At 37.1% G+C, this 72,089-nt stretch overlaps 2 protein-coding genes across 4 annotated transcripts; both read right to left on the bottom strand.

The window, feature by feature from the left end:
• Window positions 1–14,696: 14,696 nt before the first annotated feature.
• LOC136261908 (uncharacterized) lies at window positions 14,697–54,910 on the bottom strand. 2 transcript variants are annotated; one of them, XM_066056006.1, is made up of 7 exons: window positions 54,572–54,910; window positions 52,981–52,999; window positions 18,654–18,717; window positions 17,075–17,279; window positions 16,492–16,770; window positions 15,627–15,788; window positions 14,697–15,125 (listed from the first exon to the last, which is right to left on the bottom strand). In XM_066056006.1, exons 1-7 carry the CDS (start codon window positions 54,654–54,656, stop codon window positions 14,818–14,820), a joined length of 1,122 nt encoding a protein of 373 aa, XP_065912078.1. In that variant the 5' UTR covers window positions 54,657–54,910; the 3' UTR covers window positions 14,697–14,817. The 2 variants fall into 2 exon arrangements, with proteins under 2 accessions (XP_065912078.1, XP_065912084.1); XM_066056012.1 differs by lacking the exons at window positions 52,981–52,999; window positions 54,572–54,910 and adding an exon at window positions 20,377–20,743 and having other exon boundaries at window positions 18,654–18,730.
• LOC136261895 (protein sidekick-like) lies at window positions 25,086–40,074 on the bottom strand. 2 transcript variants are annotated; one of them, XM_066055989.1, is made up of 8 exons: window positions 39,852–40,074; window positions 37,274–37,561; window positions 35,006–35,308; window positions 34,852–34,934; window positions 30,285–30,489; window positions 29,677–29,967; window positions 28,516–28,659; window positions 25,086–25,587 (listed from the first exon to the last, which is right to left on the bottom strand). In XM_066055989.1, exons 1-8 carry the CDS (start codon window positions 39,931–39,933, stop codon window positions 25,295–25,297), a joined length of 1,689 nt encoding a protein of 562 aa, XP_065912061.1. In that variant the 5' UTR covers window positions 39,934–40,074; the 3' UTR covers window positions 25,086–25,294. The 2 variants fall into 2 exon arrangements, with proteins under 2 accessions (XP_065912061.1, XP_065912066.1); XM_066055994.1 differs by having other exon boundaries at window positions 29,686–29,967.
• Window positions 54,911–72,089: the final 17,179 nt, after the last annotated feature.

Raw genomic sequence — 72,089 nt, 5'->3', positions numbered from 1 at the left:
TAACTTCTATCAACATTATTGCATTCAACAGAACTAATGGAGATGCAACATTTAACTGCTCCATTCAACCTGATGGTGATGTTGAGTTTTGTAGTGTAGCAGTTGCTACTCTTGGGAGAATGACCAAAATATGTATGTACATATTCTGTCAGTGTGCATACATCTTTTAATATTAATTTTCTATAGACATCAAAACACAGGGTTCTACAGATATAGTAACCTAAAAGGCCACATATTGCGGTGCCTGGGTGCTACTACATGAGGTTTTCTAAATTCCGTAGAACTCTGTGTTTCGATGTCTAACTTATTTAGACCACAGCTTGTCATTGTACCTTCACAGCTGCTTGTGACGCAAGAAATATAGCATTCGTTATAAGAAACAAGTCCAATGCACCTCTTTGTAACTTGTAATGGCACTTGCTATCCAGTTAAATGCCCATGCATGTTTGTATCACCTCAGAGACAGGGATCTATTGAGACATAAACAAGGGGTCTACAGGATTTAGATATGTGTAAGTAGTCAATGAAATCCCAGTATTTTAGCTTGCTGTGGTCTAAAGTGCACTCTATCCCACTGAAGCCATGTATCAAACTAAACAACTGGGAATATATGGTAGTTAAATCCCAGTGCATGGTAGTTAAACCCCAGTACATATATTGAAATTGCACATTAAGTTAAAAGAAGTGCAATCAAAGCAAGTTGAAGCCATACACACCATAAAATCTACAAGTTCAGCAAAAATTGAAGCCATGCCATTACAAAAACTACATATTCAGCAAGCAATTAAGCCATACACAACTGGCATGCTTATTAACACATTGTTTATGAACTTGACTACTTCAAAGTGTAGGATAGAAGCTAGTTAAACCCCACCTGCACTCGTAGGATATCTAGTTATCAACACCTCAGCTTTGCCTCAGGTTGATAACAACAATATCCTACTAGTGGTGGGGTTTAATTATAACTTAAACTATACTGTGTATTATACTCGGCTCTGTACATATACACTTTTCAAATTACTGTACAAGTGTTATTGTTCTCTCAGTTGGTATATGTATATATAATTTGTTGCTATGCATGCATTATAATGCACAAAGTGTATAGTAAAGTTTGCAATTGTGTTCAGATAATGGTCGAGTAATGGATGGTCATGCTGAGGTGATGTTTGGAGGATTACAATGTGGAGTGATGTACAATATCACTGCTGAAGGAAAGATCTCAACTAGTCAAACTTTTGAAGGATTTGGGTTAACCAATATCACTACCCTTCCTTGTACTGGTAAGATATGGTGACAGAAAACTACACAACTACCCTGTGGGTGTAGTACAGTATGATTGCACATGTTTTTGAGCACAATGCTGTAGTATAAGAATTCAGTTCTACCCACCCTAAATCATAATACTGGCACACATCAGATGCCTTACCTTCATGCATAGCTACATTCAAACATCTTTACCAGGTTTTAGTTACTTTCATGACAGATTGTGTTCTGTAACTATAATGGTGAAAAGCTGCAAGCAATCCGCTTATCCGCAGTGCATCTGTTAATGATATACTGATACTGAAATTTTCTGTATTGTAGGTGGAAGTACAGGAGTTGCAGCTATGATAATATGATGACTGTAATCATAGCTGTGTTGCTACCATCCTTCTTATGTGTATAGCTGTGTGAAACAGCATGAGAGAGACAATAACATGTAGTAGCATTTTAGTATTAATAATTTTATGATCTTATTGTTGTATAATTTTTGATTTTTCATGCATCACTAATAACTGTCGGATTAATGTGATATGCGCCATTTGGTTTTTTGATGACAATCATTCATGTAGAGTAAGGGCACTGACCCGGCAGCCATTGCCATAGCCTGTAGCCAAGGTTTGAATGCTGCATATTATAATAAAAAAAAAGTTGAATCCTTAACGAAGTGTTTCACTTTAGTAACTACACTGTAAAAAATGCTATAGTAGCAACCGCTAGGTGCAGTAACACATCAGTTTTAACAGTGTACTGTACACCAGGGGCAGATCTAGGATTTCAGAAGAGGTGGATGCTAACATAATGGTTGGTTGGCTAAGAAATATGACAACTGGTTAATACAACTAGCTATAGTGTGTGAAGCACACTCAGCATGCTGAGCATGCTGTATCTAAGGGGTCTGGGGGCATATGCTCTCCACACAGAAATTTTGCAAATTTAGCCTATTCAGTATTAATATTTTTGACTGAAAAATGATGCCACTTTGTTTAAGTGATTCACAATGCTTGTAAAGCATTGCAGTGAGTCACCTAAGTGTAATAATGATGAAATGTCACCATTATTCCAGAACAGTTGTAATACTAACTGTCATATAAGGGCACAGCTAGTAACTAAAAATATACTCTTTACATAAAGAACAGGAACGGGAAGGATATGAATATCAGCTATACAAGATCAATGCTTGCCATTAATTTTATGTTTGAAATACCTTAATTTAGCGGTACATTAAATTTAGCTATTTTAGAGTTTTGGTTTTTTGCTAATTGATCACATCAATTCACGAATTAATAAAACTTATATGGTAAATTCATTAATATACAAGATTGCTAAATTAGTGTATTGCTTGACTTATGGCTAGTGTGTTTTCAGTCTCATGGCTCACACTATAACGTCCAAACAGTAACGATGAAGAGAGGACGAAAGGGCAAGTATACACTCACCGTGCAAGCAGTTTGTAGAGTACGCATACGTAGAATTTTCCAGCTGTGATGGTTTGGGGTGATGCTTCCTCTGGAAATTTTTGGAATATAGTTATCACAAGATAGAATCTGGAATCTATTTTTACCCAAATACTCTATTGTACTGAAAGATTGTGGGGGTACAAGATGGATGAGTTCAGTTGTAAGCAATTTTAGAAAAACAACTACACTTTTAAATGCTATTGGATTATAAGACAATACATAATAATAGATTGTCAAAGACATACACAGGATTGAATCTTAAGGTCATTGTAAAATTTAAAATGCATACAAAAATAACTTCAACTTTGTAGTATATATATACAGCCACAGACTGTTCTGCAATCTGACTTTTTACTACTATATGGCCCCATCATCATATTAATTTTTTACATCCAGAGACCAAAGTCACTTACATATACAACTAGTTTTTGGCCGCAACTAACCCCCTTATAACGTGACAGCATAAATGCTGTGGTATCATTTGAGCTTATAAAGTTGAGCTTCAAGAGGTTTGAGAATACAAACCCTGTATGACATTAAATTTTATTAGCTTCAATTGATGCTAGATTCAGATAAATTCAGCATGGAACTTTGGTACTGATAAAAAAACAGTTCTCAGATACTACAGCCTTCAACTGTATAAATGCTGAGAAATTAACTGTTTTACTTAAGGATGTCAAACCAAGCATCAAGTTTGTAGCTACAACTGAAAATACCCACTATTATAATAATACGACAGAGGTTGTTCTCAGAAAGTGATTAGTATATGGCAGGATGTTTGGAGCAATGGTAAGATAGCAGTGCACAGGTCAAGAAAACACACTGGCAACTTCTTGAAAAAAAATTATGATGGATGTTCTATTAGAGTAGTAGACTGTTCTATTAGAGTATTTCGATTTTTAGCAGCTTTTAAGTAAAGTCTCACAGCAAAAGTATAATTTGAACCCCTCTTAGTAATTCTAAGTAAAGATTAGCCATTCTCCCTTCTCTTTCCATCTTTTCATTACCCATGCATACGTATAAGATGCAATTGCAACTATACTGCAACTTCTAGAAGCTTCCTAGCTTGCACATGGTAAAATTTTGAAGGGGGTGCAACAGGAATGTACAACAAATTTCTTAGTTAGCCAGCTAAAGCGGAGAGTTTAGATATATACAGTAGTCAGTTAGAGGCTTCTTCTAGCAGTGATACAAATGCACTCTGAAGTAAGTAGAGGGGTGGGGCACATGCATACCTGCTGATATTACCAGTAGTGTGATGAGATGCAGTTTTTGCCCACACGCCCTGTTTTTGCAGGCCCTGTCACATATATAGATATATATACCACTTTAGCGTGGGCGTTCAAAGGCGCCGCTCAGTGTTTAACTCGCATATAGCCCGGGGATACCCAGCCAGTTCAAAGAATCGATGCGCTTTGACTCGTTATATTGAGTGACATAGAGCTTTGTATTGTGGGACTCGGTTTTGTAGAGGTTGCAAAGCTTAGTACATAGGCTAAGATAGAGTAGTTGGTTGTTACTAAAGGATAATGAAGGCACAAAATAATTGTTTGGGCGATTGTGGATGCGTATTTCTATCCACCGCGTATCAGCCTTTGAACAGACCACGAAACAGCAAAGCTACTACTGCTACGTTGAAATAGGTTAGTAACTTACAGTTCTAAGTACTTAACTTAATATAATAACTTACTTACTGTCCCAATAGCGAAGTTATTTGGCTTAACTTAGTACAAAAATGATAACAATATAAACTCCATCCCACAATCGCAAGTTTTCTAACATTGCGTGTTGAAGCATAGTAACGTATTAATGACGTTTTAATGTATGGACAACGTTTTGATGGCTATTAGCCCATGCTATTAAAACCACAATCGATCTTCAGATGCTACTGTATAAAACAAATGGGATGAGTTCTCATTAGTTCTTTCACCTATTAGGTGAGTGCGCCCCAAGTGATATATATCACTTGTACCATGGCTGCTTGGGATTTTGCTGACATATACACCCGCACTTTGGGTGTATATATCAACAAAATCCCTCGCAGCCATGGTATAAATCAAGACACACGGTAGTGTGTCGTGCGGCCCAAGAAGCCGTCGCGTAACACCGTGAGTATATTGACAGGAAGAAAGAAAACGCAATTTTCGCACCTCCGTAGCTCTGTGCTTCCTTGATGAAACAAGACGATTTTTGCTGTGAACATTCCCTCCAACTGCAGCACTCCACATTCCAAATTTGAGCGAAATCGCTTCGCGCGTTCCCGAGATATGCGACTTCAAAAATTGGCTCAGTTTCTTCGTTTTTTTCTTATTTTTCTTTTTCTTGTCGCACACTTACAAAAACTGCTATAAAACTCGAACGCCATATCCGATTGCCTTGAAATTTGGCACACAGAAGGGGGATATAAAGGCGCATCTCGGTACCAACTTTGGCTGGAATACGATAAACAGGCAAAGAGTTATGAGCGATTATTCACGAAAAATAACACCAAAATGTTGTCACGCCTACAGGGTAAACCGCGTATGGGAAGAAGCTGAAAATCGGTGGGTGAATAGTTTAACTATTGAACCTCAAACCTTTTGTGGTTTGAAAGAAATCGAGCTAAAAACCAGGAAGATACAACGAAAAAACCAACAGTGTGTAACAATAACGCAATCGAGATCAGCTAATAAAAAAACGACTGCTTGCCACGCCTACCAGATAAACCGCTTAGGGTAATGCTTTGAAAATCGTTGTACAGATGGAGTAATCATCTTATAAAGGCTCATCAATGGTGTAGAAGAATCAGACTTAAAGCCACGAAGTTATAACACGAAATCCAACTTGGTGCGGCAAGTGCGAGATCGAGATACTCTAATAGAGCAGTCATCCTAATAGAGCAGTCACCCTGAAGAGAATTCAAGAGATCAGCTAGAAATAAGAAACCTGTATAGAGATCAGCTACACACAAGTCACCCTGTAGAGAGATCAGCTAGAAGAAGTTACCTTGTAGGGAGTTCATGCAACTATGGAAAGAGATAGTTCAGCTAGAAAAAATCACCTTATAGAGTTCAGCTACAAAGAAACCACCATGTAGAGAGTTCAGCTACAAACAAATCGCCCTGTGGAGAGATCAATAGAAGAAGTTACCTTGCAAAGAGTTCAGCTACAAAGAAACCATCATGTAGAGAGTTCAGCTACAAACAAATCTCCCTGTAGAGAGATCAGCTAGAAGAAGTTACCTTGTAGAGAGTTCAGCTTCAAACAAATCACCCTGTAGAAAGATCAGCTAGAAGAGGTCACCTTGTAGAGAGTTCAGTTACAAAAAAACCACCATGTAGAGAGCTCAGCTACAAACTAGTGACCTTGTAGAGACATCAGCTAGAAGAAGGTACCTTGTAGAGAGTTCAGCTACAAAGAAACCATTCTTTAAAGAGCTCAGCTGCAAACAAATCACCTGTAAAGAATTCAGCTACAAATAAATCACCCTGTAGAAAGATGAGCTAGAAAAAGTTACCTTGTAGAGAGTTCAGTTACAAAGAAACCACCATGTAGAGAATTCAGCTACAAACTAGTGACCCTGTAAAGACATCAGCTAGAAGAAGTTACCTTGGGAGAGTTCAGCTACAAAGAAACCATCATGTAGAGAGTTCAGCTGCAAAGAAATCACCCTGTAGAAAATTCTGCCAGAAACAAATTGCCCTGTAGAAAGATCAGTTAGAAGAAGTTACCTTTTAGAGAGTTCAGCTACAAAGAACCATTCTGTAAAGAGCTCAGCTGCAAACAAATCACCTGTACAGAATTCATCTACAAACAAATCACCCTGTAGAGAGATCAGCTAGAAGAAGTTAACTTGTAGAGAGTTCAGCTACAAAGAAACCATCATTTAGAAAGTTCAGCTTCAAACAAATCACCTGTAGAGAGTTCAGTTACAAACAAATCTCCCTGTATAGAGATCATCTAGAAGAAGTTACCTTGTAGAGAGTGAAGCTACAAACAAATCACCCTATTGAAAGATCAGCTAGAAGAAGTCAACTTGTAGAAAGTTCAGTTACAAAGAAACCACCATGTAGAGAGTTCAGCTACAAACTAGCCACCTTGTAGAGACATCAGCTAGAAAAGTTACCTTGTAGAGAGTTCAGCTACAAAGAAACCATTCTGTAAAGAGCTCAGCTGCAAACAAATCACCTGTACAGAATTCAGCTACAAACAAATCACCCTGTAGAGAGATCAGCTAGAAGAAATTACCTTGTAGATAGTTCAGCTACAAACAAATCACCCTGTAGAAAGATCAGTTAGAAGAAGTTACTTTGTAGAGAGTTCAGCTACAAAGAAACCATTTTGTAAAGAGCTCAGCTGCAAACAAATCACCTGTACAGAATTCAGCTACGAACAAATCAACCTGTAGAGAGATCAGCTAGAAGAAGTTACCTTGTAGATAGTTCAGCTACAAACAAATCTCCCTGTAGAGAGATCAGCTAGAAGAAATTACCTTGTAGAGAGTTCAGCTACAAAGAAACCATTCTGTAAAGAGCTCAGCTGCAAACAAATCACCTGTACAGAATTCAGCTACAAACAAATCACCCTGTAGAGAGATCAGCTAGAAGATATTACCTTGTAGATAGTTCAGCTACAAACAAATCACCCTGTAGAAAGATCAGTTAGAAGAAGTTACCTTTTAGAGAGTTCAGCTACAAAGAAACCATTTTGTAAAGAGCTCAGCTGCAAACAAATCACTTGTACAGAATTCAGCTACAAACAAATCACCCTGTAGAGAGATCAGCTAGAAGAAATTACCTTGTAGATAGTTCAGCTACAAACAAATCACCCTGTAGAAAGATCAGTTAGAAGGAGTTACTTTGTAGAGAGTTCAGCTACAAAGAAACCATTTTGTAAAGAGCTCAGCTGTAAACACATCACCTGTACAGAATTCAGCTACGAACAAATCACCCTGTAGAGAGATCAGCTAGAAGAAATTACCTTGTAGATAGTTCAGCTACAAACAAATCACCCTGTAGAAAGATCAGTTAGAAGAAGTTACTTTGTAGAGAGTTCAGCTACAAAGAAACCATTTTGTAAAGAGCTCAGCTGCAAACAAATCACCTGTACAGAATTCAGCTATGAACAAATCACCCTGTAGAGAGATCAGCTAGAAGAAGTTACCTTGTAGATAGTTCAGCTACAAACAAATCTCCCTGTAGAGAGATCAGCTAGAAGAAATTACCTTGTAGAGAGTTCAGCTACAAAGAAACCATTCTGTAAAGAGCTCAGCTGCAAACAAATCACCTGTACAGAATTCAGCTACAAACAAATCACCCTGTAGAGAGATCAGCTAGAAGAAATTACCTTGTAGATAGTTCAGCTACAAACAAATCACCCTGTAGAAAGATCAGTTAGAAGAAGTTACTTTGTAGAGAGTTCAGCTACAAAGAAACCATTTTGTAAAGAGCTCAGCTGCAAACACATCACCTGTACAGAATTCAGCTACGAACAAATCACCCTGTAGAGAGATCAGCTAGAAGAAGTTACCTTGTAGATAGTTCAGCTACAAACAAATCTCCCTGTAGAGAGATCAGCTAGAAGAAATTGCCTTGTAGAGAGTTCAGCTACAAAGAAACCATCATGTGGAGAGTTCAGCTGCAAAGAAATCACCACTGCCCAAATTTCAAGGCAATAGCTCTTTCCAATCTGAAGTTATCAATTGTCAAAGTTGGCAAATTGGATGTGTGTGGAAGGCCCCTTTTTGCAAATCCGGTCACATATGTATTATATATATAATTTGTACATTTACTGATAAAATATTTAAAGTATATCTACTTCATCTTTACTTCTTCCTGTAGTAAAGAAAAAAAACATAGGTTAAAAAAGTCCCAAAGCTGGCCATAGGCCGGCTTTGGGGTATACAAATACAAAAAGAAATGAAATCTAATCCAAAACAGCCAAGCTGTAAAAAAAGTGTGCGGCCCTCAGAAAGGCTATGGTGAAGAAAGATGTGAAATCCAAGGTGGCGGCCAAGAAATGGCTGTGATGGTAGGTTAATGGTAAAAATTTTAATAACGACAATTCAGGTGAATTTTTGTGCCGCTTCACAAAATTTACCTGAATTGTCATTATTAAAATTTTTACCATTAACCTACCATCACAGCCATTTCTTGGCCGCCACCTTGGATTTCACATCTTTTTTCACCATAGCCTTTCTGAGGGCCGCACACGTTTTTTACAGCTTGGCTGTTTTGGATTAGATATTACATACAGCCTGTATATCTGTATAGCACAAACGTTTATGGGGGTATTTTGATGAATTTGAAAAATTTGTCTAAATTTTTCCTCTCATTCTTCACTAGAGTATTGAAGTGTTTCATCAAACTTTTATCTGTCAAAAATGCTAGGTTGACCAATTCAACAAAATGTTAGCTCAACAAATACTGTTGTTGCACCTTATGGTACATAGCTTATTTAGACTCTAATTGTATGCACCTGGACAGCTAACGAAACAGTGAGAAATCCACAATCCATGACCACAAGGTGGTGCATTGCCAACACTGCCAGTGTTTAAGTGGGAAATCAGAGCCATAGCCAGACTTTTAAAAGGTGGACCTTTTGTGTAGTATGATGATTAGACAGGATGTACCTAGCATGCTGAAACTGGGGGGAGGGTGGAAGTCAGTGGTCATGACTCTCCCTTCCAGGAAAATTTTTGATAAAAGGTTGAATTAGGTGACATTTCAGCCAATAAAATAACAACTTAAGGCAGCAATAATTGCAAATTCAAGCTCAAGACTAACTACTATATGGATGACATCTGGCAAAAGTACTATACTGCTACTGTAATTAATATCTAATCCAAAACAGCCAAGCTGTAAAAAAAGAGTGTGGCCCTCAGAAAGGCTATGGTGAAAAAAGATGTGAAATCCAAGGTGGCGGCCAAGAAATGGCTGTGATGGTAGGTTAATGGTAAAAATTTTAATAGCGACAATTCAGGTGAATTTGGTGCCGCTTGGTCTTGGCACAAAATTCACCTGAATTGTCGTTATTAAAATTTTTACCATTAACTTACCATCACAGCCATTTCTTGGCCGCCACCTTGGATTTCACATCTTTCTTCACCATAGCCTTTCTGAGGGCTGCACTCTTTTTTTTTTACAGCTTGGCTGTTTTGGATTAGATTTCACTTCTTTTTGCGTTTGTATACTCCAAAGCCGGCCTATGGCCGGCTTAGGGGCTTTTTCAACCTATCTCTTTTTCTTTATCACAGGAAGAAGAGAAAGATGAAGAAGTTTTTAAATACTTTAACTAATTCTGATTTTATCTGTAAATGTACAAATTATATATATAATAATACATTTATTACATGTTAATCATTCCCTACAGATAACTTGTTTGCAACTCTCTACAGGGTGGTTTGTTTGTAGCTGAACTCCCTACAAGGTAGCTTCTTCTAGCTGATTTTTCTACAGGGAGATTTGTTTGTAGCTGAGTTCTCTACAGGGTGATTTGTTTGCAGCTGAAATCTCTACATGGTAGTGTCTTTGTAGCTGAACTCTCTACAATGTGACTTCTTCTAGCTGAACTCTCTACAGGGTGACTTGTTTCTAGCTGATCTCTCTACAGGGTGACTTGTTTCTAGTTGAACTCTCTACAGGTGATTTGTTTGCAGCTGAACTCTCTACATGGTGGTTTCTTTATAGCTGAACTCTCTACAAGGTGACTTCTTCTAGCTGATCTCTCTACAGGGTGATTTGTTTGTAGCTGAACTCTCTACAGGTGATTTGTTTGTAGCTGAACTCTCTACAAGGTGATACTTCTAGCTGATCTCTCTACAGGATGACTTGTTTCTAACTGAACTCTCTACAGGGTGATCTGTTCATAGCTGAACTTTCTACTGGGTGGTTTGTTTGCAGCTGAACTCTCTACATGGTGGTTTCTTTGTAGCTGAACTCTCTACAAGGTAACTTCTTCTAGCGGATCTTTTTACAGGGCATATTTTTTGTAGCTGAGTTCTCTACAGGGTGATTTGTTTGCAGCTGAACTCTCTACATGATAGTGTCTTTGTAGCTGAACTCTCTACAATGTGACTTCTTCTAGCTGAACTCTCTACAGGGTGACTTGTTTCTAGCTGATCTCTCTACAGGGTGACTTGTTTCTAGTTGAACTCTCTACAGGTGATTTGTTTGCAGCTGAACTCTCTACATGGTGGTTTCTTTATAGCTGAACTCTCTACAAGGTGACTTCTTCTAGCTGATCTCTCTACAGGGTGATTTGTTTGTAGCTGAACTCTCTACAGGTGATTTGTTTGTAGCTGAACTCTCTACAAGGTGATACTTCTAGCTGATCTCTCTACAGGATGACTTGTTTCTAACTGAACTCTCTACAGGGTGATCTGTTCATAGCTGAACTTTCTACTGGGTGGTTTGTTTGCAGCTGAACTCTCTACATGGTGGTTTCTTTGTAGCTGAACTCTCTACAAGGTAACTTCTTCTAGCGGATCTTTTTACAGGGCATATTTTTTGTAGCTGAGTTCTCTACAGGGTGATTTGTTTGCAGCTGAAATCTCTACATGGTAGTTTCTTTGTAGCTGAACTCTCTACAATGTGACTTCTTCTAGCTGAACTCTCTACAGGTGATTTGTTTGCAGCTGAACTCTCTACATCGTGGTTTCTTTATAGCTGAACTCTCTACAAGGTGACTTCTTCTAGCTGATCTCTCTACAGGGTGATTTGTTTGTAGCTGAACTCTCTACAGGTGATTCGTTTGCAGCTGAACTCTCTACATGGTGGTTTTTTTTATAGCTAAACTCTCTACAAGGTGACTTCTTCTAGCTGATGTCTCTACAGGGTGACTTGTTTCTAGATGAGCTCTCTACAGGGTGACTTGCATGTAGCTGAATTGTCTATCAGATTAACTGTTTGTAGCTGAATTCCGTACAGAATATATTGCAATGTAATATAATTCTATAATGGAGCAAGTTATAAACGTAGCTGAATGCTCTATTAGGGTGACTGTTCTATTAGAGTATCTCGATCTCGCATTTGCTGCACGTAGTTGCCTTTCGAATCATAACTCAGTGATTTGTAATCCGATTCTTCTGTACTACTGCAAGTACTTTCTATGATGATTATTCCAGCTACATACTGATTTTCAGCTCATTGCTCTAAGCGGTTTGCCTGGTAGATGTGAAAACTAATAGTTTTTTATTCATAAAAATCGATTTCGTAACTTTGACACAGGTTGGGTTTTTTGTCATATCTCCATGGTCTTTATCTCAATTCCTTTCAAACCACACAAAGGCACTCCTACGATGGTTATTCCATCTACATATCAATTTTCAACTCATTCCTCCAAGGCGTTTACCCTGTAGGCGTGACAGACCTTCGACCTTATTTTACGCACATAATCGGTCATAACTCCGTGAATGTTCATCGGATTCCTACTAATGTTGGTACTGAGATCCGCCTTAATAAGCCCTTTAAGTGTGCCAAATCCGAGTACGCATTCATGTTTTATGGCGGATTTTGCGAAGTGTGTGAAATGAAGAAGATGAAGAAGAAAAAAACGAAGAAATTAAAACGAAATGTTGTTCGCTCGTATCTCAGAAATTGCTGGACCAATTTTCTTCAAATTTGGTATGTAGATTTCCATAACTGGCCTGTACGTTTGTAGCAAATTTGGTCCCAATTGGATAAGAGATCACAGAGCTAAATAGGTGTGAATATTGCGTTTTCTTTCTTCCTGTTAATATACTCACGGTGTGGCGCGCCGGCTTCTTGGGCCGCATGACACACGATATATTATATACCATCAGTATCTGGAATGTAATATGGATGGTAGCTAGAGCCTGAGTGCTCTCTCAGCAAGGGAAGTAGAGCAGGCATTGAAATTTTACATGCACATTGCATGGCCATGGAGTTAAAGCAAAGAGGAGATGGATATTATTCATAGGGGTCTGGGGGAAAGAATTTTCATATTTTACTGGAAGCTCTGAATATATTTTAGACTGATTTTGTAAATAAAGTTTACATGCAGCTTTTTAAAAGTGACTGCTCTCAGGGACGGATCTAGGATTTCAGAAGGGGGGGTGCTAACATGGACATTTAATATGTGCCAAGAAAGTTGATACAACTAGTGTGAGAAGCACACTCAGCATGCGGAGCATGCTCTATCTAGGGGGGTCTGGGGACATGCCCCCACAAGAAAATTTTGCAAATTTGGCCTATTGAGATTGAATTTGGTAGTACTTTTGAGTGAAAAATGATGTCACTTTGTTTATGTGATACCATTATTCCCCATACAGCTTGTCAATATAACTAAAGGGTACATACAGCCAGTAGCTAAATTCAACCTTAGACTAACATCTTAAAGAACTAGTAGTGGAAACATATGGGTATCAGCTGCACATGATCAAATTTAGTGTTTTGAAGTATAGCATAATATATAGACTCATGGCTCAAACTACACTAGCTGTCCAAACAGTGGAGAGGGCAAGTAGACTGACTCACCAGTGTGTGGAGTGCATGTGCACTCAGCTGTTTATAATTCTCTAGCTAGGGGGGGCTCTAGATCTGGTGGCATATAATATTATACTCCTGGACCCACCAGGAATTTTTGGAAAATGGCTATCACAAGATTGAATCTAGAAGCTATATTTTTAAACCAAATCTGGGTACAAGATAAATGAGTTCAGTTGGAAGTAATTTTAATTTAAAAACAGAAGTATATATACACTGTTTCTTGTTATTGGATTAGAAAATGTATAATAGTGGCTTGTCAAAGAGAATAAAGAGTGTATAGTTAATTGAATGTAAGAGAACACAGGATTGGATCTACCTTCATATGTAGCTACTGTTCTGAAGTGCAGGTTGCTATTTCAATCTAACTTTTAAAATGATGGATCCATCCATCATTATAATTGTTTTACAACTAGTTTACAAATACAACTAGTTCTTGGCCACAACTAACCCTTTTTTAGCACACAATGATCACGACAACATAAATGCTGCAGTATCATTTAAGCTTAAAGTTGAGCTTCAAGGGATCTGATAGTGCAAACTTCAAAGCTGCTAGATTTATACAAATGTAGCATGAGATTTGATCAAGTAAGGGAAACAAAAACAAACAGCTCTCAGATGTTGCGGCCTTGTGAACTTTATAAAAGCTAAGAAATTCACTATTATATAAGACTACTGTTTTATTTGCAAGAGAAGCATTTCAACCCAAGAATCACGTTTGTAGCAGAGCCTAAGAAAACTTAAAACTATTTGACAGAAAAGGTTATTTTTCAGAATAGATTTTCAATTAATGATGTTTTATACAATTTATAGTACATTAAAGGTATAAATCTTTTACCTGAAGTGATTGGTATATAGCAGAATGTTTGGTAAAATGGTAAGGGTAGCAGTGCACAGGTCTAGAAGAATAGGTTTAATTCCAGCTTACACTCTGGTAACTTCTTGAAAATTATAGTTTTAATGATGGATGTTCTATTAGAGTAGTTGACTGTTCTATTAGAGTATTTCGGATTTAGCAACTTCTAAGGTAAGACTTATTCCAAAAGTATAATTTTGAACCCCTATTAGTAATTCTTGGATAAGATTAGCTATTGCCCTTGCTGTTTCCATCTTTTCATTGCCCATACATGTGTATAAAATGCAGCTGCTCCTGTACTACAGCTTCTAGAAGCTTCCTAGCTTGCTCATTGTAAAATTTTGGAGGGGGGTGCTTCAGCGCCCCAAGCACCCCCCCTAAATCCGACCTTGGCTCTATTAGAGTGACTGTTCTATTAAAGGAGTTGACTGCTCCATTATAGTTTTGATCTTTCGTTACAAGCACTGAATGAGCTACTCGAAGTGCTTAATTTAGCTTAAATATTCCAACTTATTTAAGTTATCTAGTAAACTGGAGCTAATGGACTTTTACTACTAAAAATGACTCCGAGACACGACACACATGTTACTCGCGGGTGTTGTACCCGCGACGTTACCTTTGAGCTGTACTGTACATGTAGACGTTAGTTATAATATTGTTATATGAATGAATGTTATATGCAAATCTAGAGGGTAAGCATAGGTACAGTACTTTACTACAGTATGGTACTATAGTAGAAATGATTGTCAGTTAATCATCAAGAGTAATCACCTTCACCACCAACTTCAGCTTTTCTCCTTGTTCTACCTTTATATGCTGGGTCATCTTCCATCTTCTCTGCTGTAGATACTACATAGGCTGGATTGGTGTCCATTTGTACTTGATTAGATACTGGAGGTTGTGTAGTTTCATATGGTTGAGGTATATCATTTTTTATTACTGGATGATCATGAGCTCTGATATCTTTATATGCTGGGTCAGCTTCAACTAAGCCAGATGTTGAGAGGGTATAGGCTGGATTTGTCTCCATTTGTACTTCATCAGATACTGGAGGCTGATCATGAGCTGTGAAGGGTTAAAGTGGATACAATGATACTTTAGTACATGTGGAAACATTGTAATTATGCTGTGTATACTGGATAGTTTCGGTATAAGAATTGGTGGTTATAATGAGTTGTTCCACAATAATTATAGTTGAGAATTTACAATAAAATTCTTTGTTAACACATGGTGTACCAAATGTCCTGCACAGCTTGCTGGATCAGTAGCTTCCCAGAAAAAAGTTTAGAGGGTTTCCTAGAGCCTCTTTGGAGTTTACACATGCAGTATCTGATAGGTTATCAAGTTGGGACTTATAAAAATCACTTCTCAAAACTAATACTCATTGATACACTATACACTTATTTATGTTGGTACTAGGCTTTGTATAAGGTAGCCATAGCATAGTTTGTATATTATGAGCACTTGAGGTTGTGTAATATAAAAGATAAAATAAATTTGTACTACAACTACTAGTTTACAACCATGCGTATATTTAACGGCCAATCAATACACATGGCCACTTACTGGTATTGCCATTTTTCAAACTCAAACACCAGTAGGCCAGAATGACAATTATCACCACTTCTATCACAATAGCTCCACAAATTCCTCCAATCATTGCTAGTAGACTGGTATTAGTGGTAGTTTTTGATTTGCTACTACCACTACTTGGGTCAATTGCCCCACCTATTTGGATAGAGTAGATAAACATAATTATTATGATTTAGGAGTTTAAGTGGACATACTAAACATTGATTTTCTGCCTTTTACATTGTAATTAATTTTGACTGAAATGTAAACTGTGCACATTGGTACATAAATTTTATTCTTCAAAGCCTTCATGAATTAACAAACTGTTTAAAATTTATCTTGTAATGTAATACTGTATAGTATGTATATATACACTGCACAGCTCATAAGGTAATTACTGTCTTGTCCTCATTATTTTTTACCACTAGACCATTTCATGCTAATAATTTTCAATACACTAGCTTGTTTACATTTTGGTTATAGCTCTGAAGATGCACACTTTACTGTGTCCTCACTATGTAATGCAGTATCAGTTCTGTATAAATGAGAATTAAATAGCTGCTGTGCTAGTATCACAGCACTTCTACATTAACAAAATTATTTTCAGCAGATAACATCACTCACTTCATGTACGTGTTGTGATTATATTAACCATGCATTTTGGAAATCTGTTATATATGGCTAGCAACACAGGTATAAATACTTTACGTACATCTCATATATTCTTTGCAGTGCTAAAACAACTTGTATAGATAACAATTAATTATGTGGAAGCTATCTGCTATCATTTTTAACATTAAGAGGTTTCAAATACTAATTTTTACACATGAACTGCAAGTACAGTAATTGCCTTTCTGACCTGTTTTAAATTTCCCACAAATCTGAAAGCCAATGGTATTATAGGTGATAGTATTAAAAGCTGATACACAATAGTCATAGATGGTGGAGCTCTTTAACCCTTCAAGTAGGAGTTGGTGTTGTCCTCTCTGATGTATATCTACTGGCACTTCTTCAAAGTTTGCTAATAATGACACTATCTGACATTGCAGACCACTTGTCATACAAGCAAGTTGACATTGCAGTATTGTTGAAGATGAGGTCACATGAAGTTGCTTAATTGAGTAAAGCAGGTTGATATCTGTGCATTAAACAAAACATACATGTATTAATGCTAATATACAGTAATATGACACTTTCCATGCAGTATTATATTAATACATCATCAGGTATAAACTGCAAGTCGTAATGTGGTCCAAATATATAAATATTATGTATTGTACATGTAGTGCTGCTACTATATGAAGAGTACTACATAATAGTCAAGCATGAAAAGTGAAAAAAATATACAAGACTGAAAACTGCAGATGTAAATCATGTAATCATTTACAGTGTAAGTATGCAACATTGTGCTGTGTTGTTTAATAATTAGGTGTTTTACGCACATTGCATAACAGGAGTTGTCAGTACACTTTCCCCATTTGCATTGACAGTGGATATTTGTACCACAAATGTTTCATTTATATCATCTCTACTGATCTGTATCGTTGTGTTGGTGAAGCTAGTCTGCACTCTTTGCTTTGTGGTGCTACTATTTCTTCCATAATGTATGCAGTATTGATCAACTTGATCAAATTCTGCTGATGGTTCCTATACATAGTGAGAGAGAATGGTAACTATATACACCAGCTTACCAAGAAATTATATAATACATAGTTCATTCAAAATCAAATGTTTTGTCCAAATGTCATGATAAATCTACATGGATGTGTACCAAAGTACTAGTAAAGAATTATAGGAACAAAAATACACTATATAACTACACGTTTTTTAGCAGTAGTGAATCTCAATAAATGCAATATCTTCATATATGCTGTATACTGTTACAGTATATCTTGTTTATAAAGTAAGCTGGCCATTAGCATCTATATATGTGACTGGATTTGCAAAAAGGTACCTTTTCCACACATTTGACATACCAGCAAACAAAATGTCATAACTGTTGACTCCTTGCACTGATTGACTTTCTTTTTGTATCAAAATGTAGCCACATAATGTAGGCATACTCATGGAAAATTACAGACATGTGCTTGCAATGATACAAACGTTACAAAGTTTGAAAGTTGAAAAAATGGGTCAAATTTTATGTGTGAAAAAGGTACCTTTTCGCAAATCTGGTCACATATATATAGCTACTGTATGCATGGAATACGTATGAAAATTATTCAGAACTTACCTGTATTATTTTGGACTATTTTCCTACTCATAATATACACAGTGTATATGCAACAAATAAATCACTAAAGCAATTCAAATAATTATGTGTATACTTTTTTTTAGAAATCATAATTTTCCATTTGATAATTTGCATATGAAATAAAAGGCTTTTTAAAGATTTAAAATGATTTAAGGAAGATAGTGCCAATATCTAGACCAGCTTATAAGTGTGAAGTAGCTATTGCATAAAAACGATAATAGACTGGTGTCTAAATTCATAAAGCAATGTTTTCAAGTGAAACAGCATGTCAAGATAATACAATCATATAATGCAACAGGATAGTAGGTTTAAAGAGGAGGTAACACAAAATCCTCCAAGTAGCTATATCAAGAGCTCATTGAGTTGGCTCCTGGCTATATCTATGTAACTTAATAATATCAACTGAATTGTTGGTAGGCTGAATGAATATCCACTGTAGCTCAGATACTTTAAAAACTGGGAGAAAGGGGAAGTCCTAATGTCAAGGAATACATAAAATTGTTCCTTTTGGCTGGTTGCTTTGAGGACATATTTGGTCTTGATTTTAGGGTGTAACTAACAAAGCCATTTTGTGATTGTAAGTTTATTGCTACTCCAATTAGGATAATTATTGTACAGCATATTGAATAGCACAAACTGGCAGAGTAATATGATATTTAAAAATGAATAGGTTTTATTATAAGGCTTTAATAAACAATGTAAACATATTGATAGTCTATATATCTTCAGTTGGTTAGCTACGTGTACATCCACATTATAATGCTTACTTGCCACTCAATGTGCAGAGTAGGACTATTGTCACTATCAAATGACACACATACATCAACACTTAGAGGTGGTGGCACTATAGAAAGCAATGAATTAGCAACTTACAGTAAAAATATCAGTTATGCTTACAAATATTAGTTATGCTTACTGATGTTTCAGTATAATACACTGATGTTTATGGTAAGAGATCTTTGTGCTATGACATTCATGGAAACTACATAAATCTAAGTTGAGGATTGCTACTTTTATGTTTAGTATATTTATCATCTTTTGATTCCCTCAACTTTGTTTGTATGGAATTGACACAATTTGACAAGCTAAGCCTATGCAGGTTAGGGAGTACTTAATACACTAATACATAATAATACCTCTCCTTCATATAGATTATTCTTTAACTACTGTCTACTGTATGTATGTATGTATGCCTTGTTATGCAAATTTGGGATGACACAGTATATACATAAAGATTTCTACATTGTAAATTGCCACCAAACTACACAGTGTGTTTATAGCTTTCAGCCATGTACTAATAATTGTTCTTAACACCATGCTTTTTTGCTAATGCTGGGGGTAGTGGCTAGGGAATCCCAGCTATTTATAGCTTGTTTAAAGAGGTAATTATTTAGTCTAACCCTGATCATTTCTAATGATATTGTTGTCCAGAAACCTTACAAATAATTCAACTACATTAGCTATATTATTTCCATAGTGGATAGCTATAGCTACTGTTCATGCATGCAAGATGATTCTATCAGATTGGATTTGCTGTTCACAACCACATAGCTATAGACCTCCAATGAAATTTCAAATGTGTAAACATTAACACCCTGGTGTGGTTGTGTTTTAACAATAGATATTCAACATAAAATGAGTTATGTAGCAGTAAGTAAACAATAAAAGCACAACCCTAATTATGGCTTCAGTTTTACTGAATGGAACATGCAACTATACATATAAAGTAACATTAAAATTAATGTAACCCCTCTCTGTTTTCCTGTATGTCAGGACACTCCATCCCCATACATTGTACCAATATATACAAGCAGTTTACAATCCTTCAGTTGCAGTAAATTGCATATGAAGGAAAAAGGAAAATCAACAATTAGCAATAACTCTCTAGTGGTAGTTCATTACAATTTCAACAATGTAATAAATGCCATAATTAATGACCATCAGCATTCACTTTTTCATATAGCTAGTCTATTACTATAATGATTACTATAGCTCAATAACTCTCTCTGGAAAATTTTTTTTGTCAAAGTAACACTTTCATGTATAGAAACAAAGCTCTGATGCTTTTTGCAGCAGGAATATAATTATTATATATATATAGCTATAGTTAGTTAACTGTAGCTACTTAACAGTTTTGTAAATAATTCGCCTCTTTACATGTAACTACAGTACTTATTCTTTATTATTAATTACTAGGCAGGTTCTTTTCTGTAGGTTATAATTAATTTTTCAAATATTTTCTTCGAATTCTATAGAGATGTGTGGGAGGAAGGGAGTGCCATTAGGGCCAGAGGAAAAGAAAAAAAAATTACTAGGCAGGCAGCACAGCTGATTTTCCAGTACATATACTTCCTAATTAAAACTTAGCTATAATTCAGTGTAGCTATAGTGTTGGTAGCTGTATAAAGCCACTTCATTGTTATTGTTACTTTATAATAATAATATATATAATAATACATACACAGTAGTATTTATACCGCCTCAACTTACGGATTGGTGTTTGTGAGTGTGACATGACACTGATGCTCATTATGATCAATATTAATGATGCCAGACTGTGACGCTTGTTATCCATGGTCACTCTCTTGTGGTTGCGTACACTGACGAAGGTGCAGCTATAAGACTAGTCTCTGAGCTGTCCCTGACTGGCTACGTATGTCACGGAACAGTTTATGCAGCTACAGCCAACTGGTAACTGGTATTAACTAATAATTGGATTGCAGTATAGTAGCTACGTAAAAGCTCGACAAGTATAGCTAGCTATCTTGGAGGTTTTTGTCTCGCGACTCTGCACGTTGCCGTTGGAGGTGCACGAACGACTGAAATTAGGTTGGTCGGTCAAATAACCTCCACACAATGTTATACATTACATACTAATGCACGGATCATCTCGGATGACATCATGTGGTCAAGTTAAGTTTTCAACGCTGTCGTGTAGTTATGTGTATGGCTTCCAAGGGTAACCACGATTACCATTGAGAGCCCTCCGCCTTATAAGCTACGCGCATACGTGCTTATAACTTCAATGATACCATCATCAGATGAGAAAGTGTGAGTAAAAAAAAAAGAAAGAATAATGAGCATGCGAAGTCCTCGGACAACTTGAGACCACTAGAAATACTCAGCTACAATTGTAGGGCTATAGTGGACGTGGTAAAAAAAGAAGAAAAAATGTGTGCATGTGAAGCTACAATGTAGCTATAAGTAGTTTTTCAGGATCAACTGCAAGGGAGGATTTATGAGGACGCATGGGGGCTGAAGTGCCTTCTCCAAAATTTTACTATATTTGCTAGCTACAGAAAGATAGTAGCTAGCTACTATACTACAGGTGCAGTTTCATCTAAGGTCACTCCAAATAAATTCTCTGTTTCCCGTCCACCGCCCGCATCTAGTTACTGTCAGCTATAAATATTCCATTATTCCGTATTCTTTCATTATTTTCCGGTTATTGTTGCATACTGACAGGCTCACTTGAAACCATATCAGTTCACGTGTCAGCAGTGCTATCAAGTTGGCACAAACTTCACGTTTGTGCTATTTTTGCTGCTTAAAAAGGAAGGAATAAGCTTAAGCATGCTTTTATACAGCTTTTTATGGTTGTGCTAGACAAATAATGGCTTAAAAAGCTGCTAATCTTATAATGAATAATGGAAATGAACCGCCCGCCCGCATGCACATATGCTTGAGTCCAGGACGGGAAACAGAGAATTTATTTGGAGTGGCCTAAAACATACATCGGCAATGAAAACATGAAAAGAAAGAGCTAATCTCTTCTAGAAATCAATAAGAAGGGATCAAAGGGGTAAAACTGCTAAACATCGAAATATTCTAATAGAACAGTCAACTACTCTAATAGAACATCCACCACTAAAAATTTTAAACTATAAAGAACAAAGACCAACTCCTAGACCCCTTGAACTTTAACTTTGAACTTAAACCATGCTGCAGCATTTATGCTGTGTCCTTTAAATGAAAGCTAGTTATCACCGTTAGAAAATAATGATATCACTTTGTTAAAGTGGCTCGCAGTGCTTATTCAATAAGGTTCAGTCAATATTATTGCCAAATTCGATCTCAGAAAGCTAAATTTGCAAAATATTTCTGTAAGGGCATGCCCCTAGATTCCCTAGATGCTCCTCATGCTGAGAGTGCTACTCACGCTGCAGTACTAGTTGCATCAACCAGTTGCCACATTTTCTAGCCCCCACTATAGATGCTCCTAGCTTAGCACCTCCCCCCCTGGGAAATCCGAGACTCACCCCTGAACTGTCCTTTTCCTATGATTCCTGCTAAAGATAAATTTTTCAGAAACACAAATTGAAGCTCTTGCCATGTCATTTATAAGGGTTTTAATAGTGGCTGTAGACAGTAATTTACCTGGCTGTATGAAAACTAATAATGGAATGTGACCAAAAATGACCCAGGACACACTGATCTCAATAATTGAGTAACAATGCAAAATATTCAAATGATTTAGCTCAGCTAATAATATATTCAGGTAAGTTCTGAGATATCCATTGTAGAGGAATTTTGTTGTAAATAACAATGTCTGGTTGACAGGTGACCAAAATTGATAAAGGAATAGTTTCTTGAGGAGATTCATTGGAATGAAAACCTTGTAAATTGGTATAAGCACTGAAGTCTTCACAGCCAGGCAGGAGGGTTTTTAACTTGATCACTAGCATATGTAAGAATTGGTTGTGTCGGTAAGTGTACCTCTCTGAGTTAATACCACTTGACAATTTCCCAGGATATGAGCAGTGGTTGGCCGATTTAAATTGCACAAAGTGCACTTAGCATCAGACTGGATGTGCCAGCAATGCAGTTTGACTGCAGTGGGCAATGTATCTGACAAAGCCCTCAACAAAATAGAAAACTGCCCAGGGTGAAACTGAACCAATAATTTGTTCTAAGTTCTACAAGAAGTCCCCAATATGGCTGAATCCAAAAATTTACTTTGAACAGTGAGGTGATTGAGATAAGTCTCACAATCTAAAACAAAAGCCTTTGATAACTGGTCTTTGCCCCTCTTATACAAGGATTAAGCTGATGACATAACAGAATAGTCTTGATTCTGAAATTGCAAGATCATTCCCAATTTGAACAGTGAATTTGAAAGTAAATTTCATTGGCTATTTACTGCACATGCACTGAAAACCAACCCAAAAACCTATGTACTGAACTGATTACTTAGAAGCACGTATAGCATTTATACTAAACATACTGTGGTAACAACAGCTAATACCTGGCCTGAAATGGGGGTTGATATGCTCTATAATTGCCTGTAACCAATTTTAGAGGGTACAACTGGGTACAAAGCTGTTATTTAATAAATATTTAGATATTAAGTGGCAAAATACCATCAAGGGTGATATGCTAATGTATGAAATTTTGCGTAATAATTAACAGAACTATTAATTAATAGATAATAATCTTTAAAAAGGAAACTTAGGCTACATTCTCAATTGTTCCAATCCGGGATTGACCTGAATAGTGGTATCAATTTGTTCTTGCATACAGTTGCATGCTACCTGTAAATTAGAATATGCATCCTCATTTTGGGACCCTCTGTCCCTCACCTGTCAAAATACATGCACCCAATTGAAAGAGTGCAGAGAATTGCTATTAGATGAGTCAAATCTAATTATAACTGGGAGGATGGTGTATCACACAAGCTTTCTGAGCTTCCATGGCCAACATCATCTTCTCACAGACAGATTTCAAGACTTACATTCATATACAAAAATTTACACTATTCAGCTTCAGAATTGCTGTAATAACTAGCTAGCTACCTATGGATATCATCTTGTCAGTATAAGTATTCTTAATTTTTTTGTCAGTTTAACCTCACAATGTATAGCAAGAGGAGAGCCTTGTAACCCTTGTAACATCTTGCTTGTAACATGTATAAAAGGTAGAGAAACATCATCGCCCATGCTCAGAGCCATATTTAGGGGATACTGATCCTTGAGAAGTGGGTTTATCGTGATGAAATTTAATATAATTATATGTCAAATGGATCTTGGACGCCACCTTATCGTGCTAATTTTATATGCTTTTCACTTTTTAATATGGCACCACATATAACTAAAAAGGACTAAAGCTTCAATTCTATATTACATAAAGTGCTACTAAGAATAGTTTAAATTTACTAAATTATGTGCTATACTATCTTAACATCAGAACATGAATTATTAAAACATTACAACGGTAACGTTGTAACTGAAGTCTCATACTGTTTTCCTATTATGGTAGCTATATTTAATGATTTAGATCAAAATATTTAATGCAACGTTAATTTATTTTTAGGGGAGATAATGCCAATCATGTTTGAAAATCTGCTTTTTATTCCAGCATTTAGATTAGTATAATATACGTTTGACTTACTAATACGTACCAGACATAATGCTAAATTGACTCGAGTCTAATTATCAGAATAGTATACAGTAGACCTTCCACTGATTGTTCACTGGTTCATCATCATGAGAAACCAAGGTGAAGTTCTAACAGCCTCACACAGTCTCATCATTAATGATGTACATTTTTTTTGCAGTTTGAGAGAGATCAAGGTGTGTATATATTATAATTGCCACAGTTAAGGACATCTGAGCATATCTTGGAATGAGTAGTATAACAATAATATACACATACTTAACTGTGCAATATCATGAGTTAATGCGATAACTGCTTTAACAAGATACACACACTGTTATTACAGTGGGTATGATAATATCTTGTTATTACATTCCTGAATCAATATGCATACTATATGATTTATTGCGCTGGGCGATATAGATTTTTCTTATGTCATATGTCATGGCAAAATTTATTCACGATATGAATATATATCACGATATACACTATACCCATAACCTTATACTTGATAGCTTACAAGTTACAATATTTATCTTAAAGTTGAATTTGCGATACCTTTGTCATCTTATCTATTACAAGTGTAATTGCATTGGTACTTTGGACTACTGTTCTTACTGCCCACTGCATTGCATTGACCATTGTAAACATATCTGTGTATTTACCTAGCACCTTTCAAAATGGTAGAGAGTATACTAGATTGGGTGTACATATCTAATCTACTAGATGGTGTCTCTAGTTTTAGGCTTTGCAAAACTAGAGACACCATTTTACAAGCTGGGTAGGTCACCTGAGTTCTATCACGATAAAAATTTCTAGCTATCATATCACGACATTAATAAATATATCACGATACAAAATATATTCATTATATTGCCCAGCACTAATGATTTATATGCACTGGCTTTCCCCTAAAGTGGTACATAATAATTATGTGTGATTGTGTGTGTATGCAAATCTAGTGAGTACATATATATTCCCATAAAGCACAGGAGCTTTACTATGGTACACGATAGAAATGATTGTTAAATAATCATCAAGAGTAGTCACCTTCACCACCAACTTCAGCTTTTCTCCCTGTTCTACCTTTATATGCTGGGTCATCTTCCATTTTCTCTGCTGCTGATGCTACATAGGCTGGATTGGTGTCCATTTGTACTTTGTTAGGCTGTGCAGTTTCATATAATGGTGGAGGTATATCATTTATTGTTACTGGGTAACCACGAGTTGTGAGATCTTTATATGCTGGGTCAGCTTCAGCTGTTGATACTGCATAGGCTGGATTAGTATCCATTTTTACTTCATCAGATACTGGAGGCTGATCATGAGCTGTGAAGGTGTGAAGTAGATACAATACTTGTAATAGTTGTAACACGGACATGAGGGCTTTGCTTGATATGTATGCCTGACTGCCCAAAGGCTGCAGGCCCGAGGGCTGAGGGAATACATATCAGGCAAAGCCTGAATGTAAGCTAATATGTAACACCTATCAGGCTGATAGCCTGTACAGGGTGATCAATCACCCAAGCCAATACGATTGCAGCCACTGGGCCTGCATACCTGAAATACCTATATATATGCATACCTAAAATTTTCCATTATGGGTCAGCAGCTAGTACGCTGTGGTTATGATAAAGGGACATATCCTAGAGATATCATGGAGAAATTTGATTACGCGAGTTTAAAACAATTTTTTAGCTAAAAACAATAAATCAGTGCTATTGAATCGTTCATGGAAAAATTACAAAGTTCACTAAATGCCTAGATAGGTAAGCTTGCTTGTAGAGTGGTTTCTCCTTGCAGGGTAGTAGCTTTGTGATGGGGGCATGTCCATATTCAAAAACTTGAGGAAATGATCAGTAAATAAGCTATAGCATTAGTTCTCACCTTAGCCCAATGTTTTTCAACTCATAGGATGGCAAGGATAACAAAACACTTTCTATCTGAGTGTTTTTCATGGCAAATCCAAGTTGCGAATCCTAATCATGTGAGTATTAATCGATCCCCTTGAATCGAATTCGGCCTCAACGTCTATATAATCACTGCTTAATATGTAGCCTGGCTAGCTGGGCTACATACGAAATGTAGCCTGGGCGGTTCCTTTGATCTGAGGTGTGAAAGTGTTACATTAGCTACTACATGTGCAAACACTAACTAAAGGTAGGCATTCCAGTATCCGAGATTTTTTAATAAATAAATTTCTCTATGTATCCGCAATAGAACCTTGGCACAATTTTTGTTGCTTTTTTAATACTACATAACAACTTGGATTTAACTTGGGATTGCTCTGTAATCCGAGCTCCAATGAGGATGAAAATCACTATGGGGTTTGTCCACACGCTGATCATCATGAAAATGTCATGCGCATTACATATAAGTAAGTTTTATGTTGTTTTGTAATCTTTTCAAGCCTTATGTAGAATACTTTAAAACTTTTTAAAGCGCACTGTCGGGTGGAAGGTAGTCACTGAGGCTTACTTTAAAGTGCATAGTTACTTCAGTCAGGTTAGCGATTTTCAGCCCCAGAGCAATTTTTGATGGCTGTGTCATCAACTCAAAAGTACAAACATCTTCAAAGTCAGCATAACAATGCCATAATTGAAACCACAACTCCACCTTAAGAATTGTTGCATCATTGTGGCACCTCCACTTTAGTTGTTTACCTTCATAAGTTGTTAACTTGATGTTTTTACTTACTTGAGATAGCCACTTGTTTATGGGTATACACCATTGTATTGAAACGTGTGCAGTAGGTGAAACATATTTGCTCACCACAAAGCATACAAAGATCACTGAGATCTGATAAGATCTGAAGTTACTCTCATAACATCTACACACTTGCAGCTAGAAGCAACTGCAGTTTCAAGACAGTCCAGATTGCTATATAGATGGCTCCCTGATTCAATTGTGCCATTTTTCCATTTAAAATGTATGGGGAGCCCCAGAGAAAAAAAATGTACCTTTTTCAGTTTTCAAGCACTGTGCAGGCCAAAGTAGCTAATTCCAACCCAACAAACTTTGAGATCGGCAATCAATACTCTATCTATTGAGCATATAAAAAGTCCATTTTCCAAATTACAGTGTAGCTGAGAAATTATAAAAAAATGCCAACTGTCACAAAAGCAGGACACTAACAAATTCAGTATCCTGCCAAGCTTATTGAATCATATGTAGCTTCCCAAAAAACATACACAAATTTTTTTGAGAGCTGGATTAGAAATGTTGAGACTTCAGATTTTTCAGTTTAGGGATGCACCACAGTGGACACTCAGACAACAGGTAATCACTAATACCAGTACATTATTGCAAGCAAAAGTGCAAGAGCTACATATAGAAAACTGTATACATAGTTTATAAGCAGTCTGCAGGTCATAAGACCAACTAATAGAAACCTTTGCATTAAAAAAAACTCTGCTCTAGTATAGTGCAAAACTAATACTGATTGATGGTACAAGCAAAAACACTTGCCTAATTGTGCACACTGCACTTGTATTTATTCACAGTTGTAGTTAGGTGGTATACTTTGCACAAGGCAGCCATACCATGCAATATTATTAAACTTTTCAGTGACCAGCACTTACGGTCTGACAGTAACTTGTGCTGCAGCCTTTGGATTACTTAACCTAATAAACAGAATTGGAGACTTTAAGACAACTTCTATCCCACTGAAGCCACGCATCAAAGTAAAAAAAAAAACTGGGAGTATATGGTAGTTAAACCCCAGTACATATATGGAAATTACATATTAAGTTAAAGGAAGTGCAATCAAAGCAAATTGAAGCCATACACACCATAAAATCTACAAGTTTGGTAACATTTGAAGCCATACACACTATAAAACATGTTCAGCAAAAATTGAAGCCATACCATTACTAAAACTACATATTCAGCAAACAATTAAGCCATACAAAACCGACATGCTTATTAACACAGTTTATGAACTTAACTACTTCAAAGTGTGGGTTAGAAGCTAGTTATTAAACCCCACCTGCACTCAAAGAATATCTAGTTATCAACACCTCGGCTTTGTCTCGGGTTGCTAAAAATGATATCCTACTGATATCCTACTCATGGTGGGGTTTAACTATAACTTAACTTAGCTACTGTAATAAGAAAGTGAATCAGAAAATGGGCCAAAATGATTTGTGTGTAATATAGATAATATTATTATGTAATGGTACTAACAACTACTTTACAAAACTACAGGAGCATGATTTACACCATGAATATAATTATATAGTACACATGGTCACCTACTGGTCCTGTCATTCTTTAAACTCCAACACCAGTAGGCCAGGATAAATATTATCATTACTCCTACCACAATGGCTCCACAAAATCCTCCGATCATTGCTCCTGGATTAATATTTGTTGAACTGCTACCACTGCTACTTGAGTTGCCTGTTTAGATAGATAAATAAATATTATATCCGTGCAAAACAGCCAAGATGCAAAAGGTGTGGCCTACAAAACTTTGGCTAAGCAATCAAATGTGACAACCAAGAAATGGCTGCAATGATGTAAGCTTTAATAATGGCTGCATTATTAAATTGTCAGCATTAATTGCACCATTTTTAGTCACAGCCTTTTGTGAATTTCATTTTGTTTTGTGTTTTTAAATACTGTACCCCAACACCAGTCATAAATTGGCTTTAGGGAGTTTTTTACTGCTATGAATATTTTATGGAAGAAATACAAGGAGAACTTAGGAAATCTATTTTAACAGTTGATTAGAAATACAAGGTAGTGAAACAAAGGAGGTTACCTACACCCGAGGATATACTAGTGCCTAACATTTAATTCCTAATTCAGTCATGGACATTGACTGAAGTAGGGATAAAATGTCAAGTATATCTTCTGTCAGATTCATGTGTGTATACATGCGTGTGCATGTGTGTGTGTAGTATGTACTGTATGCGTGTGCATATGTACATGTGTGTGCACACATGTGTGTGTGCAGCATAGCCTTTAGCCAAGTGGTTAGATCAGGTGTAGGCAACCTTCTTTACTTTTTGTGCTCTATGATCCCTAATTGAACTTGTTTCATTTTAAAAGTTTAACTTATACTTTTTGTTATACATGTAGCTCTGCAGATAATTGCAGATACAAATTTTACAGTTGTATTCTTAATGGCATCATATTTATTATGTAAAAGTTGTACAGAATACAGTAGCACAGAATTTTGACTACAGTATATTAATGTGCTAGTATCAGAGCACTTTTACATAAACATATTCATATTCATATTTTGGCAGATAACTTCACGCATTGTGCAGTATATATAATTTGGAAATGTGTTAATATGGTTAACAACACAGGTACACTATGCTTTGCAGTGCTAAAACAATATACAAGACACCTGTATCAATAAAGGTTACAGATGCTTATTTAGTAATTGCACAGCAAAAAAAAAATTACCTTCCTGACCTGTTTCAAAATTTCCACAAAGCTGAAAGCCAATAGTATTATTGGTGACAGTATCAAAGGCTGATACACAGTAGTCATAGATGGTGGAGCTATTTAGCCCTTCAAGTAGGAGTTGGCATTGTCCTCTCTGATGTACATCTATTAGTGGTACTTCTTCAAAGTTTACTAATAATGACACTATCCCACATTGCAGACCACTTGTCATACAAGCAAGTTGACATTGCAGTATTGTTGAAGATGTGGTCACATGAAGTTGTTCAACTGAGTAAAGTGGGTTGATATCTGTACATTAAACGATACTATTTATTTCAATTGCTATATTATACTCTACACTGTATTTTGTGTCTGACTGTCTCTGCAAAAACCAGTATTATCAGTAGTTGATCACTACACTTAAGCTTTTCATAAGAGTGAGTTGCAAGTTGTAATAATGTGGTCCAAATACACTATTACAATAAAATCCATGAGCATGAAGAGTAATATGAAAGATTCAAGCATAGATTTTTTTAAAACCGTAAGACTGGAAATTGCAGAGGCAATCGTTTGCAGTGTAACATGGTAACTACAGCTGTACTGTTTCATATAGGTGTCTTACGCACATTGTATAACAGGAGTTGTCAATACACTTTTCCCATTTGAATTGGCCGTGGAGATTTGTACTACAAAAGTTTCACTTATATCATCTCTACTAATATGTATAGTTGCGTTGGTTAAGCTAGTTAGCACTCTATGCTTTGTGGTGTTAGTGTTTCTTCCATAAAGTATATAATATCGATTGTCTTGATCAAGATCTGCTGATGGCGCCTACATACAAAGAGATAATTATACCACCCAGAAGTTAGCATTATTATATTTGCACAAACCAATTTTTTTGTCCAAATGTCATGGTGTACCAAAAGACCAGTAACAACAACAGAAGCTTATACATAATATGTGACCGGATTTGCGAAAAGGTACCTTTTCCACACATTTGACATACCAGCAAACAAAATGATGTAACACTTGACTCCTTATACTGATTAACTTGCTCTTAGTATCACAATGTAGCCAGATGCTGTAGCTACATTCATTGAAAATTTCAAGCAATTATATGCCATGATCAAAAAGTTATGAAGCCTTAAAATTCAAAAAATGGGCCAAATTTTGTGCGTGAAAAAGGTACCTTTTCGCAAATCCGGTCACATATCTTGTTTGTGTTGTATAATATATGAGACATGTGCATACATAAAATAAATAATTCAGCAACTTGTATTTTAAACTACATACTTTGTATTACAGCTTTCTAGCAACATTAATTCAATTAATGTAACTTCACACAGTGGTGAAGGAAGTAGTTGATATGAGGGGGGCTGACCAGAGGGTAGATAAATGAACTGAGGCACTACATTGTAAGGTGAGACCAAAAAAAAAAAGGTCACAGTCAGCTGACAATAGCTGCCCATCTCACCAGCTACACTTTTATAGCTCATAAAATCCTTACATAGCCCACTAAACACTGCTCTAATACTGTTACTGCTTTATTAGAGTGACTGCTCTATTAGAGTATCTCGATCTTTACAAAGGTTGTCCAAGAAGGATAATTTCGGCGTGGTATCGTTCTGAGGGGGGATTCAGCCCCCTAGCCTCCCCCCCCCCCCCTTTCCACCGCCTATGGTTTCACATATATGGCAACAAATAAATTACACTGTATATCAGACCAAGTACTGAACTGTTGATAGTACTTTTTACTACTGCATGTGCGTGTGTACTGTAATATTGTGATCCTGATGAATCACATGATGTTGTACCAGTGATAGCAAATTAAATATGAATTAAAAAAATTAAAAACCCAAACTAGCTTAAAAGTATATAGTAGTAGCTAATAATACATTAAATCTAAGAGATGAATAATAAGTAAGTTTAAATTTTTTAACATTCTTCTCAAGTGATATAAATGTTTAGCTTGTTTTTGTGTCCTCCATGTTGAGCCATTTATGATTGATTAGTTCATGATTGTGAATCTTGTATTTAATGCTCTAAATTGTGCACCATTGTATAAGCAAATGTTGCATGCATAAGACAATCATAAGATTTTATTGTTCTTTTCTAAAAATCATTCAAACTATTATTACAGTACCTTGACCTTCATTTTATTATTTTCCAAAATTATGTAGTGTCCAAAGGATTATGTTGTTACGTACCTGTGAACAATTGCTCATTTAGCAGCTTTATAAAATGTGACCTGGTCTGCAAAAAGGGATCTTACAGCCTTTCCACATTGTCAATTTGACTAACCATAACTCCTCGTGTTTTCAATCTCTCACCTTCATATTACACCACACCATAGTGCTATGTTAGGGGTATAAGGGGACTAAATTTCAGGGTGATACCACATTCACAAGTCAAGTTACAGGTTGCCAAGTACATGCAATTGAAAAGGCTATAAGACCCCTTTTTGCAGACTAGGTAATCTAATAAAATGGTTATGTAAAAAAGAGCATAATATTATCAATCTTTTCATTCCATTTCATGGACCAACACTTATAATTATTCTGTCCGTTGTGCTAGCATTATGTTTAATGCTTCATGTACTCAAAATGATGCCATAATAATAGTTTGGTGCCTGTTAACTTTGTAATACATTGAGCAATGGTTTTAAAGAAAGCATGCAGTAACTTCCAGTACTGTACATCTAATCCACAATCATATTCTCCACTTAGTCTAGTAGATTCAAGAAGAGGTACCATGAAGCCCTTCTGGACTCCTTCAATTAACTAAAGTATAATACCTATTATATACCTTTAAGAATTTGAATTTCAAATGAATTGATGGGTGAACAAATATCTACGTAGCTTACCCTGTATAATTATAATGTCAAAGAAATTCACTAGCAATAGTGAGAAAGTGCTGCGGATGTTTTCACAGAATACTGTACCTCGGTTAGAAAAATAATAAGATTGTGTGCCTTTTGGCTGCTAACTACATGTTTTAAGGAGATAAAATATTTTAGATTTTAGCTTAACAATATATACATATAGATGTAGTTAACATAACCATGCACGTGATTGTAAGTTATGTACGTACTGTGTCAAAGGCTTCGGAACCAGTGGGGGGGAGGGAAGGGCCCCCACACTATTTTCAAAAGCATGCCCCCCCTTTTGGGCCAAGTAGCCAATCAGCCAAAGCTATAGACAATTGTCTGTACACATACAAAAATATAATTATACCTCCATATGAGAAGCCATACAACTGTCATGCAAAGCACTCTCAGTCTCTGGGGTGTGGCATCACCAGTCCACTGCAACTGTCAAGCCATTCATTGTACTGTGTTAAGCACAAAAGCACCAGTAATTTTATTTCTGTTATGCTTACACGTAATATTTGTTGTTATCCCATGCAGTGAGAAGTTTAAACAGTAGAAAGAGTGCCACATCCAGGGCATTATATGATGTGGGAAATATTTAACTTTTGAGGGTGGTAACAGATCTAAAAGGGCAGTCTCGCTGTAGTATGTGAGTGTATGGACTACCGACACGTAAACACGAAATTATGAAGACTTTGGCGAAGTTAATTTATAAAGTAGCCTAAACAGAAACTTCGAAAATAAAAGTGGCCAACCATGAATGCAGTGTGGTATTCACATGATCTACACTCAACACCTGCTAGAGCAAACATCCCAGCTTTTAGTTCCTTAAAGGTAGCTAATGATGTTTCACTTTGCGGATAACTATTATTAATGTTGTAATCCTTGCATTGTGAAGTGTGTTAAGCTACCATAAAGAGAAGACCTTCAAGTGAGCATGATTTCTCACGTGATATACATGCATTGAGCACATGCGGTAGGTGTAGAGAGCATAGCAGCCATTAGCAGGATAGGGAGTGAAGTATGCAGTATACGAGGCAGTATAGGTGTAGGGCTATTAGCTAGTGATAATACTCCACAGGAGCTGTATCAATGGGACCCTGTGTGTCTGCATGGGTATTGGATTGGTTTATGGCTAACTGGTTCTGGCTATCTGCCCCCCCCCCCCCCACACACACACACACACACTCTGAAAATCGTTCCTACGCCTTTGTACCATGTAGTACGCTTACTCCAATTAGTACGGTATATACTTGTCAGCAATAATATGTACAGTATGTTGAATAACATGTGAGTGGGCTGAGTAATATGATTTGTAATAGATGCAGGCTATTCAACATGACTATTTTTCCTGTATACAATTGTATGGCTTTAATACAGTGCTAATTACTTTATTATTGTACCTTTGTAATGTAAGTACAGTGGAACCTGTCTATAATGGTCACCTTGTGGCCAGATATATCTGACCTTTATAGACAGGTGGCTGTTATAGAGAAAACCTGTATAAGGTGGTTTGCAGCATTTTAGTGGCTATGACCGTTATTTATAAATGAGTAATTATTATTATTATGAGGCTCGCGCCAACCGCAATACAGTAATAATTTTACTAGTCTTTATACAGAAAGGGCAAGGTGAACTTGTTATGAATGTTGGGTATAGCTATTGAATACGTTTAAGCAATGAAGCCTGATAGTTTGTATAGCATTCATTGAAAGGCAGGAAGTAATGGCGCATTAATTGAAACGGTGCCGTGGTGTCAGACTATTGGCTTAACAAGCCACCATAAAAGGAAGCGACTGCTATATGAAGGATGAAGTTATTTATACAGTGATTCATAGGCGAATTCTTGGTTGGCCGTTATACGCGTTAGACAGGTGACCGCTTAATGCAGACCACAATACATACATTTGTATGGGAAAATATTTGGGACCTCGTGACTGTGGCCGTTATACAAAGGTGACCGCTTAATCCAGTCTTATTATCCAGGTGACCGTAACACAGATCCCACCGTACTTCAAATAATGTGACTGGGCCTGCAAAAACAGGGCATGTGGGCACAAACTACACTCTATCGCATAACAGGTCATACTTTAGTACTGCAGTAGAACATCTGTATTCTGTAATTTGTATTATACTGTAATTCCAAATAAGCGGAAAATTGTGGACTATAGCTTAATGGTGTCAAAATTTATGAGTCATGTAAGTTAAAACAATTAGGGAAATTGAATGTTCCCACATGCACTATTTTCATAGGCCCAGTCACATATTTTTAACAGTTATGCATAGTTGGTTATGTGTACATGCATATACTGTATAATGCTCACTTGCCACTCAATGTGCAGAGTAGGATTGTTTTCCCTATCAAATGACACACATACATCAACACTTGTTGGTGGAGATTGCAATGCTATAGAAGCAATGAATTGTTATTACCACACATCTTTTAGCTTCATAATTATACAGATTTAACATGCTTACTGAATGTTTTGGTAGATACACTGGTGTTAGTGGTAGGAGAGCTTTGCCCTATGACATTGATGGCAACTATGTTGATATAGTACAGAGTTGAGGATTGTAGTTCATTGATTGTAAAGTTTAATGTGTTTCCATCATTGATAGTATAAACTCCATTCAAACCATTGTAATCGTAGACATGAATGATGTATCTGTTAACTTCAGCAATAGGTAGAGTTGTTGCTGGTTCCCATTGTATAGTAATGGTAGAGTATGTAGCACTGATGGCTGAAATTATGCTTTCATTTTGTGGAAACTCAGGAACATCTGCACAAATAACGTTGGTACAAAGTAAAAAATTAAAGACAATGAGGATTTACACTATGAAAGACTTAATGCTGTTTACATGTCAAGAAGAGAACTATCAGTAAAACAATTGATGACCTAGTAAATCCACTTTGCAGCATGCAAAGAGAAAAAATCCACCAAAACGTGTTTCAGTATTCTGTCTGCTGCCTGATCTGATCACGACTGAAAAGTCTGAGGGCCACTGTACCATTCATTTAATGCGACAAATATTAACTCATGTGTAGCATATTCTGCTTGAAGTTGGACAGATTTCTACTGTTGTGCCTGCCTTCACCTTTATCTCCAATGCTTTCTTGTTGTCATCTTCCCTCATGCAAAAAAGCTATTATGACTAGACAAGTCAAAATTTTCATTTTCCACACTTTTCCTTACAGGTAGACATCAGTAGCTGTAGCTTATCAAAGTTAAGTACTTAAGCTACAGTATATAGTGCAAAGGAAGTGGATACCTTCACTTAGTTTTGCTGTATAATGATACTATTGCAGATGATAGACCACCATATAACCAGGCCTCATTAATGATTTATCACACATGATATAACACTCACTTGTTGCAAACTACGAGAATGAGATATATCCTAGAAAAGCAAACAGTAACCTTAATACTGTTTTTTAACAGAAAGAAATATGTGACCTAGTTTGGGAAATCTCGTCTTATTTAAAAGTCTCAAGCAATGCCAGTTTATGTACAGTATTTAGTGTGTTGTAGCTTGCCAATAGTTGAAGCTACTGTATGTGTGCCAAATTTTCACACATTTTACACTTAGTCTAATTCCCTACAGTATCTCTCAGAGTATTCACTATACAAGTAGCCAACAGCTAAGTTTCCCACCATTTTAGGTGTTTTTAATTCAATGTTGACTGCATATCAGGTGAGCTCCAATAGGGGTGTGGGTGGGGGTGGAGAAGAGGGGAAAAGGTTGTTTACAAAATGAAAGGGAAATGCACAGGAATGAATTGGGACAAATTATGGGCCTATCAAAACTGAATATTTATAACACAGGTTTTTATTCAACATGTACAGCCACATAATTATATACAACTATCCCCGAGCTCCTGGACCATTAAGGCCCTATACTGCTGGTATGACTCAACACTAAGTAGCCTGTAAAAGCAGACCACTCAAGTCTAGCTGATTTTGATTGTGAAATTTGATAGTTTATTCATGTAGCTTTGTGTTCTTAGTAAAAAAAAAAAAAATTAAATCTGGTCTCATGGACAATAAGACCAATTTTCCCAGAACCAGTCACATATTATGCAAACATGATGCATGGATTCATGAGCTAAAAAGAAACAAAATAAGAAACATGATAGTTTAGTGTAGCTACATGATACCAGATATGCAGATTACCAACTTTGATTTGGTATCGAACAAATCACAATCATGTACGGAAATTTGCACATTTTGTAATTGTTATTGTCATTTGTCACATCTATAACTTGTTTCACTAAGTAAAGTTTTAGTGAATGTACACCTACATGTACTGTACCCTATACTATCAATTGATAACTCATACGTAGTGTATCTGTACTGGTTAATGCTATAGAAATGGATGAAATTACTGAAGAAAGATATTTAAACATAATTATAGTAACCATCTTAGGATAATTTTGTGCCTATAATCATTAAAATAAAGCAGTATGCATGGCCAAATTACAGTAAAGGCAGATACTCTATATAAAATGCTATGTAGTTGAAGCATGGATGAAGAAAGTAGTCAGGCAGCTTAATATTGAATTGTTACTTCAAGGTCTTTCAATTGGTTTTAATATATTAGAATATTCAACTGCTCCATTCAAACTATTTCAATTTTCAACTAGTGGAGTGGACCATTTAATGGTGGACTTGTGCTGCAAGAGAATGGCTTTTTGAGTTCTATACAGGCCTGGAAAATTATATAAATACTACCATTTAATGCTGTACCTGCAACAGTAATGGACACCAATTTACTAGTAATATCTGGTCGACCAACTGGTGAGCAGTGGTACACAGCTCCATCATCTGCTCTCATTACATTCTCTATCAGAAGTCCAATGGTGATAGTAGTGCCAGGGTTATGGAACTCAGAATGCCTTTGCAGGCCCACGGTTGATTCACCATTTCTATACCATTCTGAACTTACTAACAGAGATCTTCTATCATCAAAAAACACACACTGTAGTAAAACCGTTTCTCCTGGAAGAGTTATAGCATCGACTGGTTGCTGGACAACTATTAACAAACCAAACCAAGAAAAATAGTGATTTGTATACAGTATACTGTACATATAGCAATGGTTTGCACACTAATGGTTTAGTGAGGAAGACCATACAAGTGCAAATTTCACAAATTGGTGTGGGTCACTATAATGTAGTAATTTACAAATAAACAATTATGGTACAATTAAGGTAAGCAGCATTCCCATATGACTTCCATTCCAGGGTATAAAAATATTGTGTAATGCCTCACAGAGACCAGAGGACTATAACAATGGTTAAATCTTTAATTATGGGGAAATACATGTGGCAGGGAAAATACATGCAGGCACTGATGAAAACAGAAAATCATTAATAGTGACCTAATACTGTAGGATTAGCATTCCTACAGATGTCTGTCCTTAGCAGGGATGCTAGGTACATCTATTGCTATAGTTAGTACATTTATCATCTTTTCAAAAGGATGCTTTATGAGTGGTCCCTTCAATGTTGTCTGTAACATGGGATTGACAAGCTTTAGCCTATGCAGGTTGCAGGATAGGATATACGGTGGACTTTATACACACTAATACATACAAAATCTCAGATATACAGTAGACCAACTAATGTAACCAAGTATGATTGTTTGCTTACTGTATGTACAGTAGATCTTGGGTTGGTGTATTTGGTGCTTGAAAGTACACTGGTAAGATTTCCACATTATTAATTTGACACCAAACTACTATAGTTTTCAGCTACAAAGTATTACATATACTAATACAACACTGTTTTCCAGCACACTGCCTTATTTGCTGGAAGTAGGGGCAAAGGAAATCCCATCTTACTGGATATAGCTAGCTTGTTTAAAGAGATATTATCCTGCAAAACTGTACAAAAATTATTAATATATCTTTAGTGGATCAGGGACATAAGGCCTTAACACTACACATATTTGTATTATTAAATCTAAAGTGTGCAATTATAAATGTGATTTTGTGTGGTGTTATTTTATAGAACTTTTGGTTATCCGAACTGTAGCGTTGACTGCTCTATTAGAGTATTTATATAAGGTGTGCGTTCTATTAGAGTAATTGAGCAAAGTTCTGTATATAAATGAATGGGCTTTGATTATCCGAACTTTTCGATTATCTGAACACACCCAGGGCCCAACGAGTTCGGATAATCGAGGGACCACTGTATTCTGCATGGAATCACTCTCAGATTCAGTTCCAAAGAGTCTAATTTTCAAACATTTCCTGGGAAACATGCCCCCAGACTCTCCTAGTTTACATGTTAGTGTTCGGACTAGTTTGTACCCCAAGGCATGGCTGCTTTTCCTCTACCTCTACATAGTACTACATGGCACAATATAGTTAGGCCCAGGCACTGAAAAAATTACACCCTGAATGTGCACCTCACCAGAAAGGTGCTTCCTTTGCTTCTGATACATACTGTAGGAGTCAGTTACTTGAGAAAGTAAGTACAGTTCATAAATAATAATTATACAGTTCATGCATGCAAGATGATTCTATCAGTTTGAATTTTGTTATTTACAACCACATAAGCAACATAGCTAGACCTCCAATCAAATTTTCAACATATTGAAATGTAAACATTAACACCCTGGTGTGGTTGTGTTTAAACAGCAGGTATTCAGCAGAATATGAGTTATGTAGCAGTAAGTAGCATTAGAAACACAACCCTTATAAACATATAATATATATATATACGGCTTAAGTTCTACTGAATGCATGGAACATACAACTTTACATAATTCTTAATCATCACTGTTTTGTTATTAACACTTTACAGTGACCAGCACTGAAGGTCTGACAGCAACATGTGCTGCAGCCTTAGGATTACCTAACCTAATTTCAAGGACTTAGACTAAGTGACTTATAGTTGAAAGGTGTAACAGAAAAGGTTTTCCTATAGTACATGCCAGGACCCTCCATCCCCATGCATTATACGAATATTTACAAGCAGTTTAGGCACCCCTGAGTCTAGACCCCTGTACTTATCACTACAAAAAATGATCAAATTTCAGATGCTTTCCAAGTCATTGGATTGACATTGGAAGGGCCATATTTCCACACCTTTCCAAAAGATCCATATGGCCTTTCCAATGACTTGGAAAGCACCTGAAAGTTGATCATTTTTTGTAGTGTAGCTATGCTGTATAATAATTATTATAACAGCTAGCTAATAATAGTAATATATGTGACCGGATTTGCGAAAAGGTACCTTTTTCACACATTTGACATACCAGCAAACAAAATGATGTACCATTTGACTCCATCTACTGATTAACTTGTTCTTAGTCTCACGACGGATTGGTGGTTGTGAGTGTGACATGGCACTTATACTCAGTATCATCAATGGTAATGATGCCAGACGCTTGTTATCCATAGTCACTCTTACCGGTAGGTACAGCTAGCTAGCTAGTTATCAACTCCTAACTAACTATGTCACTAACAGCTCGAACAGTATAGCTATGCAGCTACAGTTAACGCTACGTTAACTATATACTGGCGTTAATTAATAAGTGATTTGCAGTAGCACTGTAGTTTAGAAGCCCGAATAGCTTTCATAGAAGTTTTTCTCCCGAAACTCTACTTTGTAGGTGTACGAAAACAACTGCCACTGAATTAGGCTGGTCGGTCAAATAACCGCGCAATATTGTTCGTATACCTATACATAACCTCATTAATATGCCTATATATAACCTCATTAACGGAACAAAAAATAGCACCGTAGGGCACGGACTAGTTATCGTAATAGGTTAAGAATCTACTTAGTCAGCTACAGTACCCCATCTGGGGTGTAGTCCAACTTTGTGTAGCTATTTAGGGCTTCCATTGTCTAACAAACCGTACTAACTGACCGCAAAAATAATATGCTTCATATTTGTACTATTAGGCATTATTAGAATGAATCATTGTACACGCATGCGTACATATATATAGCAGTACATTACATAATCACAATCAATCATTACATTACACTACATCTCCCTTTTATAAGTTGAGTTTTACAGGAGGGTTAATGGCAGTTCCTGTCTTTGACCTCGTAAGGATTGGGCTTCTTTGAACTACTGTACTCTGACTCCTCTCTGTTTCTTCCCCTGAATAAGAACTTTCTGACTCTACTGGTAACTGTTCATCTGGTCCCACAGGTCTCTCTTGCAAAAAGCTACGATTGCGTCGAGTTATTCCAGTTGGTGTTTGCACTTGGTATGTTCGTTGACCGGCCGTGTGAACTACACTACCTGGTGTTGTAGGTGTATTGCTTCCACTAGATATGTAGACTGGAGTGTTGTCATCTAACACTGGCAGCTCACGGACACGATGTCGTCTGTCAAATTGTTTCTTCAATTTTTGCTTGTATTGGTCATCAACTTGACGAAACTCACCCAAATCTGGCCATTTTGGGGTAAGCACTTGCTCTGACATTGGCACAGGTGAACGCAAATGCCGTCCCATTAACAATTGTGCAGGTGAGTAGCTGCAAAATGGTAGGGGTGTAGTCCTGTATGACAGTAGAGCCAAGTGTGGATCAGTACAGTTCTTGAGCAAGCTTTTAACAGTTCTAACAGCACGCTCAGCTTCGCCATTTCCTTGAGGGTGATATGGGCTACTGGTTTGATGAGTGAAATTGTAGGATTTGGCGAACTGATTGAATTCTTTCGAGGCATATTGAGGACCATTATCAGTTGTCACTGAGTCAGGAATACCGTGCCTTGAGAAGATAGCTTTTAGAGCAGAAATAATACTAGCTGAAGTTGTAGTAGTCAGCTTGAGAATTTCTATGTAACGAGAAAAGTAATCAACAACCACAATATAAGGAGTACCTTTCAGTTCAAACAGGTCAGAAGCTACTTTCTCCCATGGTCTCTTAGGTAATTCTGTGGGAATCATTGGTTCTGTAGTAATCTGAAAATTTTCACAGCAGGTATCACATTGATGTATGAAATTACTGATGTCACTAGATATACCCGGCCACCAAACAGAGTCACATGCCCGAAGACGACATTTGACCATTCCTTGATGCCCTTCATGTAACCTTTGCAGAGTGTCTTCTCTAAGATCTGATGGGATCACAATTCTCTGTCCACGAAGTAACAAGTCATCATAAAGAGAAAGCTCACCTCTTACAAACCAGAATTTTGCTGTAGGACCATTTGGCTTTTTCTCTGGCCACCCCACTTTGCAAAAGTGTGCCACCTGGGATAGAACTTTGTCTTGTTTCTGAGCAGTTCGTAACGTATCCAGGCGACCTGGAGTAGCAGGAAGGGATGATACAACATTAGCAATGTAAGCTTCTACTGGTTCTTGTAGGTCATGCGAGTCAGTTGACTGTGGAAGTGGAGATCTGGAAAGGGCATCTGAGATGTACAGAAACTTTCCTGATGTGTAAATAATTGAAAAGTTGTACCTCATTAGTCTTAATCTAAAACGCAGTACACGTGGGGGCAAGTCATCCAAATTCTTTGTACTCAGTAAAGGTACCAATGGCTTATGATCTGTTTCCATACAAAATGATCTGCCCAGGAGATACATTGAAAACTTCTCAGCTGCCCAAGTTAAGGCAAGAGCCTCCTTCTCGATTTGTGCATATCGCTTCTCTGTATCCGACATAGTGCGGGAGGCGTACGCTATTGGCTGCCATTTACCATCATTCTCCTGAAGCAGAACTGACCCGACTCCATAGGACGAAGCATCAGCGGAGAGTTTGATGCTCCGTGCTGGATTGTAAAGAGCTAAAGTCGTCAAATATGATAACTTTTCTTTCATTGTAACAAAAGCTTGTTCTTGGCTTGGTCCCCACAGCCAGACATTCTTCTTGCTCAGCAAGGAATTAAGTGGATGTAAATAGTCGGCACAATTTGGAATAAATTTGGATAGCTGGTTAACCATTCCAGTGAATCTCCTCAATTCAGTTGTGTTCTGTGGAGCTGCCATCTGTATGATGGCTTCAGTCTTCGCTGGGTCTGCTCTAACTCCGTTCTGGTCAATAATGTGCCCCAAAAACTTCACTTGTGTTTTGGAAAATTCACACTTTTCACTATTAAGTGTCATGCCACACTCCTCAATACGTTTCAGCACTGCTTCAAGTCTTTCATCATGCTCACTTTGGCTTTTTCCATAGACTAACACATCGTCCATAAGGCACAACACCCCATCCAAGTCTTTCAGTAAAACATTCATCCGTTTCTGGAATAATTCAGGTGCACATGTAATTCCGAAAGGGAGCACATTAAACTGATACCTCCCATAGGGGGTTATAAATGTGGTGAGTGGACGTGATTCCTGGGCAAGTGGAATTTGCCAGAAACCCGAGTTTGCATCTAATTTTGTGAATATTCTTGCCCCTGAAAGTTGGGCTAGAGTTTCATCTACTGTTGGTAGTGGGTGAAATTCTCTCATCACGTTCTCGTTGAGCGGCTTCATATCAACACAAATCCTTACTTTACCCGATGACTTAGGGATCACCACCATTCCAGCACACCATTGTGACGGTCCATCAATTGGAGATATCACTGAGAGATTCCATCCGCTTAATTTCTCTCTCCACTTCTTTACGTAGTGAAATTGGAACACGCCTAGCTGTATGTAGGGCGTATGGTTTAGAATCTGGCTTCAAAGGTATCTTGTATTCTTTGCCTAGTGTGCCTAGACCTTGAAAGACTTTGGGATACGACTTAAAAACTGATTCTTTGGAAGAAGATATGTGCTGAACTCTTGCAATAAGGTTTAAGGCGGTAATTGCAGGAAGGCCCAACAAATTGATCTTTAAATCTTTCACTACAAACACATGTAACTTGCAGGAAGTGTTGAGGTATTGAAAACATCCTGTGAACTGCCCAACAGCTTTGAGGGGTGATTTTGTAGGGCCAAAGAGAGCTTTGGTTGGCCTTTTCAACTTGATATCAGAGAATTTTGAAAATGTAGTTTCAGAGATAACTGTTACTTCTGCCCCAGTGTCCAGCTTAAATTCCACATCTTTCTTGTTTAAACAAACGGTAGCAAACCATTGTGACTCCCCTTGTAACTCTACACTTCCCAGAAAGGTATCTTCATCTGAGTCATTGTTTTCTGTACTAGCAGTTACATGTGAGACACCTCTGGTGAAACAACATGAAGTGTAATGACCAGTCTTATTGCACTTCTTACAAATGCTGGCTCTTGCAGGGCACTGCTGTTTACCATGTCTGGGGCTTTTGCCACACCTGGAGCATTTTTGTGCTGACTGTAGTGATTCATTTCTTGTGGGGTAGCTGAAGGATCGTTGTCTGGGAGAGATTACATTCTTTGAGGTCAAGGTGTCAATTGTTTCATGTTCAACAGTAAGATCATTCTGTTGGGCGGTGCCTCTTACCACAGGTTGCTGTTTACGCACTGCTTCACTATGCCGAGCCATCGAAAGGGCTTTATCGAGCGTCAACTCAGAATCTAACTGCATCTTCTCTGATAAAGAAGCGTCAAGCAAGCCTACTACCAGTCTGTCTCTAACCATCTCATCACGCAGTTGCCCATAACCACAGTGCTCAACCAAACTGAATAGATCTGTTATGAAACTGTCCACTGATTCATCTTTCAACTGTTTGCGCGAGTTAAATCTGGCTCGTTCGAATATAACATTTCGTCGTTTCACAAAATAGCCATCGAACTTCGCTTTAACTGTTGAGTATTTCTTTTCCTCCTCGTCACTTAGTCCAAATGAAGACAAAAGATCATCTGCTTATCTCCCATCGTGTAAATCAGAGTGTTTACTTGACTTTTTTCTGCTTTGTCTTGAAGACCGGATGCTTGGCGGAATCGCTCAAATCTTCTTATCCACTTCGGCCAACTGTCGGGCTGAGAAAAGTCAAATGCCTCTGGCGGCGACACTTGGAACGTAGCCATGTCACTGTAACTGGTGAGTCGAGCGAACTAACACTTCTGACACCATGTACTATTAGGCATTATTAGAATGAATCATTGTACACGCATGCGTACATATATATATAGCAGTACATTACATAATCACAATCAATCATTACATTACACTACAATATTGAACTCTCACATGCAGCTAGCTGTGAAAGTAGCTATAGTGAAGTGTTTTACTTACAGAGACTGACAGGGGCGTAGGGAGGGGGTTCCAAGGGGTTCAGGAACTCCCTGTAAAATTTAGGCTTCTGCAAGCAGGACCCTAACACGCTATTTAGTGTGGCAGGACAAAATGAATGAGTAATAGAGTGTATGGCACAGCACAACAATTGGTAAAGCTGATCTCAGGGAAAGACTTACAGAGGTAACATGAGCCCTCTTCAAAACTTGTTAAAAAGATCGATATACTCTAATAAAGCAGTCAGGTATATACTCTAATAGAGCAGTCAGGTATACTCTAATAGAACATGCATTGTTTAAAGATAATAGAACTCCAGTAATTTATTACTTGTACTTATGCAAAATGAATTGATGCTATGCATATTTGTATAGTTATAATGTTTTGATTTTAAGTCATGACATTTGTATCGTAAGTTATTGATTATTAATAATTAGTAATTGTAACATACGTATTGTAACTTACTGTTAATTGTAACACATGCACTATAACTTTGACTGTTTGTAATTAGTAGCTGTACATGTGTACTGTAACTTACTGTTTATAATTAGTGATTGTAACACACATACTATAATTTAATTAGTAATTGTAGCATACGCACTATAGCTAACTTTTTTATGTAACACACACATAGTGTAACTTTTTGTTCACAATTAGTAATTATAACATACATACTCTTATTGAGTGTAACATGCATGCGCTGCACTATTGTTGATTTTGCATCCTAGGCAAACCAGCTGGGCTGTCTGCCTAGTAATTAATAATAAAGAAAATTATGGTTCCTATACCAGTGAGATAACTATCATTTACAGATTACTATATGTGTCTCTATGTGTTATGCTCATTATGCTGTCTGTTTCCACTAGGTTATAGCTTTATCTAATGCTAGCTTCACCCCAGTGGCACTTGTATGCAATTATAATTAATCAGTGGCAGATCTAGAATTTTAAAAGGGGGTTTCTGAAAGTTGATATTGCTGAATAAGGCTTCTGATAACATTTCTCCAGAAAATTTAGACATTTTAGAAACTCTGAGATCAGATTTTAGGCTACTTTTGGTTAGAAATTACAATAAATCAAATGTTTTAAATAGAAAATACTATAACTAAATATAGGCATGGATTTTTTCTCCTTTCTCCAACTTTTCAAACACAGCCAAAGTCTTTGAGCAGGCTGTAGGACCAGGTGTCCTACAGACCTTCAGCACTTGTGCTGTAAAGCATTAATAAATAGGGACTATATAAGCTGTAGCTTTGATTGCTCTATTAGAGTAGTTACTTGATTGCTCTATTAGAGTATCTCGATCGTTTTCAATGCAGTGGGAGATGAAAAGTGAAGTGTTGCTGAGGGTTTAATACCTATAAATGTGACCCAGTCTGAGAAAACCGGTCTTATCGCCCATGTCAGCAGATTCGATTTTTCACCCAGGACACAAAGCTACATGAATAAATTATCTAATTCCACAATCAAAATCAGCTAGACTTGAGTGGTCTGGTTTTGCTGGCTGCTTTTCCTCAGCCCAGTGGCGATCCGTACGTGTGGTGTGGGGCCTTAATGGAGCTCTGATCAGCCTGGGGATGACTGTATGTGGCTGTACAGCTCTGTGGTGTTGAATAAGTACCTCTGCTGTGAATTTCCTTTCATTTTAGCCAGTTTTGAGACCTCAATGGCCCAAACTTGGCCTAATTCATCCCTTGGCCTTCCTTTTCAATTTTCCCGCCTTCCAGAGCGCCCGCCTCCCACCCAATTTGCAGCTCGCCTGATACAGTCAACCTTGGTTTAAATACTATCTAAAATGGCGGAAAACGTAGTTGTTCGCTACTTGCACAGTGGATGCGCTGGGAGGTAAGGAATTGGTGTAAAACGTTTGAAAATTTGATACACATAGCTTCAACCATTGGCGAGCTACAACACACCAAATACTTAAAACCAGCGTTTCTCGATACTTTTAAATAGGCGATAAGCCCGATTTTCCCAGACTGGGTAACAAATGGTGTTAGCTAAGAGCAAATGAATGCATGCTACTGAAATACAGTGGTATAGCTAACTTATATATATATATTATGTTGTTTGTTATGACAAATTGTTAATACAACAATGTTTATGCATTTGAGCTAAATTTAAAGGGGGGTTTCTGTCGAAACCCCAGAAACCCATCTAGATCCACCACTGTGTACTATTTGCATAAAATATAGCAATTTGCTTAGTTTTGGTTCAAGTCTCTCAGCAGCTGGGGGCTGCGCCCCCAGACCCCTGCTTCTGGTAACTCAATACTGCTGTTGGAACCTCCCTTCAAAAACTCCTGGCTACGCCCCTGGAGGCAGAGAAACCGGCGAAGCTAGGACAACGGCGAAACGTATTCACACTGAATACCGACCTAGCTAATAACTTACTGTAGAACCTCTGTGTTGTAGTATACCGTAGAATTACGACAATACAGAGGTCATGAAGTTTCTTGACTGGTACAGTGTTAAAATGAAGGGTAACTACAACTCTTAAAGTGTTCCCATAATAGGGAGGATTTAACATCTCTTGAGAGTAACCATTACTCTAAAGGAGTAACTGATGGTAGGGTCCGCAATCCGAAAAATCAACTTCTACAAATCAATCCCCCTACCATGGTGGGATGTTCATTGTAGTATCCCATTGCTTGATCCACCATGAAACCGGAGGCACGATTGTTGTCTTCACAGAAATATCATTTTCAGTATCTCACAAGATGCAAGATTTATTTTTAAAATTTCGTGCTCCACACAAAGGACCGGATGAAACTTGCCACTTAACCACATTGTATCCAGAGTTGTTGTAGTTGAAAACTACGCACAGAAATAAGTAAATGATTTGCTGGGTGCCCGGCACAGGGTTGCTTTCTTTGAAAAAACAGACAAAGAAATACGAAGTTTCGAATTCAAACTGCCCTACCACCCAGGGCAAGAGAAGCCAACTATTCCTCATAGTGTTTCGATACGGTTGGGTGCATAGTCCGTCTATGCTGTTAGTTTGGAAAAGATCTGAGACTTCTCACCATCTGGGTGACGAGCGTCAAAATTTTCTGCAGCATCAAAGAATTGTGTCGCGCTTTCTAACCATTTCCAGCGCTTCTGCAGCCTCAACAATCATCAATTATAGACTAAAACTATGGCAAAAGATGTCCCTGAACGTCTGATAATAGCGGTTGTCAATTATTGCTTCATCCACAGCTTCCACGTCTCGCTCTAAGCTATGCATCAAGGGAGGCAGTAAAATCGTCCAAAATTGAGTTCACCTCTCACGCTCCACAGCAGCTTCAAATCTTCACTAGATCACCCTACATCACCATTATGCTGCAAAACATCCCAAAACAAACCGAAAAATGCACAAAATCTTTCATTTTTGATTCGAGCTGGGTGGAGCTCCTGGTGAGCTACTGGTATACTGCATCCTATGAAATCACAGAAATACCAACTACTACTACTACCAAACGTTTTGAACCATCTTTTATCATCATTCTAATCAAAATTAAGTGACCAGTGTGGCATCAGAAGTACTGGAAAGCACTTTGGTACCATTGAGAGAATCCCTTGAAATGATGCACGAAAATTTTGACGTTCTTCACCCAGATGGTGAGAAGTCTCAGATCCTTTCCAGACTAACAGCATAGACAGACTATGCATCCAACCTTATCACATCACTATGAGGAAGAGTTGGCTTTTCTTATCTTGGCTGGTAGGGCAGTTTGAATTTGAAAATTAGTATTTTGTTTTCTGCTTTTTGAGAGAAAGCAACCCTGTGCCGGTGTCACAGTGATATATGTTTCCCCGGGTAACGTGTTCCCCGCACACATATCCCTAGGGATCCGTGTTTCTCCGCACACATATCACTAGGGATCCGTGTTTCCCACCAAAAGCTGTCAGTGATATGTGTTTCCCGTAGCGATTTTTTAATATTTCACCGCACACACATATCCCTAGGGATTCGTGTTTCCCTGCACATATATCACCAGGGATCCGTGTTTCCCACTAAGATATAGCCATCGTGCAGTAACTCCAAGGTCCTATGGCTAGTTAATGGAAAAGTTTGGGTAGGTACAGACAACCAACTACATGATGCACCCCTCTCACAATTGCACAACACTGAATAGGTGCATGTTAGAATAATAATGTTGAAAGTGGAAAATTTTGAAAGTTGAACAATACAAGATTGAATCTTAGAGCATTTTCAATGGAAATTGTGTACCTGAATTAAGTATTGCCATACATATTAACTACACAAGTGGATGAATGTAGCCCTTTAAACAGACCAATGCACTTCATTGTATGTATAGGTGCAGGCAGATTTGGAAAAATTTCATAACAGAACCAACTACATGTTTCCAATGAATGTTCTATTAAAGTAATTAGCTGACTGCTCTATTAGAGTATCTCGATCTTGTACACCTCCAATACTGATCCGGGTCCTTGCTGCATAAACTTTATAGCATAAATCCACTGATAATACCTTGGAAAGATGTTTATAAGGTGGTTTTATGAGTATTTGTATTATTAGTGATCATAATTATAATTTAGCTAATATGTTAAGACAAAATTTCATTATAATTCTCAGCATCATATAAGTTGATCAAGTAAAGCCTAAATATGAAGGCTGAAGCCACCCCCCCCCCCTGCATCCGCCCCTGCTTGATATGGTTAGGTTTCCAAATCACTGAACAGGACATAACTTGCGATCTCACTAAGGAAATATACAAAGTTCTCTTGGCTGTCACTGTTTGATGCTTGCTAAAGCTGAGATGGAGCAGTCCTAGCATTCTGTAGGTCTTAGGGATTACGTTTTTGTAGTGTTGATCCCAAGATAGGTCTGATGATATTATAATACTGAGATTTTTATGTGAACTATTTGTTAAAACCTGTGTGTCACTGAGCTATTTTGTAATTAGTGATGACTTTTGCATTAATATAGGTGGACACTCTTTTTTGGATTAAAGAACATATTATATCTCGTACTCCACAAAGTTGCTGAGTCTAAATCATTTTGAAACAGTGAAATATCTCCAGGACTACAAACAGTATTATAAATCTTGGTGTCGTCAATGAATAGTAAAGTTTTACTGATGGTAACACAAGATGGTAAATCATTCATGTAAATAATGAAGAGTAGGGGTCCCAAAATACTCCCTTGGGGAACCCCAGATAGAACCGGCAAGGGGGTAAATAATGACTGACTGCATGCCAAAGCTGTATAGCTACATTGATTAGTTATACATAGCTGCAATCACATGATTTACTCTATATAGCTAGAGATAGTATTTAATTGTATACATGTACTTGTAGCTACGTACTGTTTTATTAAACTGATGCTATAGCTACATAGCCAAATCACAGCACAGTTTAGCAGTTATAGTTGAATGCCATGGCTTGATTTCCTCCAGCAACATGTATAATTATAGTATTAGTTGTACGGATTATTAAAAGTGCATGCGCGCCTATGCTAACACTATACGTACGTTGCATGCACATGACTTTATAAAGGGGAAACATATTACCCGGGGAAACACATATCACTGTGACTTGTAGGTCGCTAGCGAGTTAGTGATATGTGTGCGGGGAAACACGGATCCCTAGGGATATGTGTGCGGGAAACACGTTACCCGGGGAAACATATATCACTGTGACACCGGTAACCCAGTGAATCATTTGCGTATTACTGTGCGTACTTTTTAACTACATTAACTCTAGATAATATCTAGCTAAGCAGCAGGTTCTATCCTGTTGTTTGTGTGGAGCACGAAATTTAAAAAATAATTTTTGCATCTCACGAAATACTAAAATCGATAGTTCTGTGAAGACAACAATCGTGCCTCCGGTTTCATGGTGGATCTAGCAATGGGATACTACAATGAACATCCCACAATGGTAGGGGGATTGATTTGTGAAAGTTGATTTTTCGGATTGCGGACCCTACTGATGGTCTGAAGGTACTCTTCAAAGTCGAGGGGTAGGTAACGACCTGAAATTTCGTAGATAACCTCCGAAATTATTTCTGAAAGATGAAATATCGCCTGAAATTTGTGCAGTTTGAAAGATGAATTTGACGATTGAAAAGATGTAACGAAAATTTACGGAGTCTAAAGTTAGGGATTTATTAATTTTAAAATTACTGAATTTTACGGAGATATTTGAACTGAAATTTATTTTGAAAGATGAAATAAGGGCAGTTATATTTCTGAAAGATGAAATATGGGCAGTCATATTTGACATTTCGTAGACGATTTTGGCTCGTTACCTACCCCTTGTTCAGAGTAATGGTTATTCTCTTCAGAGTATTGGTTACTCTCCAGGAGTGTTAAATCCTCCCTACACTGGGAGCTCTTTAGAGTGGTGGTTACTCTTCATTTTTAACAGTAATTACGCATGCGCAACTGATATAGCCAACCAAATTACTTTTATAGAGGTTTTCAAGTTAGTTAATTGTCAACAAATAAATTATATATAACAACGAATAGCTGTAAATTCGTAAACGAATTACTGTGATTCTACAGTAATTCGTTGCACATCCGCGGACAACCGACTTGAAAACTTCTGTAACAGGATTTTCAACACTTCTTGAAATTTCGTGCGAAATACGTAGTGTGAATGCGTACGTATGCGTGTTTTTACAAGCCATTTATCTAGTGGTGGTAGATACCCATATATTGCCTTAGACTGCTGTACACTCGACAACGGCTTATTTAACTTCGAGAATAGCCAAATATGGCAAACACGCACGCGCAGCCTCACTATGCACTTCGCTTGAAATTGCAAAACGTATTGAAATCCCTGTACTCTTTGTAGAATTCAAACATGCATTAAAAATTCATTAGCTATTCCCTGTACTAGGGCAAAGAAATTGGTATCAAGCAACCTCAAAATCTCTGTACCTTAGTTTCTAATGGTAGGCATTCCAGTATCCGAGATTTTTTAATAAAAAAATTCTCCGTATATTCCCCAATAGAACCCTGGCACAAAATGACAACTCGTGTTTAACTTGGGATTGCTCCATCGTCTGAGCTCCAATGAGGATGAAAATTACTGTGGGATTTTTCCACACGCTGACCATCACGAAAATCTTAGTTTTATCGTGCGCGTTACATATAAGTAAGTTTTGTGTTGTTTTGTAATCTTTTCAAGCATTGTAATGTATGTAGAATACTTTAAAACTGTAAAAAAACGTACTGTCGGGTGGAAGCTAGTCACTGGTGCTTACTTTAAAGTGCGTAGTTACTTCACTCGGGTTAGCGATTTTCAGCTCCAGAGCAATTTTCTGATGGCTGTATCATCAGCTCAAAAGTATAAACCACTTCAAAGTCGGCATAACAATGCCATAATTGAAACCACAACTCCACCTTAAGTATTGTTGCATCATTGTGGCACCTCCACTTTAGTTGTTTACCTTTATAAGTTAACTTAAGCTTGATGTTTTTACTTACTTGAGATAGCCACTTGCCTATGGGTATACACCATTGTATTGAGAAGTGTGCAATAGGTGAAACATATTTGCTCACCACAAAGCATACAAAGATCGCTGAGATCCAATGAGACCTGAAGTTACTCTCATTACATGTACAAACTTGCAGCTAGAAGCAACTGCAGTTTCAAGATAGTCCAGATTGCTAGATGGCTTCCTGATTCAATTGTGCCATTTTTCCCTGTAAAATGTATGGGGAGCCCTGGAGAAAAAATATACCTTTTTTCAGTTTTTAAGCACTGTGCATGCCAAAGTAGCTAATTCCAACCCAACAAACTATATATTTCTGAGATCGGCAATCAATACTCTATCTATTGAGCATATAAAAAGTCCATTTTTCCAAAATTTAAAAATTGGGCTGGAATGCCTACTAATGGACCTTATCTTCTATGACATCAAAATTGACAAAATGGTCGTGTTTAGACTGGGCACTTCGTATGTAATCACTAAAAAGAGCTTTGTTTTCAGTTTTCACGACATGGAACTATTGGATAATAAAGAGGCTAGATAGCGTGATGTGGAGATGCGAAAAGTCCACCAGACGAAACCAGACTCAAGTTTGGTATCGACGAAAAACCACGCGCATTTGTATTGTAATTACTCATGTATGTCTCACCTTGCCCCTTGCTGCAGTATGTAAACGTTAACAGCGAACCGCCATCTTTCCCAATACCCTATGTACAAAAGTATCCACACTATCGGCCGCCATTTTGTGTTTTTACGTCATATTAGAGAGTTCAGCTACAAGCAAAACACCCTGTATCAAACATGCATTAAAAATACAGGGTTTAACTCTTTTACGTCTAAACTTAGCCTGTGCAGAGTAGGACTATTGTCACTATCAAATGACACACATACATCAACACTTGTTGGTGGAGGTGGTGGCACTATAGAAAGCAATGAATTAGCAACTTACAGTAAAAATATCAGTTACACTTACTGATGTTTCAGTATAATACACCGATGTTTATGGTAAGAGATCTTTGTGCTATGACATTCATGGAAACTACATAAATCTAAGTTGAGGATTGCTACTTTTATGTTTAGTATATTTATCATCTTTTGATTCCCTCAACCTTGTTTGTATGGAATCGACACAATTTGACAAGCTAAGCCTATGCAGGTTAGGGAGTACTTAATACATTAATACATAATATAACCTCTCATTCATATAGATTATTCTTTAACTACTGTCTACTGTATTTATGTATGCCTTGTTATGCAAATTTGGGATGACACAGTATATACGTAAAGATTTCCACATTGTAAATTGCCACCAAACTACACAGTGTGTTTATAGCTTTCAGCCATGTACTACAGCAATTGTTCTTAACACCATGCTTTTTTTGCTAATGCTGGTGGTAGTGGCTAGGGACTCCCAGCTAATTATACAGTAGCTTGTTTAAAGAGGTAATTATTTAGTCTAACCCCGGTCATTTTTAATGATATTGTTGTCCAAAAACCTTACAAATAATTCAACCACATTAGCTATATTATTTCCATAGTGGATAGCTATAGCTATATTGTTCATGCATGCAAGATGATTCTATCAGTTTGGATTTGCTGTTCACAACCACATAGCTAGACCTCCAATAAAATTTCAAATGTGTAAACATTAACACCCTGGTGTGGTTGTGTTTTAACAATAGATGTTCAACAGAAGATGAGTTATGTAACAGTAAGTAAACAATAAAAACACAACCCTAATATTATGGTTTCAGTTTTACTAAATGGAACATGCAACTATATAAAGTAACATTGAAATTAATGTAATCTCCTCTGTTTTCCTGCATGTCAGGACACCCCATCCCCATGCATTGTACCAATATTTACAAGCAATTTACAAGCAATTTACAAGCAATTTACAAGCCTTCAGTTGCAGTAAATTGCATATGAAGGAAAAAGGAAAATCGACAATTTGCAATAACTCTCTAGTGGTAGTTCATTACAATTTCAACATTGTAGCTAATAAATGCCACCATCAGCATGCACTTTTTCATAGTAATTATATAGTCTAACTCAGGGGTCTAACTATATTAATGAAAATGATTGCTATAGCTCAATAACACTCTCTGGAAAAAAATATTGTCAAAGCAACACTTTCATGTATAGAAACAAAGCTCTGGTGCCTTTTGCAGCGGGAATGCAGTAGCTAGTTAGCTACTGTAGCTACTTTACAGTTTTTAAATAATCCGCCTCTTTACACAACAATACTTTAAACAGGCTGTAGGACCAGGTGTCCTACAGACCTTCAGCACTTGTGCTGTAAAGCCTTAATAAAAGTAAAAAAAATTAAAATTAAAAAAACCACGTAACTTCAGTACGTCTATATACTTCCTAATTAAAACTTAGCTGTAATTCCGGCAGTATAGCTAGTGTTGGTAGCTATATAATACAGTTCTAGCCACTTATATAATAATACATATATACACAGTAGTATTTATACCTCCTCAACTTACGGATTGGTGTTTGTGAGTGTGACATGGCACTGATGCTCAGCATGATCAATGTTAATGATTCCAGACTGTAACGCTTGTTATCCATGGTCACTCTTGTGGTTTCGGACACGAAGGTGCAGCTATAATACTAGTCTCTGAGCTGTCCCTGACTATAGCTATGTCATGGAACAGTTTATGCAGCTACAGCCAACTGGTAACTGGTATTAACTAATAATTGGATTGCAGTATAGTAGCTTAGTAAAAGCTCGACAAGTAGCTATAGCTAGCTATGTTGGAGGTTTTTGTCTCCGGCTCTGCACGTTGGAGGTGCACGAACGGCTGAATTTAGGTTGGTCAGTCAAATAACCTCCGCGCAATGTTATGCATTATAATTATACTAAATTAAATGCACGGATCATGTCGGATGACGTCATGTGGTCAAGTTTTCAACGCCATCGTGTAGCTATGTGTATGGCTTCCTAGGGTAACTACGGTTACCATTGAGAGCCCTCCGCCTTATAAGCTACGCGCATGCATACATGCTTATAACTTCATTGATTTATTTATTTATTTTACAAAAATGTGCAGCCTCAGTTTGAGGATTAACGCACATAATAATTATTATGAAACATGCATACAAAATTGCTAAGCATCGAAATATTCTAATAGAACAGTCAACTACTCTAATAGAACATCCATCATTAATTTTTTTAAACTATAAAGAGCAAAGACAAACTCCTAGATCCCTTGAACTTCAAACTTTGAACTGAAACTATACTGCAGCATTTGTGCTGTGCCCATTTATGTTGTGCTCTTGCAATGAAAGCTAGTAGTTACCACTGCTAGAAAATAATGATTTCACTTTGCTAAAGTGGTTCACAATGCTTATTCAATAAGGTTCAGTCAATATTATTGTCAAATTCGATCTCAGAAAGCTAAATTTACAAAATATTTCTGTAAGGGCATGCCCCTAGATGCCCTAGATGCTCCTCATGCTGAGAGTGCTTCTCACACTGTAGTACTAGTTGCATCAACCATTTGCCACATTTTCTAGCCCCCATTATAGATGCTCCTAACTTAGCACCCCCTGGAAAATCCGAGACTCACCCCTGAACTGTCCATTTCCTATGATTCCTACTAAAGAAAAAATATTCAGAAGCACAAATTGAAGTTCTGTCCATGTCATTAATAAAGGTTTTAACAGTGGTTGTAGACAGTAATTGACCTGGCTGTATGAAAACTAGCAATGGAATGCGACTGAAAATGACCCAGGACACCCTGATCTCATTAATGAGTAACAATGCAAAATATTCATATGATTTAGCTCAGCTAATAATAATATATATTCTGGTTTATTCTAAGTTTTGTGATTTCTATTGTGGAGGATTCTGTTGTAAATAACAATGTCTGTTTGATAGGTGACCAAAATTGATAAAGGAATAGTTTCTTGAGGAGATTCATTGGAATGCAAACCTTGTAAACTGGCATAAACATTGAGGTCTTCACAGCCAGACAGAAGGGCTTTCAGCTTGATTGCTAGCATATGCAAGAATTGGTTGTGTTGGTAAGTGTACCTCTGTTGAGTTAATACCACTAGACAATTTCCCAGAATATGAGCAGTGGTTGGCCATTTTAAATTGCACAAAGTACACTTAGCATCAGACTGGATGTGCCAGCAATGCAGTTTGACTGCAGTGGGCAATGTATCTGACAAAGCCCTCAACAAATTTAAAAAGAAAACTGCCCAGGGTGAACTGAACCAATAATTTATTCTAAGTTCTACAAAAAGTCCCCAATATGGCTGAATCCAAAAACCAGTGAGGTGATTGGGATAAGTCTCACAATCTAAAACAAAAGTCTTTGATAACTGGTCTTTGGCCCTTTTATACAAGGATCAAACTGATGGCATAACAGAGGGTTAATCTTGTGCAGCAAAGAGAATAGAATAGTCTTGATTCTGAAACTGTAGAAGATCATTTCCAATTTGAACAGTGAATTTGAAAAAAAAAATTTCATTGGCTATTTACTGCACTTGCACTGAAAACCAACTCAAAAACTTCTGCATTGAACTAATGACTTAGAAGCACACATACACGTATAGCATTACAACAATACTTAACATACTGTGGTAACAACAGCTAATGCCTGGCCTGAAATGTGGTTGATATGCACTATAATTGCCTGTAACAAATTTTAGAGGTTACAACTGGGAACAAAGCTGTTATTTACAGTATTTAGATATTTATAATGACAATTAAGTTACTTTCTCAATTGTTCCAATCTGGGATTGACCTTGGCAGAAATGAATATTGGTATCGATTTGTTCTTGCATATACAGTTGCATGATAAATTAGAGTATGCATCCTCATTTTGGGGCCCTCACCTGTCAAAATACATACACCCAATTGTTAGAGTATTGCTATTAGATGAGTCAAATTTAATAAATATTATAACTGGGAGAATTGTGTATCACACAAGCTTTCTGAGCTTCCATGGCCAACATTATCTTCTCACAGACAGATTTCAAGACTTACAATCATGTACAAAAATTTACACTATTCAGCTTCAGAATTGTAGTAACAGCTAGCTACTGTAGCTACCTATAGATATCATCTTGTCAGTATAAGTATTCTCACTATTTTATTAGTTTAACCTAACAATGTATAGCAAGAGGAGAGCCTTGTAACCCTTGTAGCCCTTGTAACATCTTTACTCTGTAACATGTATAAAAGGTAGAGAAAAATACATCATTGCCCATGCTCAGAGACATATTTAGGGGGTACTGAACCTTGGGAAGTGGGTTTTACTATGATAACATTTAATATAGTTATATATCAAATGGATCATGGCACTACCTCATTGTGCTAATTTTATATTATTATGGTGTCCACTTTTTATTATGGCACCACATATATAACTAAAACAAAAGGAATAATATACTAATAAAGCTTCAACTATATATGTGACTGGATCTTGGAAAACCTACCTTTTGGACACAAGCAAACTTTTGGGATAACTTGAATGACAATTTCAACAATATTTTTGCACATTTGGATAAAGCAACTATTAAACCTTCTTGCTGTGAAGTTTTACAACCAAATTTTCTTTTTTTCTAGGAGATATGGATGATTATATCAGACCACGTAGTAATTTCACAGGTGTGGGACACCAAATAACTTACAAATTGGGTGATTGCTGAAACTAAGTCTTAGACAATGATACATGCCATTTAATTGCAGAAAAGCACCAAGAATTCTTCATTAAACTATCAGAAATCTCTTTTAAAATATTTTAGATGGTATGAATGAAATTAAAGTGATTTGTCACCCTTAAGCACTCACAGAACTCAATGCATTACCATAAAAGTTAGTTTGTAATGTACTTACAGGACAGAAAATCGGCCATATCTCAGGAATGCTTAACGATATCAAGCTAAAATTTTAACGCAGGATGGATAAACACCCAGTACCTCATGTAAGCCATAAAATAGAAAATTGATCAATGTGCCAAAAAGGTAGGTTTTCCAAGATCAAGTCACATATTACATAAAGTGCTAAGAATAGTTTGTACTCAATAAATTAATTATGTGCTATATGAATACCATCTTAACATCAGAACATGGATTATTAAAGCATTACAACAGTTGTAACTAAAATCTCCTACTGTTTTCCTACATGCACTGATTGGTAGCTATGATTAATGGTTTAGATCAAAAAATTTAATGCAACTTTAATTTATTTGTAGAGGAGATTATGCCAATCATGTCTGAAAAACTGCTTATTTTTCCAGCATTTCGCTTGGTATATACTTTTGACTTACAGACTAATACCAGAAATAATGCTAAGTAAACTCAAGTCTAATTAGCAGAATCAAGACACACGGTAGTGTGTCGTGCGGCCCAAGAAGCCGGCGCGCCACACCGTGAGTATATTGACAGGAAGAACGAAAACGTCATTTTCACACCTTTGTATCTCGGTGATCACTTATCTGATTGGAACCAAATTTGCTACACAGTTGCCCGCCAGCCAAGGGAGTCTACATTCCAAATTTGAAGGAAATCGCTCCAGCCATTTCCGAGATACGAGCTGCCAAAGTTTCGTTTTTTTTTTCTTCGTTTTTTTTTCTTCTTCTTCGTCTTTTCGCACACTTGCAAAAAGTGCTATAACAAGCAAACGCGTACTCCGATCGCCTTGAAATTTAGCACACAGAAAGGGAGTCCAAAGGCGAATTCTAGCATCAAATGTGGTACAAATCCGATGAATGGTTCAGGAGTTATGACCGATTATTCGCGTAAAACAAGATCGATTTGTTGTCACGCCTACAGGGTAAACCGCTTCATGGAATGAGTTGAAAATTGCTATGTAGATGGAGTAACCATCGTAGGAGTGCCTTTTGGTGGTTTGAAAGGAATCGAGATAAAGACCACGGAGATATGACACAAAACCCAACCTGTGTCACAATTACGCGATCGATTTTTATGAATAAAAAAAGTATTAGTTTTCACGCCTACTAGGCAAACCGCTTAGAGCAAATGAGCTGTAAATCGGTGTATAGCTGGAATAATCTTCATAGAAAGTCCTTGCAGTAGTACAGAAGAATCGGATTACAAACCACTGAGTTATGATTCGAAAGCCAACTCCGTGTAGCAAATGCGAGATCGAGATACTCTAATAGAACAGTCACCCTAATAGAGCATTCGGCTAATTTATTTACTCCATTATAGAATTTTATTACATCACAAGTTATTCTGTAGGGAGTTCAGCTGCAAACAGTTAATCTTATAGACAGTTCAGCAAGAAGACAGTCACCATGTGGAGAGTTAAGCAAATATACCACTATAGAGATTCAGAACATTACAAGTCACACTGAAGAAAGTTCAGCTATAAACAAGTCATGCACTGTGTAGAGAATTCAGCTACAATTAAGTCACTCTCTAGAGAATTCAGTTACACAGAATTCTGCTACACACAAGTCACTGTGGAGAGAGTTCAGCTACAAACAAATTACCCTTTACAGTGATCAGCTACAAACAAAACACTTTGCAGGGTGTTCAACTGCAACAAATCAATTACCTTTAGAGCGATCAGCAATGAACAAATCAACACAAATCTACCTGTAGAGAGATCAGCTAGAAACAAACCACCCTGAAGAGAGTTCAGCTACAAAAAATCACCCTGTAGAGACATCAGCTAGAAACTAGACACAATGTAAGGAGTTCAGCTACAAGCAATCACCCTGTAGAGAGTTCAGCTAAAACAAATCAACCTGCAGAGAGATCAGCTACAAACAAATCACCTTATAGAGAGTTCAGCTACAAACAGATTACCTGTAGAGAGATCGGCTACAAACAAATCACCCTGTAGAGAGATCAACTAGAAACTACACACAATGTAAGGAGTTCAGCTACAAACAAATCACTCTGTAGAGAGATCAGTTAGAAACTAGACACAAAGTAAGGAGTTCAGCTACAAGCAAATTACCCTGTAGAGAGTTCATCTACAAACAAATCAACCTGTAGAGCAATCAGCTAGAAACAAATCACCCTGAAGAGAGGTCAGCTACAAAAAATCACCCTGTAGAGAGATCAGCTAGAAACAAATCACCCTGAAGAGAGGTCAGCTACAAAAAAATCACCCTGTAGAGAGATCAGCTACAAACAAATTGCCCTGTAGAAGGATCGGCTACAAACAAATCAACCTGCAGAGAGATCAGCTACACACAAATCAACTTGTAGAGAGTTCAGCTACAAACAAATTACCCTGTAGAGAGATCGGCTACAAACAAATCAGCCTGTAGAGAGTTCAGCTAAAACAAATCAACCTGCAGAGAGATCAACTACAAACAAATCACCTTATAGAGAGTTCAGCTACAAACAAATTACCCTATAGAGAGATCGGCTACAAACAAATCAACCTGCAGAGAGATCAGCTACACACAAATCAACTTGTAGAGAGATCAATTACAAACAAATCACCCTGTAGAGAGATCAGCTAGAAACTACACACAATGTAAGGGGTTCAGCTACAAATAAATCACCTTATAGAGAGTTCAGCTACAAACAAATCACTCTGTAGAGAGATCAGCTAGAAACTGGACACAATGTAAGGAGTTCAGCTACAAGCAAATCACCCTTTAGTGAGTTCAGCTACAAACAAATCAACCTGCAGTGAGATCACCTACAAAAAAGCACCTTGTACAGAGTTCAGCTACAAACAAATTACCCTGTAGAGAGATCGGCTACAAACAAATCAACCTGTAGAAAGATCAGCTACACACAAATCAACTTGTAGAGAGATCAGCTACAAACAAATCACCCTGTAGAGAGATCAGCTAGAAACTAGTCACAATGTAAGGAGTTCAGCTACAAGTAAATCACCCTGTAGAGAGTTCAGCTAAAACAAATCAACCTGCAGAGAGATCAGCTACAAATAAATCACTTTATAGACAGTTCAGCTACAAACAAATTACCTTGTAGAGAAATCGGCTGCAAATTAATCAACCTGCAGAGAGATCAGCTACACACAAATCAACTTGTAGAGAGATCAGCTACAAACAAATCACCCTGTAGAGAGATCAGCTAGAAACTAGATACAATGCAAGGAGTTCAGCTACAAGCAAAATCACCCTTTAGTGAGTTCAGCTACAAACAAATCAACCTGCAGTGAGATCACCCACAAAAACGCACTTGTACAGAGTTCAGTTACAAACAAATCACCCTGTAGAGAGATCAGGTAGAAGAATTCACCTTGTAGAGAGTTCATTTACAAAGAAACCATTATAGAGAGTTCAGCTACAAAGAAATTACCCCGTAGAGAGTTCAGCTAGAAGAAGTCACCTTGTAAAGAGTTTAGCTACAAAGAAACCATCATGTACAGAGTTCAGCTACAAAGAAACCACCTGTACAGAATTCAACTACAAACAAATCACCCTGTATAGAGATCAGCTAGAAGAAGTTACCTTGTAGATAGTTCAGCTACAACAATTCACCCTGTAGAAAGATCATGCTAGAAGAAGTCACCTTGTATAGTGTTCAGTTACAAAGAAACCATCATGTAGAGAGTTCAGCTGCAAACAAATCACTCTGTAGAGAGTTCAGCTACAAAGAAACCGCCATGTAGAGAGTTTAGCCTCATACAAACCACCTAGTAGAGAATTCAACTACAACAAATCACCCTGTAGAGAAGAAGTTACCTTGTAGAGAGTTCAGCTACAAAGAAACCACCATGTAGAGAGTTTAGCTGCAAACAATTCACCTGTAGAGAGTTCAGCTAGAAACAAATCACCCCGTAGAGAGATCAACTGGACGAAGTCACCTTGTAGAGAGTTCAGCTACAAAGAAACCATCATGTAGACAGTTCAGCTGCAAACAAATCACCCTGCAGAGAGTTCAGCTACAAAAAAAATCACCCTGTAGAGAGTTCAGCTAGACGAAGTCACCTTATAGAGAGTTCAGCTACAAAGAATCCATCACTTAGAGAGTTCGGCTATAAAGACACCACCATGTAGAGAGTTTAGCTGCAAACAAATCACCTGTTACAGAGAGTTCAGCTACAAAGAAACCATCCTGTACATAGTTCAGCTACATTTCAAGTCACCCAGTAGAGAGATCAGCTGCAAAAAAAATCCTGTGGGGAATAATGAGCATGTAATAAATATATGTATATAATTTGTATAATTACTAATAAAATCAAAAATAATTGAAGTACTAAAATTCTTCTTTAAGTTCTTTTCTTCTTCCTGTGGTAAAGAAAAAAACACATGGGTTAAAAAAGCCCCAAAGCCAGCCATAGGCCGGCTTTGCAGTATACAAATACAAAAAGAAGTGATATCTAATCAAAAACAGCCAAGCTGTAAAAAAAGGTGCGGCCCCCATAAAGGCCATGGTGAAAAAAGATGTGAAATCCAAGGTGGCGGCCAAGAAATGGGTGTGATGGTAGGTTAATGGTTACATTTTAATAACGGCAATTCAGGTGAATTTTGTGCCGCTTGGTCTTGGCACCAAATTCACCTGAATTGTTGTTATTAAAATGTAACCATTAACCTACCATCATAGCCATTTCTTGGCCGCCACCTTGGATTTCACATCTTTTTTCACCATGGCCTTTATGGGGACCGTACCTTTTTTTACAGCTTGGCTGTTTTTGATTAGATATTACGTAACGCGTTATATTACGTAACGCGTTACCCCATCTCTGCTGGTGGCAAATAGCCACAATACACAAAGAAACATACACTATACATTCAATTATTACGGCATATGCACATTCCCACAATGATAAATGCTTCGCTATGCATATGAAGTACTTACATTCCATTTGACATTAAGAAAAGCATCATAGTTTGTATCAAATGATACACAGGCTACAACTGAGTCTTCTGCTAGCATATAGCTAAAGCAAGCAAAATAATATTGAGATATATATTTAAACAAAAATGTACAGAGTAGTGTTTTGATTATTAGTACAATGCATAATAGAGCATAGTATTTATAACACAAATTACAGTAACACTTAACTAATTACCAGCTGTACTGTAATATAGCGAAGTTAGCAAACACAAAACTACACAGATAGATATAGCCATTTTTCTCCGACTAAACATGTCAACCAACTCAATTGCAAGTCAAAGAATATGCTATAAATGCCTATACACTAGTCAAACTGAATGTGAATACACTAATACGCTAGTAAAACTACACTAGTAGCTACCAACCAGATTACAAAATTTATAAGATCTCTTTCACACTGACTGTGGCTTGTTACCATTTTTGGTATTTATTGTGATCTGTGGCAGGATACAGGAATCTGATGCAATTATAAACCAGATCCTAGCTATCTAGACAGGCTTCTATATTGTTATTTATAGCTACACTATATAATCTGTGGTATCATGTGGTCAGACTGTGTGGCCCATTACTAGGTTGTGGACTGACAGAATTGCCACCAAATATGCTGTTTACATTAGGCCAAGCAAACTTGATTACCTGCATTAAATTATATAGACAGGAGCTAGAATTTTTCGTTATTGACAAAAATGTTCAAATCACATCAACAATAGTCTAGCTATGTACTTAAAAAAAAGGTTAGTTAAGGTCTTCTAAAGGCTGTTATGTGTAGTTCACCACATTTTTGAGCAGCATGATAGGTTTCACATGCTGCAAAGTGTGACCAAATTTTCGAAAATTTATCTACACACTTAAGTCAACAATCTACGCACACACCATTGAAGTTCACCATGAACAGATAACCACACAAATGCACTACACATTGGCCATCTCACTAGTTTGTTCAAGCTGGTTGCTATTCACAAGTGAATTCTGGCTTTTGAATGCCTGTGGCCAGCTGGAACACAAGACTTTGGAGATAGCCACTCTTGGACAGTTGGCCATATGCTCAGCGTGGTATTCTACATGCATTTCTTTTACTTTGAGTTGGTCAGGTGGCCTTGACAACCCTATACTATTAAGGCTGAAGACTCTGTATAGATATTTCTGTTTATATACCTCAACTGGAAACAGTGATAAGTCAAAGTCAATAAGCAAAGATGACAAATCAAGGTCAACTACATGTAAAAAGGGTGATAACTCAAGGTCAACTAGAAACAACTACACTGTTAATGGAAGTAGTTTAGTAGATAATATTATGGAGATTTCAGATATAGGTACAGCATTTATTGTCAAAAGTTTAAGTGATAATATATATTTCTACTACAGATGCCATGGTCATATCAGCAGCTAACTTACTGCTTGCTATGGACTAAATTGAGTTATACATCAAGGTTTCATTCATGGCCAGTGAACTGAAATCTCATATCCATAGCTTTTGGCTTTTCCAAGCTAGGTGGTCATCTACATAATTATGCAGCTATACTAGTGGGCACTTAATCTCCATGCAATGAAGTAGGAATTAAATTAATGCCCACTAGGACTAGTATATATAGCTGCAGGTATTGATGGCCTCCCCTACTGTATTTCATTGGTTTTAATTTCTATGATCCTTACGGCTCAGATGAACCTTTTAATTTCCTACATTTGTTTGTCACATTGACTGTAACATGATTTATCATTGTCAACCAGTGCATACTGCAACAAAACAGGTTAGCAACAGGGTTAGTTGGTTAACACAATTGTTTGTGTATTATACAGTAGATTAATAAGGTTTGCAATAACTCCACGTTTTGGTTTCTCCAGCAAGTTATTTAGGGTTCAATATTAAGTTTTGACCATCTAGTGGTATTAGATTCCAACCAGAGTTACATTAGGTGACAATCGATAGATTTTTTGTGCGCATTAGCTACATGGTTAGTATAATCCAGGTAGCTAATGCGTCTGACTAACTTTATATTTGTTTCATGTGCTTGTAAATATGCGTCAGGTGTAAATAGATTTCAAAGTTAGTCAGGTGTAAAAAGTTAGTCAGGTGTAAATAGATTTCACCTGACTAACTTTATATTTGTTTCATGTGCTTGTAAATATGCGTCCTTTATTTTATGCACAAAATAGATAATCCAGGTAAAATTTCCCTAATATTGACTGAGACACCACTGATGAAGCATAGAGTTAGGCATAGTACAACTTGGATCCTACCAAAAATGGCAGGGCTGTTTGTACGATATAAGATCAAGATAGCTACTCTAATAGAGCAGTCATGCAGACAGTCTAAATGGTGCAGGCTTTAGTCTTCCATCAACATCCTCTTCTACTTTCTAATGCTGTGATATATCTATATACTCTCTCCCTTTGAAATTGCTGCATGTATTACATAACTGTGTGAAATATCATTAATTTAAACCTTTTAGTGTGCTACTACAAATACACGATTTCTACAAAGCATGTGTGAACTATACGGTTCTCCTTACCATAAACTTCCAAAACATCAAAATGATTCTTTTAAATTTTTTCCATATAGCAATCCCTCAACATCCCATGCATACACTTGTTTCAGTTATTTTTCATGAATAAAACTAAAACCAATTGACACAGATTGATATGGAAATTTTAAAGGCAAAAAAAGTCAATGCTAAAAATTAATATAAAGTCTGTTCTTAGGAAGGAATGTTGATCTCTGCATGTATGTGGTATTTGATATCATTTTAAACATTTTCACATAATCACTTGTAAAAATCTTATCAGAGCAGCAATCAAACAAATCCTCTGTAACTTTTTAATTTTTCCACATGTGAACAAATTAAATGTGCTTACACTTGATATGCTCTGTTGTAAAAAAGGATTATGTACTGTTATTCAGTGCTGCACCCACACATCATTGCAAAAGTCAGAAATTTCAAAGTGTACACTGATTTAGCTTTCCTGAAAATTTTATGATGATAGCACCTACTTAATTTCTAAATTGTCACCACTACAACAAGAAGATCGCAGAGACTTCATGATTACGACCCTGCTATATAACCATTTAAGATTTCAGAACCCTTGTGGCTTTAGATCCTCATACATAATGTGATCAGATCAATACCTTACCGATACCTTACCTTACCATACCAATACCTTGCCAATACCTTCAAAGTGCCATGGCAGTATTGGTGAGGTATAACCAAGCCAAAAAATTCTCTCAGTACATACAACCCAAAAATTCCTATATAGATCTGCCACTGAATTAACTACAGTAACACTTACATATCAATGGTATGTATCAGTCAGTGGTACTAGAATAATTTAAGCTTCAGGGTGGGGTGGGGTAGTTTTACATGAAAACCAACAAAATTAGATTACATGAAGTTGGTTGCATGTAGCTGATAAATAATGCTAATATGGCTTCTATACACATGATTAGATTAGCACATTTATTTAATCAAGCTTTACAGCATGCAAGCTGAAGGTCTGTAGGACTCACATGTTCCTGCAGCCTAAATTACAACAATAATTTAACTGCTTAACTACGTGTATAACTACGTACATGTGTAAATGCTGTGTGTGCAAAATTACAACAATAGCTTAACTACATATATAACTTCATGTGCAAGTGCAGCGCGTGCATAAGTAAATTGGAACTGATTACATCAGGTCATGATTGTGTGGAAGTTGACTGAAACAGAGAGATGGCTGAACACCGGTAACAAGGATAAACAATAGGTTGCTTGCAGGGTTGTTTGTTCATAATCTAGGGTATCATGTGGTCACAGCGTGTTGCATCATGCTTGGGTATGGACCAACAGAAATTGTAATTGTTACAGAATGCCTTATTTTACTATTAAGTGTACTTCCATTTTTTTTTTTTTTTTTTGTAGCACTATAGTAACAATAGTGGTAAGAAAGATTGTCAACCATGATAATATCATTTGATGCATTATGCCACAATACAAGATATAGAGGTCATCAATGAATGCTCCATTAGAGAGTTGTACAACTATTTCAGCCTGCATCAGAGCAAGCGTCTCTTCGTAAAGTGTAACTGATGTAAGCTGACACATTTGTAATAATGAAGCACATTAAAGTAACAGCCTTGGAGAAATTTAATGTGCATTTGCAACGTCTCTCATAAATATACTGTATTTAATTATACAACTTTCATTAGCTGCTAGATGACCACCTGTCTGGAAATAATCACAAGCATTAGGTTTCCTGTAGAATTACTCAAGAAGCATTTTCTCTCTAATAAAGCAGTCTCAAAAGTAATGAATAGCTACAATATTAAGACAGTTGCTAAGTAATGTTGACTAACTGGTTAGGAACTATAATTTATAAGGATTAATTGTCCATTTGTATATCTGCAGGTGCAGCAAACTGCTTTCATTTTAAATTCCTAGCTAGCTGCAGTAGTTATGTAAAAGAGTGTGTAAATAATTGCATAATTTTTGCATACAAAATTATGTTAAAGAAGTAATTGTGGTCGGCTCACCAAATAACCTTTCTCATTAAGATTTTCATTTTGTTTTACAGTATAATGTAACAAACAAGTGTGAGTTTTCATTGCACACAAGTAGAGAGCTGTTTCCTTTTAAGATGAATATTTAGTGTGTTGTAGCTCGCCAATAGTTGAAGCTATGTATACCAAATTTTCACACATTTTACACCAATTCCTTACCTTCCAGAGCATCCTCTGTGCAATTAGCCAATAGTCAAGTTTCCCGCCACTTTTAAAGGAAGGTTGACTGTATCAGGCGAGCTCCAAAAGGGGAGTGGGGAGACAGGGGCCCAAAGGAGGGCAAGAGGCTGTTTTAAAAATTGAAAAGGAAGGAGTAGGGATAAATTAGGCCAAGTTATGGGCCAAAATTGGCTTAAATGAGATTTTGACTACCTCTCATTAATTATTGTAAGAGACTAGTCCTCTTGATCTTTTCAATGCAGCTTTCTATGTATATAGTTCAATTTCATCTGTATCTTCTACTAGTTTCCTCCTGTAGCTCAAACACATAAGTAATAATTTTGGAGGGGTGCTTCAGCACTCCAAGAACTCCTACTAAATCCACCCTTATTTACAGTTGCTATTTACCATAAATCTGTGTTTAACTCTCGTGTACTTTGCATAGGAGGATGCTTTCCATACATTAGCAGGAGTACTAGTGCTATATGAAAATATAGTAAGAGTATAATGTGCAGGCATCCCACTGTATACGTATATGCATATCATATAAATGGTGTTAACGTCAGTGTCAGCTCAGTTTATATATAATACTGCAGTGCAGTACACATGCATTTGACTGTTTCAGCTTAACCCACATGGCTGATGGTTCACATGCACACCTACAAGTAGTTACACTCATGCATTATCCATTCATAGATTCCAGTGCTGCTAAGTCTGCTTTCTCTTTGGTTGACTTCTATGAAGTGTGAGGAGTGCCCTGTAGCCCCCACCCTCCATACTAGCTGCATGTATTGTGTGAAGGCCATGTGAAAATCAAACATGTCAACCTTCATGATAGTAACAAAGACAATGATGACTGATTACATATGTCATAGTATCAAACAGTATTATGGTAGTAGTGTTCAGTAGGATTCAATCCTAAATTAGCACACACTGCTAAAATGCTTCATCTAAAAATCATCATAAAATAATATTATAATATGGGACAAAAATCACCTTTACAGAATAGTCTTATTCCATTCAACACCAAATACAGCATTAAAAACAAGAAAAAACTTACAGGCAGCCAATTTTAAAAGGATCATCACAACCTGTATTTTTGTTGCCAGCCTCACTGACCACATGTACAGTTGCAAGACTAGAAGCCAAACAAAGCAGTGCATTGCTACTATTTTATGCCACAACAGACTTACTGGTGAGATGTGCATTAATTTTGTGAGTTACAAATAAGCCTGAGTCAAATATGCTCAAAATTTAACCTAAAATTCCTTCAGGAATTTTCTAAACTTTTATGCTGCTCAGTATTCCCATTATGCTTGCATTATGCTTCTATAGGTTAACAATATTTCTTGCAATTATCTTGGAACATTTTAACAGTGAATTCTCTATTAGAGTATTTCACTACAGAGTGACTGTTCTATTAGTGAGTAGTGATCTAAGGTGCAGTTTGGACTGTTCTATTGGGGGAAATTAGGTCCCACACTTTGAAATATCCACCTAATATGCTGGTATAGCACTCCAGCCTATTATGATTTTTATTATGCTGGCATATTGCAGGCCTAGTTACAAATATTTCAATCATGATTTCTACGAATTGTCCTATGTACAGTCAGTGAGAACCATGCTGGAATATACGTGAAAATGATACTTACATGTATTCAGTACATACAGTATGTACATTGTACTGTTGTACATATATACACATATATATTTTAGCCTGTACTATATAGTTACTTTAAAAGTAACATTTTTAAATTAAGGCTTTACAGCACAAGTGCTGAAGGTCTGTAGGACATCTGGTCCTACAGTCTGTTTAAAGTTGTTACATGAAGTATGTTTGAAAAGGTGAGGAAAGGAGAAAAAATTCATGACTGGACCTTGAACCTGCAGCCATCCGATTAATGCTCAGTGGCGGATCTAGATGTGTTTCTGAGGTTTCGACAGAAACCACCTTTTAAATTTAGGTCAGTGGCAGTATAAATACATAACCATTGTTGTACTGACAATTTGTCATAGCAAACAACTATATACATACCAGTAGCATGCATGCAGTTGCACTTAACTAACACCATTTATAGCTAGTAAACCCTCAGCAACACTTCACTTTTTATCTCCCACTGCATAAAAACGATCAAGACACTCTAATAGAGCAGTCAAGTAACTACTCTAATAGAGCAATCAAAGCTACAGCTTGTAGTCACCATCTTTGCCCTACACTATAGTAAGCTATAGTATTTACAGTTTAAAGCATTGGATTTATTGTAAATGCAAACTAAAATAGCCTAAAATCCGATCTCAGAGCTTCTAAAATCTCACTAATTTTCCGGAGAAATGTACTGCATCAGATGCCTTATTCAACTATACCAACTTTTAGAAACCCCCTTTTAAAAATCCTATACTAGATCCGCCACTGATGTTTGAATGTTTATAGGAGTCTGCCAGACGGTCAGGATGTTTTCTCCTAGTCAATTTCATGTACATGTATCCATAAGAACTCTATAGAGAGTGATTTATGATAATGCTTTACAAAAATAATTCTAAGGGTCTAATAGGTCTAGCATTGACCTATTCTGATAGCCTAACACACATTAAATCAAGACACACGGTAGTGTGTCGTGCGGCCCAAGAAGACGGCGCGTAACACCCGTGAGTATATTGACAGGAAGAAAGAAAACGCAATTTTCGCACCTCCGTAGCTCTGTGCTTCCTTGATGAAACAAGACGATTGTTGTTGTGGACATGCCCCCCAACTGCAGCACTCCACATTCCAAATTTGAGCGAAATCGCGTCTCGCGTTCCCGAGATATGCGACTTCAAAAATTGGCTCAGTTTCTTCGTTTTTTTTTTCCTTCTTCTTATTTTTCTTTTTCTTGTCGCACACTTACAAAAACTGCTATAAAACTCGCACGCCATATCCGATTGCCTTGAAATTTGGCACACAGAAGGGGGATATAAAGGCGCATCTCGGTACCAACTTTGGCTGGAATACGATAAACAGGCAAAGAGTTATGAGCGATTATTCACGAAAAATAACACCAATATGTTGTCACGCCTACAGGGTAAACCGCGTATGGGAAGAAGCTGAAAATCGGTGGGTGAATAGGTTAACTATTGAACCACAAACCTTTTGTGGTTTGAAAGAAATCGAGCTAAAAACCAGGAAGATACAACGAAAAAACCAACAGTGTGTAACAATTGCGCAATCGAGATTAGCTAATAATAAAAAAAACGACTGCTTGCCACGCCTACCAGATAAACCGCTTGGCGTAATGCTTTGAAAATCGTTGTACAGATGGAGTAATCATCTTAGAAAGGCTCATCAATGGTGTAGAAGAATCAGACTTAAAGCCACGGAGTTATAACACGAAATCCAACTTGATGCAGCAAGTGCGAGATCGAGATACTCTAATAGAGCAGTCATTCTAATAGAGCAGTCACCCTGAAGAGAATTCAAGAGATCAGCTAGAAATAAGAAACCTGTATAGAGATCAGCTACACACAAGTCACCCTGTAGAGAGATCAGCTAGAAGAAGTTACCTTGTATGGAGTTCATGCAACTATGGAAAGAGATAGTTCAGCTAGAAAAAATCACCTTGTAGAGTTCAGCTACAAAGAAACCACCATGTAGAGAGTTCAGCTACAAACAAATCGCCCTGTGGAGAGATCAATAGAAGAAGTTACCTTGCAGAGAGTTCAGCTACAAAGAAACCATCATGTAGAGAGTTCAGCTACAAACAAATCTCCCTGTAGAGAGATCAGCTAGAAGAAGTTACCTTGTAGAGAGTTCAGCTTCAAACAAATCACCCTGTAGAAAGATCAGCTAGAAGAGGTCACCTTGTAGAGAGTTCAGTTACAAAAAAACCATCATGTACAGAGCTCAGCTACATAGTGACCTTGTAGAGACATCAGCTAGAAGAAGTTACCTTGAGAGAGTTCAGCTACAAAGAAACCATCATGTAGAGAGTTCAGCTACAAACAAATCTCCCTGTAGAGAGATCAGCTAGAAGAAGTTACCTTGTAGAGAGTTCAGCTTCAAACAAATCACCCTGTAGAAAGATGAGCTAGAAAAAGTTACCTTGTAGAGAGTTCAGTTACAAAGAAACCACCATGTAGAGAATTCAGCTACAAACTAGTGACCCTGTAAAGACATCAACTAGAAGAAGTTACCTTGAGAGAGTTCAGCTACAAAGAAACCATCATGTAGAGAGTTCAGCTACAAACAAATCTACCTGTAGAGAGATCAGCTAGAAGAAGTTACCTTGTAGAGAGCTCAGCTTCAAACAAATCACCCTGTAGAAAGATCAGCTAGAAGAGGTCACCTTGTAGAGAGTTCAGTTACAAAAAAACCACCATGTAGAGAGCTCAGCTACAAACTAGTGACATTGTAGAGACATCAGCTAGAAGAAGTTACCTTGTAGAGAGCTCAGCTACAAAGAAACCATTCTTTAAAGAGCTCAGCTGCAAACAAACCACCTGTACAGAATTCAGCTACAAATAAA

The sequence above is a fragment of the Dysidea avara genome, chromosome 1 (genome assembly GCF_963678975.1).
Source record: "Dysidea avara chromosome 1, odDysAvar1.4, whole genome shotgun sequence".
Classification (NCBI taxonomy): domain Eukaryota; kingdom Metazoa; phylum Porifera; class Demospongiae; order Dictyoceratida; family Dysideidae; genus Dysidea; species Dysidea avara.
The sequence above is the reverse complement of the archived record's forward strand: the minus strand, read 5'-3'. Positions and strand labels throughout refer to the sequence as shown.

Coding starts and splice junctions, on each gene's coding strand:
- LOC136261908 (XM_066056006.1), bottom strand. CDS start 54,656: ATGGATAACAAGCGTTACAGTCTGGAATCATTAACATTGATCATGCTG. Junction 17,280..18,653: donor CTCTGCACATTGAGTGGCAA/GTAAGCATTATA, acceptor CACTATGTATAG/GAACCATCAGCAGAATTTGA. Junction 15,126..15,626: donor TTTGAAAAATGGCAATACCA/GTAAGTGGCCAT, acceptor AACCCTTCACAG/CTCATGATCAGCCTCCAGTA.
- LOC136261895 (XM_066055989.1), bottom strand. CDS start 39,933: ATGGATAACAAGCGTCTGGCATCATTACCATTGATGATACTGAGTATA. Junction 34,935..35,005: donor TGTATCTACCAAAACATTCA/GTAAGCATGTTA, acceptor TTGCTTCTATAG/CATTGCAATCTCCACCAACA. Junction 30,490..34,851: donor CTCTGCACATTGAGTGGCAA/GTGAGCATTATA, acceptor CTTTGTATGTAG/GCGCCATCAGCAGATCTTGA.